General features: G+C 42.9%; 2 protein-coding genes across 5 annotated transcripts in view; both read left to right on the top strand.

Annotated features, from left to right (window-relative positions):
- The window catches only part of LOC143288545 (glutathione S-transferase 3, mitochondrial-like), a 13,199-nt gene extending 3,012 nt beyond the window's left edge, over nt 1–10,187 (top strand). The window contains exons 2-7 of the mRNA XM_076597138.1: nt 1,725–1,905; nt 3,423–3,484; nt 4,269–4,326; nt 5,119–5,191; nt 7,716–7,852; nt 9,968–10,187. Coding sequence (XP_076453253.1) covers nt 1,768–1,905; nt 3,423–3,484; nt 4,269–4,326; nt 5,119–5,191; nt 7,716–7,816 — 432 coding nt within the window. The 5' untranslated portion in view covers nt 1,725–1,767 and the 3' untranslated portion in view covers nt 7,817–7,852; nt 9,968–10,187. The remainder of the gene's footprint in view (nt 1–1,724; nt 1,906–3,422; nt 3,485–4,268; nt 4,327–5,118; nt 5,192–7,715; nt 7,853–9,967) is intronic.
- Nucleotides 10,188–21,166: 10,979 nt separating this feature from the next.
- Nucleotides 21,167–61,373, top strand: LOC143288543 (aldehyde dehydrogenase family 3 member B1-like). 4 transcript variants are annotated; one of them, XR_013056114.1, is made up of 16 exons: nt 21,167–21,293; nt 25,034–25,177; nt 26,679–26,774; nt 28,672–28,807; nt 30,319–30,404; nt 31,753–31,916; nt 34,305–34,431; nt 35,985–36,088; nt 37,875–38,001; nt 38,914–38,984; nt 40,518–40,633; nt 44,888–45,017; nt 47,856–47,991; nt 52,412–52,441; nt 54,334–54,369; nt 61,107–61,373. XR_013056114.1 is itself a non-coding variant. In XM_076597136.1 (15 exons), exons 1-14 carry the CDS (start codon nt 21,276–21,278, stop codon nt 54,346–54,348), a joined length of 1,470 nt encoding a protein of 489 aa, XP_076453251.1. In that variant the 5' UTR covers nt 21,167–21,275; the 3' UTR covers nt 54,349–54,369; nt 61,107–61,373. The 4 variants fall into 4 exon arrangements, 3 of the variants coding, with proteins under 3 accessions (XP_076453251.1, XP_076453252.1, XP_076453250.1); XM_076597136.1 differs by lacking the exon at nt 52,412–52,441; XM_076597137.1 differs by lacking the exon at nt 54,334–54,369.
- Nucleotides 61,374–72,089: the final 10,716 nt, after the last annotated feature.

Below are 72,089 nucleotides of genomic sequence, written 5' to 3'. Positions count from 1 at the left end.
TATCATTCTTCCTGACAGCACACTGACACACCCCAGAACGACAGCACATTATCATGGGCGCTGAAGATGCCAGCTGTGGTTTGACCTCGCAACATTTTGGCTGTGAGCTTGGAGCCAGCCAGGCTCTGGAGATGTTCTTCCATTCTGATGCCCAGTTGTTTTTAACACCTGCACCAGTGCAGTCTTTGTCTGTGATCTGCTTACACTGAACACAGAGTTGTTCCCATTTGCCCCATTGGGGGTGTGGGGGGGATGCCAGGGGCTCTTTCACAAAAATAGTATCCCCACCTTTGACACCTTTTTTTTTTCCATCACTCTTATTTGTTGTGTCTCTGGCCTTTTCCATTTCTTTCTGCCATGCTCCTTTCCTTTTTTCTTTTTTTTTTTTTTTTTTGGTGCCCATCATCTGCACCGTTTCAGTGGCATTACTCCCATGCCGCTCATTTTAGATTCCCCCATACACGGCCACACCCGGGTTCGTCCGTCGCAGTTCCAGCGTCGGCAGTCCACAGGGAACCGTCGATGTTAGGTCGCCAGGAGGCCACACACCAGAGGAGACCCTGCACTGCTGCTGAGTCACTTTGGTGGTGTTCAGTGGTGCCTGTTCTGATTTTACCTACTTAGGACACCAACTACTAAGCCCCCTACTAACGACAATAATGGCTTAGTCGCGGAGCCAGACTGAGTGAGCGTCCCTCCCAGAGTGGAGACCGCCACCACGTCCCTCAAACAACAGCCCCCAACGAATTCGCCAATACTGACGACATTGACAGGACTCACCCCAAGCACAGAAGTGGAGGGGTATCGAAACTGAGGTCACCATGAGAGCAGGGCATGAAAGGCCACAGACTTTGAGACTAATTTGTTTATATTGATGACGATGAAGGAGGAGGAGGATGACGATGTTGCTATGGAGGTCCATTTTGGTTTGGGACTGCGTGACAAGGCTGTACTCTACGCTTCCTGTCATAATGATATCCCGGCGTTAACCAGGCCCGAGAGATAGAGACACTTGCAGTGTTGGTCAGGTAATTAGAGCAACACACCCAAAGACGCATCCTTGAAGTGGATGACACTCGACTGTGTGGTCCCAGTCTCCCCATTTAAGCCCACAGCACACTCAACTCTGGGTAGGAGCCGGCCACAGGCTGAAAAACCCACCTCCGCTGGGATTCGAACCCGCGTCCTCCCAGCCATCAGTCCGCAACGCTAACCACTTCGCCACGGCGGCTGGTTGCCATGCTCCTTTCCTATTTTCTGCTTTGCTGCCCACTCATGTTTTTGTTTTAATTCACAAATTTTTTTTTTTCTAGAAAACCTTAAAACAATTGTTGTTCTTCTGGATTTTGATAACTGGGGAGTCATACTGTGTTGTATGTATGCCCCCAAGATATGAGTTGTCCATTGACTTTTATCAGTATTGTGCATTATAAAATATTATTAGCATTGTATATAATTTTGTATATTATTCATGTTCTTGTTCCAGTCTTTTTTTTGTTTGTTTTGTTCTTTCTAATCCTCCAGCTGAAGAAATGACAAACAGGTCAGAGGCATGTCTGGTGCAAGGATATACTTTCACTTGTGCCAAATTTTCTTTTTCACATGTGTGTGTGAATGTATGTGTTTTTGACAATATTGGTATGTTGTCCCTGTGTGTTGTCAGCTGGGCTTTTAGCAACAGTGACAGATTAAATGATAATTAAGTTTCCATCTGTTTCCTGCAGATCCATACCTATTGTACTACCTCCATTGTTGGCACCAGCAGTCATGGGTTTGTCCAAGTTTGCCAGCTGTTTGCCAGAGAACTATGGCTATGTGGTGCTGGTGGGGTGCGTGGGCAACACGTTCGTTAACATCTGGATGGCCATCAACGTGGGAAAGGCCCGCAAACGCTTTGACGTGCCTGTGAGTTGTGTCTCTTCCTTCATCTGTTGGCTGTGTCACTATCTTGATGTATATGTATCATTTTCTATCTTCTTCTGGTTGTTTGTCATTCTGTCTTTGTTATTCTTTCATTCTTGTTTCTGTCTGTGTGTGTGTGTGTGTATATATGTGTACATATGTATGTGTGGATCAAAATCTCTCTTTCTCTGTGTCTCAGTTGCTTTTTTGTTTTTGTTTTGTCAGGGTTTTTTTCTGTTAATGTGTTTTCCTTTTTGTTGTTGTTTTTTAGATAGATAAAATGTTTATACAGCAGGCTTAATTTTGATGTGTTTATGTGGTCAAAGAAATGCAGTTTAGCTGGAAATTTGTTGTGTGTATTGTTTTGTTTTGCTTTGCTTTTAATCAGTTTAGGTCCAAACCTTTCTTTGTTTAACAAAAAGTAAGGAGTGGTAACTCTCTCCATTCACAAGGTTCACAACTTCAAGTCAATGCTGCACAACTTCAAGACAGTGCTGCTTACACTACCAGTTCAGTTAGTACGCAGGTAAATGAAAAGAACATTGGAACAAACCCAGGCACTTCCCCAAAAAAGGAAGCGCCGGGCCTGTCCTTATACTGATCATCTGACATGTGCACATAGCAGCAGAGACATAAGAAATGTGCAAACACAAATCAGCTTTTATTCATGACTGGCATTTCAACATTCTTTGTTTAGTTGGAATTTCCAGGAGCACAATAGATTGAACTAAAAATAGTATCTATTAAAATAGAAAATAAGCAAAGTTTAAATCAAGAGAAATTGTAGAAATGTTATGTATGTGTATATATATATATATATATATATATATATATATATATATACTGTGTGGAGTGATGGCCTAGCGGTAACGCGTCCGCCTAGGAAGCGAGAGAATCTGAGCGCGCTGGTTCAAATCACGGCTCAGCCGCCGATATTTTCTCCCCCTCCACTGGACCTTGAGTGGTGGTCTGGACGCTTGTCATTCGGATGAGACAATAAACCGAGGTCCCGTGTGCAACATGCACTTAGCGCACGTAAAAGAACCCACAGCAACAGAAGGGTTGTTCCTGGCAAAATTCTGTAGAAAAATCCACTTCGATAAGAAAAACAACAAATAAAACCACACAGGAAAAAATACAAAAAAATGGGTGGCGCTGTAATATAGCCATGTGCTCTCCCTGGGAGAGCAGCCTGAATTTCACACAGAGAAATATGTTGTGATAAAAAGAAATACAAATATATATATATATATATATATATATATATATATTCAAAGCAGGTTTTCTGTGTGTGTGTTGATTCATTTGTTCTTTTGTTCAAAGTCTTACCAATAATTTTGATGTGTGTGTGAGTACAGTGAGAAAGAGAGACAGAGACACCAAGATTCTTGTTCAGATAGCTGTTGTGTGTGTGATTGTGATTGTGAGTGTGTATGTGTGTGTGTGCCTGAATAAAAGACACTTGAGAGGTTAGCCAAATAGCTGCTCAGTGAAGAGTTTCATTTTATGTTCTCTTGCAGTATCCAGAGATGTACTGCAGCAGTAAGGAATTCAACTGCATTCAGAGAGCACACCAGAACACGTACGTACCAAGTGTTTGTGTATTTGTTGACACAAGTGTTTGTGTGTGTGTGTCACTGTGTGTGAGTGCATGTGCGTGTGTGTGTGTGTGTGTGTGTGTTGACACAAGTGTGTGTGTGTGTGTGTGTCACTGTGTGTGTGTGTGTGTGTCACTGTGTGTGTTTTTTGGTGTTGGCACAAGTGTTTGTGTATGTGTCACCCTGTGTGTGTGTGTCACTGTGTGTGTGTGTGTGTGTGTCACTGTGTGTGTGTGTGTGTGTGTCACTGTGTGTGTGTGTTTTTTGGTGTTGACACAAGTGTTTGTGTGTGTGTGTCACCCTGTGTGTGTGTATGTGTTACTGTATGTTGATACAAGTGTGTATGTGTGTGTGTTAACACAGAGAGTGTGTGTGTGTGTGTGTGTGTGTGTGTGTATTATCAAAGGTGTGTGTGTGTGTGTGTTTTTTCAAAAGAGTGTGGGTGTGGTGTGTGGGTGTTACATGTGCTTGTGTTTGAATACTGTTGGGTTTTGCACTTCAAATGATTAATCACTGTGATTAACAGTGAATCATGCATAATATGCGATCAGTGCTTGTCTACAAGTGGCAGGTCAGTGACAATAAAACAGCTGGTACAACATACATACTGACTAGTTATCAGTGGTTTCTTTGTTAGCACAGGGTGCAGAATGATTTGTTGTCATGACATACGTGATTACCTATGATGGCGACTAATTATCAGTGGTTACTGGGTACAAAGTGAATTGCTGTAAAGACACATGATGACCAGAGATGTGTTTATTGCAGACTGGAGGGCCAGGGCCAGTTTCTGATGAATCTGTTTATCGGAGGATTGCAGTATCCTGTAAGTGTGTGTGTGTGTGTGTTTGTGAATGCGTATCAAAGCTGTCCTTCCTATAGTGTCTTGTAGTGAAATGCTTGCAGAAAAGCTGCATGCACTGTGTGTGTGTGTGTGTGTGCGCACGTGTGTGTGTGCATGTACATGCATGTGTGTGCACATTGAACGATGAATGTTCTAAGTGCAGAGTGCGTCCACACTGTTGTAGCACTCATGTATTCAGTGCAACGATGTGAGTCCCCAGGAGGACGAACCCGGGTGTGGCCGTGTATGGGTAATCTAAGTGAGCGGCGTGGGAGTAAAGCCACTGAAATGGTGCAGATGATGGGGCAGCAAAAATAATATATATATATATATATATATATATAAGCTGTTTGTAATGTACATTGAAAGATATCTGTTTAGAATATACGTTGCTGTTGATCTGATCAAGTGGAGTGCACAGGATCAAATCCCACATTCACCAGTATTTTCTCCCCCTCCACAAGACCTTGAATCTGGATGCTACTCACTCGGATGAGATGATGAACCAAGGTTCTGTGTGTAGCATGCACTTAGGGCATGTAAAAGAACCCCCGGCAACAAAAGGCTCGTCCCTAATAAAATTCTGAAGAAAAATCCACTTTGATAAGAAAACAAACGCACTTGCAGGCAGAAAAAAAGGAAAAATATATGCAGTACTGGTTTATGGCGACGCGTTCTCCTTGGGGAGAGCAGCTCGAATTTCACACAGAGAAATCTGTTGTGACCAAAAGTAACGCAATACGATCAGTGAATGATGTTTGTGTGTGTGTGCAGAGACTAACAGCAGGTGTGGGGGTGATGTACCTGGTCAGTCGTATTGCCTACGCCCTGGGCTACTACACTGGAGGTGAGTGACTGAATAGTGTTGTTCAACTTATTTCCAAGTTTTGAATTCCCGTGTTCATTAACTGTTGTCTGAGTAGCGTTATCATTTCCAAGGTCTAAATTCCTGTGTTCATCAATTGCGGGTGTGTTCAGTAAAGATTGATATTAGATGGGGGAATATTTCATCTAAAATCTCCATTTAATTACACATACTTAACCGTGACCCACTAGTGCAGACTCCAGCAGGGGTCTGACATTCCCGTCCTGTGCAAACTACTATCCACCTATGCGGAGAAAACGAAAGTAGCTAGGGCCGATAACCTCCCTAAGTAGGTTACCTCCCCTGTGTATCCCTGACTAGCGCCCTCTTTTTCCGGCAGCCATCTTGATTCCTGTTCCTGTGCTCTTCATACGGCTATGTTTTTTTTTTTATTTAAATGTAATTTTAGGAAGAAAATTTCCATTCTCAGTGCCCTGAAAACATCTGTAGATATCACACACATGCTGCTAAATATCACATACTTGCTGCTAAATATCACACACTTGCTGCACACTGTGTCAGTGTCAAAGAGGCGTCAAAGTGTGCAGGCTGATCCATACATGCTGCACCAAATCTGCTGTAAAAAAAAATTTGATTTACAAAACGGAGCGGATGTCTGACCTTCTTATAAACCCAACACGCTGATCAGGCCATGAGAGCCCTACCCAAGGTTTCTGTAAAACATTGACATGAAACAGAGTTAGATGATTAGACCAAATAAACAGATGATTTAATACATTAAAAGAAAGTAAAGGGAAGGATGCATTAAAGGGAAAATTTATGAAAATGAAACAAGAACAAAAAATCGGCCACACACAGCGAACCCAAGCGCACGTATCACTGACACAGGCAAGCAAATAGACATGCACACGCAAGCACACGCACATGCACACACACACACACACAGAGAAACACAACACACATGCAACAGTTTGCAGTCTCACACCATTCAGACACTGTCCCAACCCTCAGTCTACCAACATACATACCCCGAACAAACACACACACATGCACGCATGCATGCGCGCTGTTAGAGGCCCTGCAGCAGGAGTTAAGTTTTCCTGTCAGTGAACAGGTTTTGCCCTGGTACAAGAGTTACGTTTTCCTGGCAGCGAACAGGTTTTGCCCTGGTACAAGAGTTATGTTTTCCTGGCAGTGAACACGTTCTGCCCTGCAACAGGAGTTATGTTTTCCTTCTGCCTTGCAACAGGAGTTACGTTTTCCTGGCAGTGAACACGTTCTGCCCTGCAACAGGAGTTACATTTTCCTGGCAGTGAACACGTTCTGCCCTGCAACCGGAGTTACGTTTTCCTGGCAGTGAACACGTTCTGCCCTGCTACAAGAGTTATGTTTTCCTGGCAGTGAACACGTTATGCCCTGCAACAGTGAGCAGGTTAAAGTATCTTTCACACAAAAAATACAATACTAAGTTGCCTTTGGAAATCTCACACACCGGAAAATCAAATTGAGCGTCAAGTCATTTGGATGAGACAAACCAAGATCCCGTATGCTGCTTGCACATGCTAGGCGCTCTGTAAAAGAGCCCATGGCAACGAATTTTGTTCTCTGGCAAAGTTCTGTACAATGGCGAAAGAAACTCCATGGGGAACGTCCTTTCTCTTTCATCGGACCTGTCATCTGGAACAAACTCCCTTATTCAGTCCGACACGCTCAGTCAAATCAGCTCTCAGAACTCGCCTTTTCCACAGTTGTTATGATTAGTTTTCCCACCCTGTGTGTCTGTCTGCGATTGTTGGTGGGTGGTGAGAGGAATGGGGCTGTATCGGTATGAATGCCTAGTGTGTGGGTGTGCGTGTGTGTGTGTGTGGGTGTGTGTGTGTGTGTGACCTGTTTATTTTGTGATGCGTATAGGCAAGTGAATGTTATGAAGTGTATCTGCATCAATGTACGTATGTGTAATTGTATTACAAAAAAATTATTAACACTGTGGGCTCTCCAGAGATAGGGCTTCCAAATATTCATTATTATTATTATTATTATTAAGAAATCCACTGTGATTGGAACACAAATATACATGCATGCGCTCAAGAACTGACTAAGCACGTCTGGTTGTGCCGCTGGTCAGGCATCTGTCTAGCAGATGTGGTACAGCATGTATGTATGTATATATATATATATATATATATATATATATATATATATATATATATATAATATATATATATGCCTTATATTTTGTATTTGTATTTCTTTTTATCACAGCAGATTTCTCTGTGTGAAATTCGGGCTGCTCTCCCCAGGGAGAGCACGTCGCTACACTACAGCGCCACCCATTTTTTTTGTATTTTTTCCTGCGTGCAGTTTTATTTGTTTTTTCCTATCAAAGTGGATTTTTCTACAGAATTTTGTTTGGAACAACCCTTTTGTTGCCGTGGGTTCTTTTACATGTGCTATAGATATATATATATGCATTTGTCCAAACGCAGTGAGTGACGCCCCCTTGAGAAACGGAAACTGACAACTCCTGTGTATGTGTGTGTGGCAGATCCGGACAAGCGTCGGTGGGGAGCCTTTGGTCACATTGCAGAGCTGATGCTGCTGGGACACGCCATTTCCTTCGCAGCACACCAGCTGGAGTGGGTGTGAGGCTGACGTGGGGGCGGGCTCTCATGGAGGCACAAGGTACGGTGTTTGTCCTGACCTGCCAACCGTTCCCCATTTGTAGGGAATTTATTCCCCCAACCTGACCAGCATTCCCCTATCCCCCCAAACAGATTAAAAAAAAAATTTTTTTAAAGCTGACAAAAAAGTTTGTGTATCATTTGAATTCTGACAGCACATGACTGTCTGTATAGTCACCCTTTGCCCGCCACGTACTTCCGCTGACCAACTTTCTCGCTAGCCAGTCAGCATTCACGTTACGACAGTGTCTGTCAAAACCCACCTATCATGGACAGTGTACTTTGATGCTGAACTCCAGTAATGATAATGAAATGTTTGAAATTAACAACAAATTAAAGTGTTTGAAATCGAACTGTAGTGTTTGAAATTTTACCCTAATGTTTGTTTATTTGGGCGTGAGATATGTGACGTGTGCCATATCGACAGTAACTTCCCCTCAGATATGGAATTTGTTCCCCCTAGGTCATTTCAAAGGTTGACGGGTCTGTTTGGGATTTTGGCTCGTGTGTGTTGACAAAGTGAGTCCAAGTGATGACCCGGTGTGTGCGTGTGTGTGTCTGTGGTAGAGTTCTACACTGGCATTTTCTTGGCTACTGCAAATGTGGTAGGATGGTTGGTATGAGGAGTGAGACCATTGAGGTGACCCTCCTTTATGATGATGATACGGTTAGCAGGGTGAGAGGTCAGAGGTCAAGGTCACCATTTGGCAAAACGCAAAGAGCTTTGATAGAGACTGTCTTATATCAGATTTATTTCAAACTTGGGATTGTGATTTGTTTTGACCAGAATGTCAAGTTATTTGTAAATTTAAAGGTCAAAGGTCATCAAGGTCACATTAATTAGTGTATCACTTCTTTGTTACAACAGATTTCACTGTGTGAAACTGGGGCTGCTCTCCTAGGAGAGTGTGCATTGCCATAAGGCCGCTCCAGCTTTTGTTTTTTTCTTTTCTTTCTGTTTTCTGCCTGCATGTGCGTTTGTTTCATTATCAAAGTAGATTTTTCTGCAGCATTTTGTAAGGGACAACCCTGTTGCTGCTGTGGGGAACGTGCGTTAAGTGTGTGTTGCATACTGGACCATGGTTTACCGCCTCATCTGAATGACTTATTATGTGTGTGTGTTTTTCTGCCAGATGGTCTGCTTTGCAATATCATTTTGTTGTTGTTGTTGTTGCTGTTTTCAGTTTTGTTTTGTTGTGTGAAGTGGGTATCAGACGTGAGACATGAAGGCTTTGCCAGTCTTGTTTAGATTGGCACTGTTGGGTTTTTTGGGTTGTTTTTTTTTGTTGCTTTGTTTTTTGTTGTTGTTGTTCTTCTTCTTCTGCGTTTGTGGGCTGCAACTCCCACGTTCACTCATATATACGCGAGTGGGCTTTTACGTGTATGACCGTTTTTAACCCGCCATGTAGGCAGCCATACTCCGCTTTCGGGGGTGTGCATGCTGGGTATGTTCTTGTTTCCATAACCCACCGAACGCTGACATGGATTACAGGATCTTTAATGTGCGTACTTGATCTTCTGCTTGCGTATACACACGAAGGGGGTTCAGGCACTGGCAGGTCTGCACATATGTTGACCTGGGAGATCGTAAAAATCGCCACCCTTTACCCACCAGGCGCCGTCACCGTGATTCGAACCTGGGACCCTCAGATTGAAAGTCCAACGCTTTAACCACTCGGCTGTTGCGCCCGTCTGTTGTTGGGTTTTTTTTCTCTCATTTGAAATTTTCCCCTCAGTTTGTTTAGTTTGAACTTTGTGGTGTCAGGTTGTATGGCCGGTACAGCTAGCTACCTTGTTTATGACTGAAGTGCATGAGAGCTACAAGCTTGTTCTAGAATGATTTGAAGAAAGAATTTTTCAACAGGGTTTTTATTATTTTCTCATTGCTGGGCATCCACAGAAGGCTCAGTTTAAAAAGAAATTAAAGAGTTGTGTTATGTGACAATCAAGAAGGAAGTGAGTTATAGTGATGTCAGGTTCCTTTTGTTGTATTGATTTTGTTACTGAAAACTTTGAGTTGTTTTTTGTTTTTTTTTGTTGTTGTTTTTTTATGAATCATTTCAAAGCAAGTGATGATTTTTTTTTTTTTTTTTTTTTTTTTGGTTGTTTGTTTCAGGCTCGGAAGGATTTGTCCAGAAGCACAAACTGGTCACGTGCTTCATCTGCTTCGTTAGATATACATCACCCTTTCTCTCTCTCTCTCTCTCTCTCTCTCTCTCTCTCTCTCTCTCTTTGTTTAGGTGTTGTGGAAAAGTAAAGACTCCAGGAATCTTGTGTGTGTGTGTGTGTGTGTGTGTGTGTGTGTGTGTGTGTGTGTGTGGCTTTGCATTAAACAAGGAGGAAAAACAACTGTATTTTGGGATCATGTTGGTTTTGAGGGTGTGTTTTTTTTCTTGTTGTTGTTGTTGTTGTTGTTTTCCAGTGCTTACCTGTGGCTTCATTCTGTATGTAGCTCAAGTTTTGCTATTCCCCCAACCTTTTTTATTCTACTTTTTTTATATTAATGGACTAACCCGGTTTGACACTCTCCTGCTTATCTTTCTTTTCTTTTTCTTTTTTTTTTATCATGTGATACTTGTTTGCTTGTATTTACTTGAAAAGGTTTTATATTAGATGATATTGTTGTTTACATTATTTTGATCAGGTCACTTGTGAAATTGTCAGCTTGACCCAAGTTTGTCAGTATGCTTAGGGAATTAGACTTAACAGGTATGTGTGATCTGTGATTCTGATTAGGTGATTTAATAGATTGTAGGCTCCTCTTTTTTTCTTTTTTCTTTTCTTTTCTTCCCCCCCCCCCACCCCCCCCAATCAAAAGCAGCCAGTGGTTTAGAAATGTTCCCTTTTGCTTACTTCCTCTCTGTCTCTCTGTCTCTGTCTTTCTCTTCTTTTCTTTTCTTTCTTCTTCTTCTTGGTGTTCAAATTAGAGGCTTTTTTTCCAAAGAAAGCGTAGGACGAGACAGAGAGTAAATCTAACAAGATGGCATGGAGAGCCTTGGCCAAAGGAATGATTCAGCGCTTATAGCTTTTAGAGGCAGAGCAAACCGCTAGGCCTAGCTTGCATCAGTTTGACATGGTAAGTATATGTATCATCAAACATGGAGTATAATACAAACTCCTCCTTTTGTCTTCATACCTGGCAGCTGTTCCCCCACAGTTAGGGGAGCAAAAGCAGTGTAGGGTGGTAAGGTATACCGTAGGTATGTGCTGTTGAATCAGTCCCAACATCAACATGGATAAGTTACCAGCGCCTTCAACATGATGGAGTCTCCCGTTGGTCCAACGGATGAGTAAGCAGGCAGGCTTATCTGTCGGTGTGTGTCATATGGGAGAAGAGGCTGATTCTGGATGCACAGCACTTCCCACGGGTGTTGCAAGGGCCTTCAACATGCTTGCAAGATAACTGCTGCAGTCACTGTTGCTAAATTCCCATTCACCATCCTGCAGTACAAATAGGTACACTCGCACCACTGTTTTTTTGGCTCCAAAAGGTAGGTACACCTGCAGCTATGTTGTTTTCAAAAGGATGTCTGTGGCTCAGAAACTATGGTCATTGGCCTTTAAAAAGATAATACCCCAACCACTGTAACCCAGTCGCTTTGTTTCTGTTCTTAAATTTGGCAATCATGGTGTGTTTTTCAGGGTCTTGAGGGGGTGATATTTTTTGGAAGCAAAAACCCCATTTGTGTAAGTCAACAATCATGGTGTATTTTCAGAGGTTTTGAGGGGTTTTTGATATTTCTTGTAAACAAAACCTTTCATGTTTTCACTTCCAAAATGATGACCAGCTGATGGTGTAACTAGTGCAATGGCCTACAGTGTTGTTTTTTTTGTTAGCATTGAAAACTCCATTTGTGTTTTTGCTTCCAAAATTAGTCTGGTACAGGCGGTAACTAGTGCAAGGACTTGCAATGTTTTGTGTCAGCAGTTTGAGATTTGTCTCACTATCTTTACAAGTGGAGAACGGTCAGACACTGACTGACATTTTTTATTCTTTATGTTTTTGTAAAACATTTTTTTAAGACATTGCTAGTTCGTTTTGCCGCCTGTGTTTGTGACAGCAGTGAAACTGTGATTGTTTTTGAATGATGCTGCAGGTGATGATTTGGTTATCTTGTTTCCTGCTTTGCTTTGGACACGTAACGATTATAATCAAGGTGACAGTGTAATTGGACAAACTGATTTAGCTTTGCTGTTATTCTTTGTTTAGTAACGGCGTTGTGATTATTTTCTAATGGACTGTTCATCTGTTGTGTTGATATTGCTTTACATCTTGCGTTGGCTGCCATGCATCCGCAGACAGAAAGTGAGCCATCACAATACAGAGTTCTGTTCTGATCAGTCACTGTGTTTGGATGAGGAGTTAAAGTGCTCACTCACTCTGGGTGTTATTTTGAGTACAAGGAAGGAACAGCAATGTAACTACTCACAACAATAAATAATAACAAAATTCCCACAAAATATTCTAACAAAGCAACAACAACAACATTTTAACATTTTAAATGGGAAGTTTCTCATCCACATGTGTTCCTTTAAACATTGTCATTCTAACAACATGACTGAGCTGTCATTGGAAGTCAAGGCCAGCAACACACTTTCTAGTTTTCAGCAGTTGTTGCCCTTGTGCGGTGGACATTCTGCTGAGCCTCATGTCTGCAGATCTGTGTGTGAGTGTTAGTGGGCAGTCCTTACCTTTGCCTGTTGAAGTACAAAACTATAATCTGAATTTAATGATTTTACAATGCTTTTTCCAGATACATTTATCTATATTCTATTATATCAAGCTTTCTTATCCTGGTGATTTTTATTTTTGGATCCATGGATATAGCTGTTGCCTTGACGGTATTGGTTCTTTGTGAGGTATCTGTATTCTCAAGATGGTTTTGCAAGTGGACTAAAATGACAAACAGTACTAGATGAAGTTTTTGAATGAATGTTTTGGAATCATAGAGGTTTAAAGGTTGGGTTTTTTTTTTCTCTATTTTAAACATTTTGATTTTAGTGGAGCACAATTTATCATTATTAGCAGTGTGAGTTTACGGTTGCTGTTTCTTTCTACACTTGATTAAAGTGTATCTGTAACAAATCTTCATTAAAGTGTATCTGTAACAAATCTTCATTAAAGTGTATCTGTAACAAATCTTCGATGTGTTTTTGTGTGATTTTGCGGAACATAATTTTACAATATAGTTTGTGTGGTTGTGGGTCTGTTAGTTTTCTGCTGACAGCGACTTTGTGTCAGTCTAGATCTTTGATTACAGGTTATCTTTTGGCCATTACATGTGTGTCCCAGAACACGTACAGATTGTGACAAAAACACAAATCTCTAATCCAGCATAACCTGTTTGCTGTCTCTATTTCTACATGAGGGAATTCCTGTCAAAGTCTGTGCCACAGCGTCGGTGAATGCCTGTGTGCTGTCGTTTGATGAAAGTGATAACAGTTCTTTTTGGGATAGGCTCAGTCTGGTTCCATGACCAGGCCGCTTTCATTGTCACTGCTGGCTTTGCAATGTTTATCGCCAGTCATCTGACATACCTCCCGAGTTTCTTTAGGGAGTGGTCTTCCATTGCCTCGGTGTTGTTGTCTTCCATACTTTTTTTTTTTTTTTTTTCTTTTTTTTAATAACAACTCAGGAAGCATTAATTCTATTACATGGACGTAGGCCTCCTAGTATCTGTCTGATGTCTAGAAGACGGACATTTTCTTGCCTTACTTAGCCTTCAGCATTTGTGATGGTATGTCAGTGTTTTTAAATGACTAGTGTATTGGTGTAAATGTGTGTAGTAATGTCGTTTGCATAAGTGCATTTACATACCACATAAAGCAAACAGTCAATGAGTGTTATGTTCACATTATGAATGGACAAAAGTCTTTTTGGATTATTCCTTTCTTTGCTCCCATCTTTTCTTTGTTGTCTTCTTTAATTTTGCTCCTTTTTTTCTTTCCAATTTTTTCACCTTCGTGGCTTTACTTGATTTCCTTGTCCTCCTCTTCACCTGGTGTTGCTGCTTTTTTCTCTGCTTGGTCCAGTTTCATGTATGTATCTGTGTGCATGTTAGTGCATGCGTATGTGTGTCAGTCTGTGTACACGTGTGTGTCTGTGTGCATGTTTTTGCAGGTGTGTCTGTGCATGTGTTTGCGCACGTGTGTGTATGAGTGCGTGTTGGTGCACATGTGTGGTGTGTGTGTGCACGCTTGTTTAGTGTGTGTTTATGCATGCATGTGTGTGTGTGTGTGTTCATGCATGCATTTGTCTGTGTTCGTGTTTGTGGGCACATGTGTGTGTGTTTGAGTTTATGTGTATGTCTGTTAAATAGTTCCATTCTATTTCATTCTTTCCATCAGGGTTTTTTGGAGTGTTTTTTTTTTTTTTACACTGTATGTGACAGCCAAAAAGATGTGTACAAGGGATCGCCAGCTCATGAGACACACATGCGACAGACTATTACAGACTTTCCTTCCTTTCACACACACTCTTTCCTTCCTTGCATTGGTATCCAGCTGTCAGAAACCCTTTTTCTCATTAAATGAACTGAAAAATACAATGTTTCAGTTTCAAGGAGGTATCAGAGTGTGTGGACTGGTCCATATATGCTACACCACATCTGCTCCAGATGGTCTTCTTTTTATTTAAGTAGCATATATGCTACACCACTTCTGCTCAGATTTTATTCTTTTTATTTAAATAGCATATACCTGACCTACACATAAACCCAGTGCACTGGTCAGTGGCTTGAAAGCCTACCACAGGTATATTTGTATTTCTCTTTTTATCACAACAGATTTCTGTGTGAAATTCGGGCTGCTCTCCCAAGGGAGAGTGCGTCGCTACACTACAGCGCCACTCATCTTTTTATATTTTTTCCTGGGTGCAGTTTTATTTGTTTTTCTCATGGAAGTGGATTTTTACAGAATTTTGCCAAGAACAACCCTTTTGTTGCTGTGGGCTTTTACGTGCACTATGTGCATGTTGCACACAGGACCTTGGTTTATCGTCTCATCCGAATGACTAGCGTCCAGACCACCACTCAAGGTCTAGTGGAGGGGGAGAAAATATTGGTGGCTGAGCCGTGATTCGAACTAGAGCGCTCAGATTCTCTCGCTTCTTAGGCGGACACGCTAGGCCATCACTCCACATATATAGATGTATTGAAAAAAAAAAATTGGCAACCATATTAAAAAAACACAGGATTTGACTCTCCGTGAAGAGCACAACTGCGGACTGGCTTGAATGTTGAGTTTCAACCTCGCATGTCTGTGGTTCAAGTAGCAACTGTACCTGGTGAATGGTGGAGTTTTTTCTTCAAAGCCTGGACAGAGTATGTGCAGATCTACCAGTTTCTTTGGCACATTTATTGTATTGTTTTATTCTTTTGTCATGATAGATTTCTCTGTGTGAAATTTAGGCTGCTCTCCCCAGGGAGAGCATGTCGCTACATTAATTAAGAGCACCACCCAATTTTGGGGTTGTATTTTTTTTCTGCTTGCAAGTTTATTTGTTTTCCTATCAAAGAGGATTTTTCGACAGAATTCAGCCAGGGACAACCCTTTTGTTTATTTCTGTGGCTTCTTTTATGTGCACTAAGTACCTATGGCACACATGATATCATGTGGAGTGATGGCCTAGAGGTAACACGTCCGCCTTGGAAGCGAGAGAATCTGAGCGCGCTGGTTCAAATCACGGCTCAGCCGCCGATATTTTCTCCCCCTCCACTAGACCTTGAGTGGTGGTCCCGTGTGCAGCATGCACTTAGCGCACGTAAAAGAACCCACGGCAACAAAAGGGTTGTTCCTGGCAAAATTCTGTAGAAAAATCCACTTCGACAGGAAAAACAAATAAAACTGCACGCAGGAAAAAATACAAAAAAATGGGTGGCGCTGTAGTGCAGCGATGCGCTCTCCCTGGGGAGAGCAGCCTGAATTTCACACAGAGAAATTTGTTGTGATAAAAAGAAATACAAATACAAAAATACCTGTTTTTCATATCATCTGAATAACTAACATCCAGACCACCACCCAAGGTCTAGTGGAGGGTGAGAAAATACTGGTGGGTATGGGATTCAAACTTGTGCACTCATGTTCTTTTGCTTCACAGGGGGATGCATTACCACTAGGCTATTACTCCACACACATGGGTATGCACATTTTAGAAGATGGTGTATACATGTGACAGATCCTTGGCCTTGATGAATGCCTAAACAAGGGGATGAAAACAGTCAACATGGGAGTAGCAATTTATGAATGACAAACATGAAGATCTCATGATACATGTCAAGAATTCATTGGGTTAAAGGAATTGAAGATCTCATGATACATGTCAAGAATTCATTGGGTTAAAGGAATATATGAATGATTAAAACAACAACCATGACTTAATCACCTGACTGAACCAACCATACAACAATCACCTCTTGGATTGGCTTTTTTTTTCTTTTCTTTTTTTGTTGTTGTTTTTGATGGGGTTTTTTGTTTTTGAGTTCTTTTTTTTTGTCAAAACTTGCTTTTCATACTGCATTATCTCCAGGACTGTGAGTGTAAGAGTGTGGCAATGGATTTCATCTGCAACCCCTGAAACATGATGACAGACCTTGGAAAGCAAAACGGCAGGAAATGTATGGCCTTGGTTCAACAGCTGTTCAAAAAAACCCTGAGTCTGCAGTTGACATCAGATCAATACTCCTGTAAGTGAGAACACAGTCTAGCCACACAAACAAAACCAACCCTGCACTAAAAATTCACAAGTGCGGACAAAAACTGTCCAAACCACAAAATTTGTATTTGTATTTCTTTTTTTATTGCAACAGAGCACGTCACTACACTACAGCGCCACCCTTTTTTTTTTTTGTATTTTTTCCTGCGTGCAGTTTTTTTTGTTTTTCCTATCGAAGCGGATTTTTCTACAGAATTTTGCCAGGAACAACTATTTTGTTGCCGTGGGTTCTTTTACGTGCGCTAAGTGCATGCTGCACACGGGACCTCGGTTTATCGTCTCATCCGAATGACTAGTGTTCCAGACCACCACTCAAGGTCTAATGGAGGGGGAGAAAATATCAGCGGCTGAGCCGTGATTCGAACCAGCGTGCTCAGATTCTCTCGCTTCCTAGGCGGACGCGTTACCTCTAGGCCATCACTCAGTGGCAAACACGGAGACAATTCATGCCACCCCCCTAACATTTTTCCACTCACAGCCTACTGTGCCCTCTGGCATGTAGGACAAGCAAAGAAGAAATTTTATTCTGTTGCTGTTTCAGTAACAAAGCTTTATTACGGGACCGGGTTGTTGGCTCTGTTCCCAACCGCCAACGTGGAGGACCGGTCGATTGCTCTGTGTCTGGCCTTCACCCTTCAACCTCTCTGGCTTGGGTGGCCCTACCATGCAGGAGCATTAAGTTCCCTCCGGCACAGCTCTTGGGGTTCCTGAGGCACGCACTCCCCCCTCCCCACCACACACACACACAAACACACACATGCCACCACCACCACCACCACATGATCAAAGACAGGGACATTCTCCACTGAACCCTGATAATTCCAGTATTTGTATTTGTATTCCTTTTTTATCACAACAGATTTCTCTGTGTGAAATTCGGGCTGCTCTCCCCAGGGAGAGTGCGTCGCTACACTACAGCGCCACCCATTTTTTTGTATTTTTTCCTGCGTGCAGTTTTATTTGTTTTTCCTGTCGAAGTGGATTTTTCTGCAGAATTTTGCCAGGAACAACCCTTTTGTTGCCGTGGGTTCTTTTACATGCACTAAGTGCATGCTGCACACGGGACCTCGGTTTATCATCTCATCCGAATGACTAGCGTCCAGACCACCACTCAAGGTCTAATGGAGGGGGAGAAAATATCGGCGGCTGAGCCGTGATTCGAACCAGCGCCCTCAGATTCTCTCGCTTCCTAGGTGAACGCGTTACCTCTACGCCATAACTCTTGGCCCACTGACTGCAAATTCCCGTCCTTGCCACCAGCCTGAATTACTACCACATACTCATCGGGAGCGGGAGCTGTCATGAACTGTTGGCCCTGTCACTGCATGCCGTGCAACAATAATTGTCTACAAGGGGGGTGATTGTCGACATCAAAGTATTGTTTTTCATGTTTGAATGTTATTATTTTGATTAAAAACAAACCGGGTAGAAGAGGAGGGGGTTTGTATGGTGAGTGTGGGGGAAATAGGAGAGAGTGTGGGGGAAATAGGAGAGAGGGGTGGAGAATCATGAGGAGGAGGTTGAATGGTGAGTGTGGGAAAAATAGGAGAGAGGGGTGGAGAATAGGAGGAGGTTGTATTGTGAGTGTGGGGGAAATAGGAGAGAGTGTGGGGGAAATAGGAGAGAGGGGTGGAGAATCATGAGGAGGAGGTTGAATGGTGAGTGTGGGAAAAATAGGAGAGAGGGGTGGAGAATAGGAGGAGGTTGTATGGTGAGTGTGGGGGAAATAGGAGAGAGGGGTGGAGAATCATGAGGAGGAGGTTGAATGGTGAGTGTGGGAAAAATAGGAGAGAGGGGTGGAGAATAGGAGGAGGTTGTATGGTGAGTGTGGGGGAAATAGGAGAGAGGGGTGGAGAATAGGAGGAGGTTGTATGGTGAGTGTGGGGGAAATAGGAGAGAGGGGTGGAGAATCATGAGGAGGGGGTTGTATGGTGAGTGTGGGGGAAATAGGAGAGAGGGGTGGAGAATAGGAGGGGGTTGTATGGTGAGTGTGGGGGAAATTGGAGAGAGGGGTGATGGAATCCAACAACGACATACATTTCTTCTTCTTCTTCTTCTTCTTCTTCTTCTTCTGTGTTCGTGGGCTGCAACTCCCACGTTCACTCTTATGTACACGAGTGGGCTTTTACGTATATGACCGTTTTTACCCCGCCATGTAGGCAGCCATCCTCCGCTTTTTTTTTGGCGGGGGGGGGAGGGGGTGCGGGGGGGGGGGGGGGGGGAGTATGCTGGGTATGTTCTTGTTTCCATAACCCACTGAATGCTGACATGGATTACAGGATCTTTAATATGTGTATTTGATCTTCTGCTTGCGTATACACACGAAGGTGGTTCAGGCACGAGCAAATCTGCACATATGTTGACCTGGGAGATCGTAAAAATCACCACCCTTCACCCACCAGGCGCTGTCGCCATGATTCGAACTGAGAAACCTCAGATTGAAACTGTTCAATGCTTTAACCACTTGGTTATTGCGCCCGTCTGACGGACATTTCAAATAAACAGTCAAAGAAAACATGACTACTTAATTAATGGACTTCATAAAACGGATGTCGATAATTTCCTAAGAGAAACAATATAGATACTGAATATAAAAAGTCACCATCACCAAAATTATGTAAAACTGAGGGCAAAGATGTTATAAAATCTGCCATCCCTAACATTCCGTGGCAACAGCTAAACAGTGGGAAATGTACAGCATTTGTTAAAAGACCACGAAAACAATGCAGTTCGACATGAAGCTGAGTGCATACACAGAGAAACAGATTCACCATACAAGGAGCAACAGATTCACCATACAAGGAGGAACAGATTCACCACACAAGGAGGAACAGATTCACCATACAAGGAGCAACAGATTCACCATACAAGGAGGAACAGATTCACCACACAAGGAGGAACAGATTCACCATACAAGGAGGAACTGTGACAGATTCGCCACACATGTCAACTCTGTGCTCCAAAATACATTATACAGGGTCAGCCCCACTTTACAGGAGTGGACCCACAGACAGCTCCATTCCAATATTTTTGACTCACTTGTGTAAACAAAGTGAGTCTATGTTTTAACCCGGTGTTCGGTTGTGTGTGTGTGTGTGTGTGTGTGTGTGTGTGTGTGTGTCCGTGGCTTTAACATTGAGATTTTCTCTGCAAATACTTTGTCAGTTGACACCAAATTTGGCATAAAATAGGAAAAATTCAGTTCTTTCCAGTCATCTTGTTTAAAACAATATTGCACCTCTGGGTTGGGCACAAAATTTTTTTTTAAAGAAGACTAATTATATGCAAACTGCATTTACTGTTATATTTATATTTTTTGTGTTCTCTAAACTTGGCACTTTGACCTCTTATTCTGACACAACAACAAGAGGAGTCATTATTATAATTTTTTGTTCAAACAGGAACTTCTTTTGCTAAGCATGGAATTTTTTAATTTTATTTTGCAAACGTTTTGGTGCAGATAGTAAAAAAGGGAAATTACTCTGTAATTAATGCTAGGGGACTTAATTTATCACAAGCGAGTCTTGAAGGCCTTGCCTCTCTTGTTTAACTTGAACTTGTGGTTCTTGAAGCCTTTTCTAAGGCCTGTTCAAATTTGATCTACTACTTGCATGCGTGGCGATATAGGTCTCACTGTCCTACCTATTCATACTGCGCAAGCAGGATTGTATAATGTCGGAAGGTTTGCCCAGTGGGCATCCAGTCTGGTCTTAATTTAAAAGTGTTGACTGTTGGTGCTATAACTACATGGTCTCGGGAAGGTTAGTTACTTCAGTCCAGCTGTTGATGACACGTTCTGCAAAGTAGTTACTTCTGATGAACGAAAGGCTATATCGAGTCCCTCTGTTTTAGAACCCTTGAAACAAAGACAGTGGCAGAAAACTCAAGATGACATTACAACTACGCTATTTCCATAACGCTGAGTTCAGTTCAGTTCAGCCTCGTTCAGGAGGCGTCACTACGTTCGGACAAATCCATATACGCTACACCACATCAGACGGTCTGCTAAGCAGATGCCTCACTGAGTGACCTGAGCAGCGTAACCCAATGTGTTCAGTCAGGCCTTGAGAAAAAAAAAGAAGAAAAAAAAGGTAAAAGGTCATAATGGATACATCATTAAATTAGATAATGCTGAACGAGTCAGGGAAAAGGCTTGGTTATCAATCCGCTTACGAAAAAAAAAAAAAAAAAAAAAAAAAAAAGAGAGAAAAAAAAGTTGCCCGCTGAATGATGATTAGACTGAAGTTTTCTGATGCAGAATTTGTGGAAGTGGTTCAGTCTGCTTTTTAGCCTCGTGGAAGTACACTCTTGCACAGTTTGATGCTGATTAAAGTTCACTTCAGAGAGCGTAAAAAAGCCTAGAGACTCTCTCTCTCTCTCTCTCACTCTGTGTGAGAGAGAGAGAGAGAGAGAGAGATTAAAAAAGCTCTGGGTAAAAAATATACATATATGTATGTCTGAGAGAGAGAGAGAGAGAGAGAGAGAGAGAGAGAGATCTAAAAAGCCCCGGGTCAATCTAGAAAGGGAGTGGGGTTTGGGGTTTTTTTTTCCCCGCAATTTATGTGGAGTTATCTGTTCCTTGGCAAATCACGTGGGTGCACGCCCTTTGGTCGAGCTCGGCGACAGACGCAAAGTGCGTTGTTTGACCGTGGTGTTGAACGATCGGAAGGCTGTTGATTTGGCACTGTCTTCAACACTTGTTATCCTCACGATGGCCAGCTTTGGAAAGGTAGGCAGCATTATCTTCACAAATGTCGTTACAAAAGAAAGCAGCAGTTTTTCGTGTCAGTCAGTGTCGGTGCAGAATTCTCTTCCGAAAGTTGTGCAGACGACACAAACAGTGCAAGAATATGAGTTATCAACAAAGACTTACATACTTGAATCTACACTCACTAAAAGGTGGAAGAGAAAGAGGAGATTTGATTGAAACTTATAAGATATTAAATAACATAAATGATCTAAATGCAAGACATATCTTTAGAATGTTGGACTATGATAGTACAAGGAACTCAGTAAAGAAAATTTGTTTACAACACTGCAACACCAACATTAGAAAAAATTCATTGGCTAACCGAATTGCACAAACATGGAATGCATTGCCAACCGAAGTTAAACTTCCACAAAATACTAACACATTCAAAAATCACCTTGACACCAACACCATCTTAAAAGAATTTTTTTTTTATCATGATGAATAAAACAAAGTTTCTTTCAGAAGTGTACATGCGTACCCCGCCCAGCAACAACAAACAAAAGAAGAAGAAAATAAATAAAATATAATGGAAGAAGTGAAGATGAAGATTCAGTGGGGACATAAAAAGGCCGAGAGGTCTAGGCAGATGGCTTGCCACTCCATATATATATATATATATATATATATATATATATATATATATATATATATATAATACTACAATGAATCAGCGAATGAAGAAAAGTTGAAAAGTCATAAGATCTATGCTTTACATAAGCAGAACACTGTAGTGACTCGTGATTTTGCACTTGTGTCATTTGGCTGGCTGTGCATACACACACATACACGCGCTTGTATGCGTGCGCACTCACACACACACACACACACACACACACCCCTTGCCACTGACTCAGAGACAGTGTAACCTGATGCCTGTTACTTGCACAACCAAAAACAGGCATGAATTTATTCTTTTTTTAAAATACATACACCGTTGACATATGTATTTAAATACATATATACATATATGTAGGAAAAGAAGGGTATCTATTGTATTGTATAGTATTGCATTGTATTATATTACTCTTTTGTCACACCAGATTTCTCTTTGTCAGGTCTCCCCAGGGAGAGATCGTTACTGCAGTGAGAGTGCTACGCTTTTTTTCTGCCAGCAAGTGTCATCGTTTCCCTGTCAAAGTGGATTTTTCAACAGAAGTGTGCCAGTCACATCTGTTTTGTTGCCGTATGTTCTCTTACATGGGCTAAGTGCATGCTGAACATTGGACCTCAGTTTGTCGTCTCCTCTGAATGACTAATGGCTGTGCCAGCTGATGGTCATAAGTTTTGATATTAAGGTGAAATTAATAGTGGACAGGTGTGTTTATGGATTGAACAAGTTAACACTGAGTCATTAGATGTCTGCAATGTTCAAGAATAGAAGGGAGGAAAAAAGATGTTTTGATCTTAGGATTTAAGTCACACACACATATACAATACACACAAGAAAAGAAAAGTTTACATCAAGATATTAACAGTGATGTGGATAAATTATATGAATCATCACATTAAAAAAAGCACAAAATATCACACACACACACACACACACACACACACACACACACACACACACACACACACATAACCCCCATACCCCAAACCCCCACCCTCACACACACATGAGGGAAAATAAGTTTACACGAAGACAATAGAATACATAAAAAAGGACAGAATACCCCCCCACCCACCCCCCACCCCACACACACACATAACCTTCACACCCCAAACCCCCACCCTCACACACACATGAGGGAAAATAAGTTTACATGAAGACAATAGAATACATAAAAAAGCACAGAATACTCCCCCCCACCCCCTCACACACACACACATACGCACGCGTGTGTGTGCGCGCGCGCACACACACACACACACACAATCAGGGGAAAAAATTTTACAAGACAATAATACTAATACAGATTGTAATTATATGAATCATCACATCAGAAAAACACAAAATTTGAAACACACACACACACACACACACACACACACACACATGATAAAAAAAAAGTTTACACCAAGACAATAATAATAATACTTCACATTAAAAAAAGCATTGAATATCACACGCGTGCGCACACACACACACACACACACACATCCATGCACGCACACACACACACACACTCAGTGTCCAAGAAAAGACCTTGAACTGTAACATGCCATAGGTGCCACTGTAGCTAACACTGTTGCTTTGACACCCATCAGGAAACATGCACCGATGTTAAAGGTGCAGCTGTACCCACACAAGTGCTTTTGTACTTTCACAAGTACTTTGACTCTGCAGGGCCAAAGCAGTTTTCAAAAAGTGCACCGTCATTGAAACCTGTTCCCCACAGCCCTAAGGTCCTGGTGAAAAAAAAAAGAAAAAAAAAGGATCTGGTGACATCACTGCACAGACGCGTGTCAGGTGCACACAGATGGCTGTGGAGTGGTGGCCCAGTGGTAATGTGTTCACCCAGGGAGCAAGACTATCTGAGGGCACAGGATCGAATTCCACACTCGCCAGCATCTTCTCCCCCTCCACAAGACCTTGAGTGGCTGTCTGCTTACCATTCATTCGGATGAGACGATAAACCTAAACCGAGGTCCATGTGTAGCGTGTAGTTAGCACATATAAAAGAACCCATGGAAACGAAAGGTTTGTCCCTGGAAAAAAATTGTGCAGAAAATTTAACTTTTGACAGGAAAACAAATACACCTGCAGGCAGAAAAAAGAAAGAAAAAAAAAAGAGTGGAACAGGACAGTAGTGATACATTCTCCCTGGGGAGAGCAGCCCAAATTTCACAGAGAGAGACACGTTTTATGGCAAAGAGGAGTGAGGCAATACAGTACACAACAGTACATGAATGCTCACTGTCAGCTTTTCAGCTGCAAGCTGAAGCAAAACGAGAGGGATCAGTGTTAGGTGCCTGTGAAGAGAGTGGTGAGGGGCATGTAGAGTGCAAGCAAGGTATAGGACACCAGGGTGGCAAGGGAACAGAAACTGCTTCTTGGTCTGACTTAGGTGTGTTGTCCCCCACACCCTCCCTGTTCTTTTTCATGTCTGTGCTTTTTTTTGCTTTTTTTTTTTTTAGAGTAATTTTTTTTTTTTTGGGGGGGGGTATTGTTTGTGTATGTGCAGAATATATACTGCCCTCTTTTACACACACACACACACACACACACACACATACACACACACAGAGATAGACACACACACACACACACACACACACACTACACCACACCACACCACACCACACCATACCACACTACACCATACCAACATACCACACACACACACACCACACTACACCACACCACACCAACATACCCCCCCTCCCACACACACACACACACACACATGTATGTGCAAGTATCGTTGTGTACATACACCAGTGTTTGCATTTTGGGTGTGTATGTTTGTTCACAAAGGGGTATGTGTGCAGGTGCAGACATTTGGATACATGCATGCATGAAGACACAAGTTCCAACCTGACACATATAATCATGTCTTGTTTTGTGTGTGTGTGTGTGTGTGTTCCTGAATGCATGTGTGTGTGTGTTCCTGAATGAGTGTGTGTATGTGTGTGTGTGTGTGTGGTCCTGAATGTGTGTGTGTGAAAACATGTTTGTGTGCATGTACACACCATCCATTCCATACAGTCACCCTTTCATTAAGCATCCAATTTACACCTCACAATGTCTGATTTTTTTTCTTTTCATATTTCAGATGGTTGCAGATATGCGAGCAGTGTTCCGCTCAGGGCGGACTCGAAACTATGAGTGGCGTATGGGTCAGCTGAGGGCTTTGCTCAAATTGCTTGAAGACAATGAGAGTAAACTGACTGATGCTCTGTATGAAGACCTCCATAAGGTAGGAAGATGGCAAGGTTGTTAGGTGTGTGTGTGTGTGTGTGACTGTGCGTGTGAATATAAGTGTGAATGTGTGTTTGTGTGTGCTTGTGTTGCAGTTTTGTTTTATTCTAGATGTAACAAAAAGTGGATAGAAGCAAATAAAGTGCAAAATTTGCATCCTTACTAATATCAGAAGAGTATGTGTATCATAATAACTCTGTAACTTATGAAGTAAACCCAAGTGTGACTCAGCTCAAGAGAAATAATAATCGTTGTTGCTTTTATTGTTATTCCCGCTCATGAAAGTGCGACAGTCTGTGCTCTTTAACATGGTTATTGTTCATAATCATATGGCTGCATCTTTGTAGTATTCAGACTGATTCATGATGCTTATGAGCGTATGAGTGCAAGAATATTATTGTATTACATTTTACATTTTGTCACATCACGTTTCTGTGTGTGAAATTCTGGCGGCTTTCTCCATGGAGAGCGTGTTGCAATGCAGTGCCACCCCCTTTTTTTTTTCTTTCTTTTTTCCTGCAAGTGTATTTGTTTCCCTATGTTGCAGGTTATGTTATCAGTTTCTGAATCTGTCTGTCTCTGTTGTGTTCATTCCTATTGTTTATTCATTTATTTTGGCTGTCTGTTTCTCTCACTCTCTCTGCCTTTGCTGCTCTATCTGTCACACTGAGTCTGTGTCTGTCTGTGTTTCTCTCTGTCCCACTCTGTACTTACACCTATATGTTTTTCTCTTGATATTTTTTTTAAAACTGCTCTTTAGTTTTAGTTGTTTTTTTTTTGTTGTTTTTCGTATAGAATATTTCATGTTGAGTTTTGGAAATACATATGATAGATTAGGAACATTGACTGTTAGAAGCGGACCTGTGGCCTAGCGCCGTGTAGCGGTAACGTGCCTAACGAAGAAGCAAGTGTTGACAGGTTCGATTCCCACATCACATTTTTACTTCCACTAGACCTTGATTGGTGGTCTGGGTGCTAGTCTTTTGGATGACATGATTAACTGAAGTCCTGTGCACAACATGCACTTAACTCATGTAAAAGATCCCATGGCAAAAAAGGGTTGTTCATAGCAAAATTCTGTTGAAAAAATACTCTTTGAGAGTAAAACAAAACACTTGCAGACTGAAAAAAAAAGGTAAAAAAACAACAAAGGTTGGTGTTGCACTGTGGTGATGTACTTTTGCCGAGGAGAGCAGCCTGAATTTCACACAGTGAAATCTGTTTTGAGATAATAACTGTAAGAATGCAGTACAATGCACTGCAGTGTAATGCAATGCAATATAGTGGAAAACAACACAATACAAAAAATGCAATGCAATGCAGTGCAATGCATTGCCATAGCATACCATACCATACCATACCATACCATACCATACCATACCATACCATACCATAATACAATAAACACAACACAACAACGCAACACAACGCAACACAATAAATCAACAATTTGCATTGAAATTTGAATGGTGGGTTTGTGTGATGTGTGTGACTGGCAGCACAAGATGGAGTCGATGGTGATGGAGATCAATTTGATCAGAAGCGACATTGTGCTGGCTCTGAACAACCTGTCGGACTGGATGAAGCCCCAGAAAGTGAGTGGATCTTGTTCTTGAGGCCGTAATCAGGGATACTTTACTGTAAACCACTAGTGCAGACTCCAGCAGGGAGTCCGATTCCTGTCCTGTGCAAACTACTATCCGCCTATGCGGAGAAAACGAAAGTAGCTACGGCCGTCAAAGATTCAAAGAAATCTAATCCATTTGCCTCTTTTTGGGGTGTGGAGGATACAGTTACAATACAGAAACATTTAATCACAACTTAAGTAAAAAAAATTCACCGAAACAAGCAGCACACACACACACACACACACTAAAAGGGTGATTCTTGCATTTGGGGAGAGAGAGATACACAGGTTAATGTATAGCCAGGTGCGTGTGTGTGTGCACACATTCACATGCTTGCTTGAACACTTACTTAAATATATGCACATTCATGCACTTGACACACATACACCGACACACACACATGAATGCATATATATGCATGCACACATACACATTCATGCATAGATGCATGCGCATGCACACACAAACACACACACACACACACACAAACAAACATGCACATGCACATGCACATTCAAGTACACTCTGACACACTAATGCAAACAAACGAATTTACACACCATTGTGATACACACACACACACACACACACACACACACACACGCACATGCACTGACATACCTATATATATATATATATATATATATATATATATATATACACATACATATATACACAATCACTGAGTCACTCACTCTCTGATACATCTGTGCTAGCTTCCTCGTTGCAAACTATTGATCATGTAAGCACATCCTGTATCACACACCTTCCCTTACCTCCTCTCCCTCCACTCTCCCTTCCCCAAATCTCCAACCCACCTCCACACATATCATCACATACATGTATCCCACCCATACAGCAGACACCACCCCCAACCCCACCCCACACGCACAGACAGACAAACACGCATGTACACTTGCACAAACACACACGCATATCACACACACACATCACACACACGCACACACATACACACACGCACGCACACGCGCGCGCGCACACACACACACACACACACACACACACACACACACACACACATACGTCATACACATCACACAAACTTACAAAATCAATTAGTACAGAAAAAAATGACTGCCGAACACATTGAATAGGGTGAAAGGGAAAACAAAAGGCATATCTGTTTGCTCATCTCATGACCCTGGTGAAAACAAAATTCCATTTAATGTGGATCAGGTGCAGAAGGGTTATTCTGGTTAACTCTCATTCCACTCCAGGTACGAGTTAACTCATACCATGATTACTTCCCCCATGGACCAGGTACGAGTATTATCATACAAACACACTATTCTAATTTCACTCATTCTTGCTTGGTACAGTTGGCACTCTAAACGTTTACGGATTCTGGAAGCATGAAAACGTAAACTTTGTTTGACCAGTTCAATGACAATTCTCCATCATTTGTAATCGCTTTAGTGAACCACCATGTTGTTTTTTTTCTGCAGTGGTCTCACGTAGTGGAGGTCCAGGGGACTTTCAATCTGAGGGTCCTGGGTTCGAAATCTCGGTAACGGCGCCTGATGGGTAAAGAGTGGAGATTTTTCTGATCTCCCAGCTCAATATATGTGCAGACCTGCTTGTGCCTGAACCCCGTTCATGTGTATACGCAAGCAGAAGATCAAATACACATGTTAAAGAGCCCGTAATCCATGTCAGCGTTTGGTGGGTTATGGACACAAGAACATACCCAGCATCCACATCCCCGAAAACGGAGTATGGCTACCTACATGTGAAAAAAACCATCATACACGTAAAAGCCCACTTGTGTACATACGTGTGAACATGGGAGTTGTAGCCCTCTAACGAAGAAGAAGAAAACAGAATTCCGTTTCATGTGGACCAGGTGGAGAAGGGTCTGATCTACAAGATGGACAATGCCTACATCCGCTACGAGCCTCTGGGGGTGACGCTGGTGCTGGGAGCCTGGAACTACCCTGTTCAGCTGGTGCTGCTGCCCCTGGTTGGTGCTGTGGCTGCCGGTACGATATGGGCAGGGGAAGAAGTGTGTTTGTTTCCTTACAGTACAGTACACTGGAAGGGTGGGGTGGACAGAGGAGGGTGGGCAGGGGAGGAAGTGTGTTTCCGTTCAGTACTGAACAGTACAGTACAGTGCAACACAACACAACACAACATGGCTCAGTGGCAGGGTGGCATGGGCAGGGGAGAAAGTGTGTTTGTTTCTGAACAGTACAATACAGTACAATACAATACGATACAATGGCAGGGCAGTACAGTACAGTATGATATAATGGCAGGGCAGGGTATACAGGGGAGGAAGTGTGTTTGTTTCTGTACAGTACAGTACAGTACGATACAATGGCAGGGCAGTACAGTACAGTACGATACAATGGCAGGGCAGTACAGTACAGTACGATACAATGGCAGGGCGGGGTATACAGGGGAGGAAGTGTGTTTGTTTCTGTACAGTACAGTACAGTACAGTACAGTACAGTACAGTACAGTACGATACAATGGCAGGGCGGGGTATACAGGGGAGGAAGTGTGTTTGTTTCTGTACAGTACAGTACAGTCTCTGATTTCTACAGTTTTTGTTTTACATGACTTCGCATTGAAACAAACAATGTTGAACAGATTGTCTGAATTAACTTTGGATAGAGGGGGTGAGAGGAACATATATCAAATAGTTGTGGTGGCAGCAAACAGTCTGTCTTGCCTGTTAAGTTGTGGTTGAGATGAGATTGTTGTTGTTGTTTGGGCAAATAATGGTTTGTTTAATCACTGTTTAATTCCACACACATTACCTGGCCCACTAGTGCAGACACCAGCATGGGTTTGACTTTGAGTCTTGTCCTGTTTCAGTTTCAAGGCCGTGTCAAAGCATGCAGACTGGTCTATTTTACTTTAAGCTACACCACATCTGCTGTAAATAAAACAAACAAACAAACAAAAACAAAAAAAGGAGAAAAGAAAACCCAAAACAAAGCAGCACAGATGTCTGATCTTTGCCTGAACCTAACACAGTGATCAGGCCTTGTGCCCTGACAGGTGCAACATACCAAACTAGACAGGGGTGATGAAAGGAAAACATGTACGTCCAGTTGCCTCCTCCTCCTTATTACCTCCCTTCCGTTTATGTAGGACGCAGCCTCTTTACCAGCAGCCATCTTCCCTTTCTGTCCCTTGTGTCATTTTAAGGTGATGCATGTTTTCTGGTTTTCCACAATCCATACAGGTTTGTTGGTCTGCTTTAGTGAGCCATGGAAATGGTGGTGTCGAAGACTGTCATTGTCCACATAACGTCATTCATCCTAGAAAAAGGTCACTGCTGGTTGAAAATTTACTTAAGAAATTATCTTTTAAAATTATGGTCTTTTGTGTTTCTTGTCCTTTTGCGTATTTATTGGAGGGGGTGGGTGGGTGGTGGTGGTGGCGGTGGTGGTGGTGGTGAGGTAGGAATGTCCATTTTAGGGGAGGGGGGATATATCTCCTGATGTGTTCCAGTGTGTGTGTGTCTGTCTGTGCACTGCAGGGAACTGCTGCATCCTGAAGCCGTCAGAACTGGCAGAGAACGTGGCAGTTCTTTTGGAGGAGCTCATCCCCAAGTACATGGACCAGGTGAGTACCTGGCAGGTGAAGTGGACCAGGTGTGGTAGGTGAACTGGACAAGGTGTGGTAGGTGAAGTGGACCAGGTGTGGTAGGTGAAGTGGACCAGGTGTGATAGGTGAACTGGACTAGGTGTGGTAGATGAAGTGGACCAGGTGTGGTAGGTGAACTGGACCAGGTGTGGTAGGTGAACTGGACCTGAACTGGTCTAGGTGTGGTAGGTGAAGTGGACTACATGTGGTATGTGAGAAGGACCAGGTATGATAGGTGAACTGGACCAGGTGTGGTAGGTGAACTGGACCAGGTGTGGTAGGTGAAGTGGACTAGATGTGGTAGGTGAACTGGACCAGGTGTGATTGATGAAGTGGACCATGTATGGTAGGTGAAGTGGACCGGGTGTGGTAGGTGAACTGGACCTGAACTGGATCAGGTGTGATAGATCAAGTGGATCAGGTATGGTAGGTGAAGTGGACCAGGTGTGGTAGGTGAACTGGATCAAGTGTGGTAGGTGAATTGGACCTGAACTGGATCAAGTGTGATAGATGAAGTGGATCAGGTATGGTAGGTGACTAGGTGTTGTAGGTGAAGTGGACCAGGTACCGCAGGTAAACTGGACCAGGTGTGGCAGGTGAACTGGACCAGGTATGTTAGGTTAACTGGTTCAGATGTGTTGGGTTACATTGTACTGGAAGGTGAACTGGACCAAGTGTGATGGGTTACACAGCCCAGCTAGGTATCATATGGGTTAACTGGTCCAGGTGTGGTAGGTAACATGATTCTGGTTGTTTCTTTGTCTATATGTGAAGGATTTCATGGCCCAATCTTGTGGTTTAACTGGGCCAGGTGTGTCAGGTAAAAGGCCCAGGCAGGCATCTGGTGGGCTAATGGGCCATATTTATGTGGTTAAATGGCCCAGGCAGGAATATGGTTTGTTAACTGGGCCAACTGTGTTGGGGTAAATGGCTCAGACTGACATCTTGTGCGTTAACTGGGCCATGTGTTTTAGGTTAAATGGCCCAGACTGGCATCTGGTGGGTTAGGTAGGCCAGGTGTGTTGGGTTATGGGGACCAGGTTGGTTGATGCCTGGTGTGTTAACTGAAGCAGGTGTTAAGTAGTGGGCAAACAGGTCGAGGTGTGTTGGGTTGTAACACCGTGCCCCAGGCAGAAAACTGATAGGTCAGTTTAGACAGTTGTGGGGGTCAGCTGGACCAGGGGTGACAGATTATATCATGCAGGTACATACCTACTAAGTGAACTGGCCCCATATGTGGTTGGTCGGGTGGTGCAGGTAAGGTTAAGGTGGGTCAGCTGATTCAGAGATTTTATTCCTTTTTTTTTTTCTATTTTACCTTACCCAGGACTGCATCAAGGTGGTGAACGGAGGGGTGCCAGAGACCACAGCTCTCCTGGCAGAGAAATTCGACCACATTTTCTACACGGGCAGCTCCGGCGTGGCTCGCATTGTGATGGCTGCCGCTGCCAAGAACCTCACACCTGTCGTTCTGGAGCTGGGCGGAAAAAGGTGATGTCCTGAAATTCCAGACGTCGTCACTGACGTGGAGGGGGGGCCCAGTGGTAACGTGCCAGGGAATCATCAGTGCACAGGATCGAATCCCTCTTACAGAGGAAGGTGGCTGAATGGTTAAGACACTCGTCTTCCGATACAGAAAGTCTGTGAGGGTGTGGGTTTAAATCCTGCTCTTGCCCTTTTCTCCGAAGTTTGACTGGAAATACCAAACTGAGCTTCTAGTCATTTGGATGAGACGATAAATCGAGGTCCCTTGTGCAGCATGCACTTGGCGCACTGAAAAAGAACCCATGGCAATGAGAGTGTTGTCCTCTGGCAAAATTCTGAAGAAGAAACCCACTCTAATAGGTACACAAACATATAAGCATGCACTCAAGGCCTGACTGAGTGCGTTGGGTTATGCTGCTGGTCAGGCATCTGCCTAGCAGGTGTGGTGTAGCATATATGGATTTGTCTGAACACACTGACGCCTCATGAGAAACTGAAACTGAAAAACTTGAGTCGAACATGTGCTAGTATTTTCTCTCCAACCACCAGATTTTGTGTGAAAAATGAACGAATCGAGGGTGCCAAGTCGAATCGAGTACACAGAATGTAAGAATACAATAAACACAAGCCGCATGCAGCAAAATAAGGCCAAATGAATACGCTTAATAGCCAAAAAAAGCGTAAGACAAGACGGAGCATAAACCTGACAAGATGGCGTGGAGAGCCTTGGCCAAAGGAATGATTCAACGCTTATAGATTTTAGAAGCGTTTGATTGGCTGAGAGCGGGCCGGGCCAGGACTGCTCGTCTTTTCACTGTTAGCCGCGCGAAATTTGGCCAAGCAGAGCAAACCGATAGGCCTAGTTTGCATCAGTTTAACATGCTAAGTATATGTAACACCAAACATGGAGTATAATACAAACTCCTCCTATTTCTTTTTTTTTCTTTTTTTTTTTACCAGCTGAAAAAGACAGAAAATCATGCTTTTTGTGACATTTGCATCTATACCTTTACATGCAGTGAATTTATTTTATTTCTACCTTTGTGCTTTAATGTTTTTACTTGTTCGTCTGTTAATTAGATGTTATTACCTGTGACATCTGCATCAGCAAATTAATCACTTTTGTATATGTACAATGATAAAGTTGTGTTTCTCTGTTCTCTTGATGTCCGCTATTTGTTTCTCACTTCAGTCATGTCTCTGTATGTGCATAAGTATTTGTGTGTGTGTGTGTGCTGGGTGGAGTGAGTGTGTGCATGTGTATGGATATGAATGTGTGAATGCCTTCGTTTTATTACTTTTTACGATGTTAAGATGATGATGGTGATTATCATTCATAGTAGTAGCAGTAGATGTAGCAGTGTTAACACAATTATTATTGTTGTGTCGTTGTCGTTAATGTTGTTATTGTTGTCACAAGGACAGATTGGAAGACTGGGCGATGCCTAAAATCTTTATCCTTGAGTAATAAAGTTTTTGAATCTTTAATCTTAGTCACTGAGCCAGACTGAGTGAACTTCTCCCTCAGAGTGGAGACATCCACCACGTCCCTCCAACAACAGTCCCTCTTGAACTCGCCGACACTGAAGACATTGACAGGACTCAACCCAAGCACAGAAGTGGAGGGGTATCGAAACTGAGGTCACCATGAGAGCAGGGCATGAAAGGCCATATGATTTGGGGCTTTTCCTGTGTGATGTGTTTCAGCTGCCTCCCTCTCCCTCCCTCTCCCCTCTCTCTCTCTCTCTCTCTCTCTCTCTCTCTCTCTCTCTCTCTCACTCTCTCCCTCTCTCTCCCCCCTCCCTCCTCTCCATCTCTCTCTCCCCCACTCTCTCTTCCTACTTCCCTCCCTCCGTCTCTCCCTCCTCTCCCTCTCTCCTTCCCTCCCTCCCTCTCTTCCTCTCTCTCTCTCCCCCTCTTTCCCTCTCTCCCTCCTTCCCTTCCTCTCTCCTTCCCTCCCTCCCTCTCTCCCCCCCCCCCTCTCCCTCCCTCTCTTCTTCCCTCCATCCCTCTCTCCTTTTCAACCTCTCTCCCTGTCTTCAACCAAGTACGAACCTCTCTCCCTTCCTCCCTCCCTCTCTCCCTCCCAATCTCCCTTTCATGTGCCGTGACGTTTTTTTTTTCATTCTTCTTTCTTTTATCTGTGAGTGTGTTGTGACGTATTTTTCATTCTTTTATCTATGACGTGTGCTGTGACGTTTTTTCATTCTTCTTTCTGCTAGCTGTGACGTGTGCCGTGACGTCAACTATTGACATCATTAGCAAAAAAAAAACATGGCTGCTGAAGAAGGAGCATCAGAGCTCCGAAAGCTCAAAATGGTGTTTTCGTGTTCTTTTTTGATAATATATATATATATATATATATATATTATGGTTTGTTTTGGTGGTTTTCAGCCCAGTGTACGTGGACTCGGGTGTGGATCTGTCAGTGGTGGCCCGACGTTTGATGTGGGGGAAGTTCTGTAATGCCGGTCAGACCTGTGTCGCTCCGGACTACGTCATGTGTACCAAGGACACACAGGTGTGTTGTGTGTGTGCTTGTGATGTGTATGTGTACGATGTGTGTGTATGTGTTGTGCATGTGTGTGTGGTGTGTGTGTTTTAGTATGTGTGTGTGGTGTGTGTGTGTGGTGTGTGTGTGGGGGGGGGTGTGTGTGTGACTGTATCGCACTTATGTCATGTATACCAAGGATATACAGGTGTGTGTGTGTCATGTATACCAAGGATATATAGGTGTGTGTGTGATGTGTGTGTGCGTGTGTGTGTGCGGTGTGTGTGAGACTGTTGCATCTTTATCATGTGTAGCAAGGACATAACAGCTATATGTGTGTGATGTGTTTGTGTGTGGTGTGTATGGGTGTGTGTGTGTGTGTCTGTGTGTGTGTGTGTGTGTGTGTAAGCACAGCCCTTTGATGATAATGGGTGAAAGGAATGTTGATATTGGTAGTCATCTGCTTGTAGTAAAAAGAGATTGCTCTCCTTTTATTTGTTATTGTTAAATGTTTGTTTCATTTTGTAATGCCTTGTGTTGTTTATGTGTTGTGGAGCTAGTATTTTAACCGTTCAGTTATTTAGTATTCTTTTACTTAACATGTTTTTTGCTGTTGTACCTAGCCAGCATGATTTTATTTTTTAAGGAGAGACTGGTCTTCTTCTTCTTTACCCATATGCACAAGTGGGCTTTTATATGTATCACCATTTTTACCCCAATATGTAGTCAGCCATGATCTGTTCTTAGGGATGTGCATGCTGGGTATGTTCTTGTTTCCATAACCCACCAAACACTGACATGGATTACAGGATCTTTAACATGTGTATTTGATCTTGTGCTTGCGAAAACACATGAGGGGTGTTCAGGCATCAGATCGGTCTGCACATGACTATGATTATGCTGACCTGGGAGATCAGAAAAATGTCCCCCCCCTTTACCCACCAGGTGGGCTGAAATGAGGGATCGAACTCAGGAACGGGTGAGAATCTGGCGCTCTAACCACTCGGCCACCACACCCACCAGAGGCTGGTCCAGAACTGTATTTAGTTATTTACAGCCAGGACTTTCTTGGGCAATGGCATTTCTACAAAGTTTTGTTATTATAGCCGTTGTCACCATTGTTGTTGTTCTTCTCCCATCAAGTTGTTTCGCATTAGACACTCATTTGCCAATACAGAGGGTCTGTAAGAGACTGGGTTTGAATCCCACTCTTGCCCTTTCTCCCAAGTTTGACTGGAAAATCAAACTGAGCATCTAGTCATTTGGATGAGACAATAAACCAAGGTCCTGTGTGCAGCACGCACTTGGGGCACTAGAAAAAGAATGTGTGGCAACGAGAATGTTGTCCTGTGGCAAAATTCTGTACTAGAAATCCATTCTAATTGGTGAACAAATATATGTGCATGCATTCAAGGCCTAAGTGCGTTGAGTTGTGCTGCTTGTCAGGCATCTGCCTAGCTGATGATGTGTAGCGTATATGGATTAGTCTGAACGCAGTGATGCCTCCTTCAGCAATTAAAACTGAAACTGTTTCGCATGTCGTTATTCATAAAGTTGTAGCCAGAAGTCGTCTTTGTTTTCAGGAGAAACTGATAGACACGCTGAAAGAACTGATACCAGAGTTCTACTCCAGCAATCCACAGGCGTCGGACAGCTATGGACGCATCATCAACGAGCGACATTTCAAGTGAGTGGTGGCTGTGTAGAGTTTAATGACCTGCAGGCTGATGCAAATAAAGTCAGCTTTTTTGAGGGGTGTGGTGGTGTTCTGGTGGTGTCTGTGTTGGGATCTCAGGTTTTGTATGTTTAGGTTTGCTGTCTGTGTGTATTTGTATGTTTAGGTTTGCTGTCTGTGTGTATTTGTATGGCTAGGTTTGCTGTCTGTGTGTATTTGTATGGCTAGATTTTCTGTCTGTGTGTATTTGTATGTTTAGGTTTGCTGTCTCTGTGTATTTGTATGGCTAGGTTTGCTGTCTCTGTGTATTTGTATGGCTAGGTATGCTGTCTCTGTGTATTTGTATGGCTAGGTTAGCTGTGTATTTGTATGGCTAGGAATGCTGTGTGTGTGTATTTGTATGGCTAGGTTTGCTGTCTGTGTAAATATTTGTATGGCTAGGTTTGCTGTCTGTGTATTTGTATGGCTAGGTTTGCTGTCTGTGTGTATTTGTATGGCTAGGTTTGCTGTCTGTATGGCTAGGTTTGCTGTTTGTGTGTATTTGTATGGCTAGGTTTGCTGTCTGTGTGTATTTGTATGGCTAGGTTTGCTGTCTGTATGGCTAGGTTTGCTGTCTGTGTGTATTTGTATGGCTAGGTTTCCTGTCTCTGGATATGTATGACTAGGTTTCCTGTCTCTGTATATGTATGACTATTTGCTGTCTGTGTGTAATTGTATGACTTGGTTTGCTGTCTCTGTGCATTTGTATGGCTAGGTTTGCTGTCTCTGTGTATTTGTATGGCTAGGTTTGCTGACTGTGTATTTGTATGGCTAGGTTTGCTGTCTGTGTGTATTTGTATGGCTAGGTTTGCTGTCTGTATGGCTAGGTTTACTGTCTGTGTATTTGTATCACTAGGTTTCCTGTCTCTGTCTATGTATGGCTAGGTTTGCTGTCTCTGTATGGCTAGGTTTGCTGTCTCTGTATGGCTGGGTTTGCTGTCTGTGTGTAATTGTATGACTTGGTTTGCTGTCTCTGTGCGTTTGTTTGGTTTGCTGTCTCTGTATGGCTGGGTTTGCTGTCTGTGTGTAATTGTATGACTTGGTTTGCTGTCTCTGTGCGTTTGTTTGGCTAGGTTAGCTGTTTGTGTGCATTTGTATGGTTAGGTTTGTTGTCTGTGTGTATTTGTGCTAGGTTTGCATTCTCTGTGTATTGTGTCACTAGATTTGCTGTCAGTGTGATGACAACTTGGACTCGTTTGTGGGCTGTTACTGTACATAAAGTTGTTCTTTTTTCTCACTCTTTTCATGTCCCTCTCTCTCTCTTTTTTTTTCTCTTTTTTTTCCTTGTGGCTGTGTTCGTCTCTGTTCATCTTTCTTTGTCCTTGCTCTTTCTCTCACTCTGTTGTTCCCATGTGACTCACTTCTCAGGCTTTTTAATTTTTTGTGTGTTTTTCTTTGTCAGTGTATGTCTGTGAGTGTGTGTGTGTGTCTATGTGTGTCTCTGTGTGGGTCTGTCTGTTTTGGTGTTTGTTTTGTATGCATGGTCATGTGTGTGTGTGTGTGTGTGTGTGTGTGTGTGACAACCAGACCTGTGCACACAATACACACGGCTCAGAATCAGTATAACAAACAGCCCTACACGCAGAAAAAATACAGCTGAGAATTGGTGTAACAACCAGCCCTGTGCACACAATTCACACTGCTCAGAATCAGTATAACAAACAGCCCTACACACACAAAAAAAATACGGCTCAAAATCGGTGTAACAACCAGCCCTGTTCACACAATACACATGCTCAGAATCGTTGTCGGTCAACAGGAGAGTGCGGAAGCTGATGGAGGGAGCCAGTGTGGCCGTTGGAGGGGAGGTGGACGAGGGGGAGAGGTACATCGCACCCACCGTGCTGCGAGACTGCCAGCCGACTGATGCCGTCATGCAGGAAGAGGTGACCTCTGTGACCAATGACCTTTCTCTGACCTATGAACTCCCAGTGACCCATGACCTCTTTATGCAACCCATGAGGGGCCGCTTATTGACCAGTGACCCTTCTCTGACCTATGACCTCCCAGTGACCTGTGACCTCTTTCTGCAACCCACAGACCGCTAAGGGACCAGTGACCTCTCTAACCTGTGACCTCCCAGTGACCTATGACCTCCCTCAGTGACCTGACTTCTCAGTGACCTCTGACCTCTTTCAGACTTCTCTCAGTGATCTATTATCTCTCAGTAACCTCTGACTTCTCTCAATGACCTATGACCAGTGTGTGACCTCTGACATCTCTCAGTGACCTTTGACCACTCTCAGTAAGCCTGTGACATCTCTCAGTGACCTATGACTTCTGTCAGTGACCTGTGACCTCTCTCAGTGGCGTATGACCTCTCTCAGTGACTGGTGAGACCACATGTTGATTGATGACAAAACTGTGCGGGTGTTGGGGCGCTGAATGAGAAAGGGACAGCATGTCCATGGGTTTGTGACGTCTTTGTTCTGGCGTTCTGTGGGGGAGAGTTGAGAGAAAGAGAAAGTGTAGTTCTTTTTGTGTGTGTCAGATTTGGTGTGTGTGTGTGTGTGTGTAAAGGGGAAAGTGTGTGTAATCATGAGAGAAGAGAGAGGGAAAGTGTGTGTGCTTTTAAAAAATCTTGGTTGGTGGAGAAGAGTGGGGTGAGGGAGAAGAGTGTGTGTGTGAGAGAGAGAAGAGAGAGGGAATGTGTGAATGTGTGTGAACCACATGTGTGTGTGTGTGTGTGTTGTGTGTGCGTGCGTGCATGTGTGTGTTCACTAGTGTGTGTGAGAGGGAGCGTGCGTGCAAGCATGTGTGTGCAGTGAGTTGTGACGTACGTACCGTGTCTTTGCCAGGTGTTCGGCCCTCTGCTGCCCATCATGCCTGTCAAGGATTACATGGAGGCTGTGGAACGCATCAACAACGGGTAACTTGCATGCATGCGAGCACACACACACACACACACACACACACATTCACATGGATTTCCCATTGTTCTGTCATAGACTGGTAACCTCTCCGGTGTCTCAAATAAGGCTGGACTCTTTCAAGATGAAGTTATCGGCTGTAGCTATTTCCGTTTTCTCCGCATAGGCGGGTAGTAGTTTGCACAGGACAGGAATCAGACCCCTTTGTCGGCAGTCAGTGGCTGGGATGGATCAGGCTGTGGAAGTGCACTTCACGTGCCTGCAGGTCACTGAGTCTCATTCTGTGGTGGAATTCCTAATGGAAGAGGGTTTCCATGGGGAAAATTTTTGCTGAAGGTTCTTTAGTGAGAAAGGGGACCAGATCGATGACAGGCCTCTGGCAGTGTGTGGTGCGCACTAAGTCTGGGATGGAGGAAAGTGGCTGTAAAATAATAAATAAAAAACTGTTTCCGCTGGAGCTGGAACCCAGGACCTTCCGCGTGTCAGGCGGATGGTTGCCAGCAAAAGAGGGCGCTAGCTAGCAGGACAAAGGTTACCTACTTCCGGGAGGTTATCGGCCGTAGTACTTCCGTTTTCTCCGCATAGGCGGATAGTAGTTTGCACAGGACAGGAATGTCAGAACCCTGCTGGAGTCTGCACTAGTTGGGTCACGGGAAGTATGTTATTTAAACGTAATTTTAGATAGAAAATTTCCTTTTGTTTCAGTGTCAAACGATTGTCGGGTTACTTCCAAAGTGATGTGAAGTTAGAACATTTTCAGAACTAAACGTAAAAGAAATAATGTCCAACCAATTACTGTTGACTAAATTGCTGAATCCCTGTTACATAGTCCAGTGGGGGGACAATAAAGAGATTCACGGATTGAGGATGGTATAATGTTGATGGTGTAAAAAAAAACAACAACAAAACAACTTGACATTTTTTTATTCCAGAGAGAAGCCGTTGGCACATTTTCTCCAACAACGGATGTTTTTTTTTCGTGTGCTAATGTGCACGCTACAAGTGTTGACATGATTTCAGAGAGAAGCCGCTAACAGTGTGTATGCTACACATTATTTCAGAGAGAAGCCACAGGCGATGTACATTTTCTCCAACTCCTCTCTTGTTGCCATGGGTTCTTTTACATGCATGCTACACGTGATTTCAGAGAGAAGCCGCTAACAGTGTGTATGCTACATGTGATTTCAGAGAGAAGCCACAGGCGATGTACATTTTCTCCAACTCCTCTCTTGTTGCCATGGGTTCTTTTACATGCATGCTACATGTGATTTCAGAGAGAAGCCACAGGCGATGTACATTTTCTCCAACTCCTCTCTTGTTGCCATGGGTTCTTTTACATGCATGCTAAATTTGATTTCAGAGAGAAGCCACTGGCGATGTACATTTTCTCCAACTCCTCTCTTGTTGCCATGGGTTCTTTTACATGCATGCTACATGTGATTTCAGAGAGAAGCCACTGGCGATGTACATTTTCTCCAACTCCTCTCTTGTTGCCATGGGTTCTTTTACGTGCATGCTACACGTGATTTCAGAGAGAAGCCACTGGCGATGTACATTTTCTCCAACAACTGGAACCTGGTTCGGACCATGAAGGAAAGAACCAGCAGTGGAGCCCTCGTCGTCAATGACACTGTCGTGCATGGCGGACGTAGGTTTTTGGGGGGCTGGTTTCTGTCTGTCTGTCTGTCTTTACATTTTGAAAGTCTGGTTAGTCGTAATGGTGTGTGTTGGGGAGGAGAGGGGTAGAAGAGGGTTGCGATTGCATGTGTTTGTGTGTGTGAGTGTTTGAGGAGGTGGGGGAGGGTGGTGGTGGTGCCAGTGTGTGGTTATGTGAGTGTGTGTGTGTGGTTTTGTTTATGTGTATGTGTATATGGATGTGTGTATGTCTGTGGTTGTGTGTGTGTGGTTGGTTGTTTGTGAGTGTCTTTCTGTGTGTGTGTGTTTTGTGTTAGAGTGTGTGTGTATGTATGGTTCATGTGAGTGGGTGTGTATGAGAGATAATGTGAATGTGTGTGTGTGTGTGTGTGTGTGTTTGCATTCATGTTTACATGTATGTGGGGATATCATTACTACCATGCAACACCAAAAAGAAATCATTGTGTATTTTGGCCTGTTCCTTTCTCAAGCCACAGGGGTACACATCAGAGTAGACAGTTTGACTTTCTGTTCACTGTCTTCAGATCAGCATTTGCATGCTTGCTAGTGCCTCTGTCCTCTTGATGAATGCACACTCAAAAGTAATACTTTCCATTTCAACATTTTTTGGAAGTTATCGGAACAGATTGCCGATAGAAAATAAAACATTCAGTTTGTTCCGTCGTTTCTTCAGAAATGAAATGAGAGAGAGGGAGGGATTTTGATTAACGTGCTTTCACAAACACTGGTGATTGTAGACATTTTGTCTGAATATTGAATTTTCTTGAATGTTATTTAAAAATAAATAGGAAAGGTAGAAGAGGAGGGGGTTTGAATGGTGAGTTGGGGGAAGCAGGGTCAATGGAGTCTGAAATCAAAGATTAATATTTCTTCTTCTTCTTCTTCTTCGTTCATAGGCTGCAACCCCACATTCACCCGTATGTACACAAGTGGGCTTTTATGTGCATGACCGTTTTTGCCCCGCCATGTAAGCAGCCATACTCTGTTTTTGGGGGTGTGCATGCTGGGTATGTTCTTGTTTCCATAACCCACCGAATGCTGACATGTATTACAGGATCTTTAACGTGCGCATTTGATCTTCTGATTGCATATGCACATGAAGGGGGTTCAGGCACTAGCATGTCTGCACATATGCTGACCTGGGAGATCAGAGAAATCTCCACCCTTTACCCACTAGGGGCCATTACCGAGATTCAAACCCAGGACCGTCAGATTGAAAGTCCAACGCTTTAACCATTCGGCTATTGCGCCCATGGATGAATATTTGAAATGCGTAGATTTACAATTAAAAAAAATTATTTATAGGACTTTGTAAAATGGAGGTTGTTAATTTGTCATTAGAAAGAAATGATAACGAAAGTAAACACTTATTAATTTTTTTTTATATAAAAGATATGTTAACAGTAACTTCACAACAATAACAAACACACATGATATTTGGGCAGTATTTTGTTTGTAATGAATTGCATGAAAGTTGGAAAATGAAATGATTATTGTGTGTGCTTTTCAGTTTGTACACAGGTAGGATAGTTGTTTTCAGTGTGTACGCAGGTGTGATTTTTGTTTACAGTGAAAACACAGGTGTGATTGTTCTCAGTGTGTACACAAGTGTGATTATTGTGTGTGGTGTATACAGAGGTGTGGTCATGTGCAGTGTATACACAGGTGAGATTGTTGTTCTCAGTGTGTACACAGGTGTGATTGCTGTTCTCACTGTGTACAAAGGTGTGATTGTTCTTCTCAGTGTGTACACAGGTGTGGTTGTTGTTCTCACTGTGTACAGTTTCAGTTTCAGTATCAGTAGCTCAAGGAGGCGTCACTGCATTCGGACAAAACCATATACGCTACACCACATCTGCCAAGCCAAGCAGATGCCTGACCAGCAGCGTAACCCAACGCGCTTAGTCAGGCCTTGAGTGTACAAAGGTGTGGTTGTTGTTCTCACTGTGTACACAGGTGTGGTTGTTGTTCTCAGTGTGTACACAGGTGTGGTTGTTGTTCTCAGTGTGTACACAGGTGTGGTTGTTGTTCTCACTGTGTACAAAGGTGTGGTTGTTGTTCTCACTGTGTACAAAGGTGTGGTTGTTGTTCTCAGTGTGTACACAGGTGTGGTTGTTGTTCTCAGTGTGTACACAGGTGTGGTTGTTGTTCTCAGTGTGTACACAGGTGTGGTTGTTGTTCTCAGTGTGTACACAGGTGTGGTTGTTGTTCTCACTGTGTACAAAGGTGTGGTTGTTGTTCTCACTGTGTACAAAGGTGTGGTTGTTGTTCTCAGTGTGTACAAAGGTGTGATTGTTCTTCTCAGTGTGTACACAGGTGTGGTTGTTGTTCTCACTGTGTACAGTTTCAGTTTCAGTATCAGTAGCTCAAGGAGGCGTCACTGCGTTCGGACAAAACCATATACGCTACACCACATCTGCCAAGCCAAGCAGATGCCTGACCAGCAGCGTAACCCAACGCGCTTAGTCAGGCCTTGAGTGTACAAAGGTGTGGTTGTTGTTCTCACTGTGTACACAGGTGTGGTTGTTGTTCTCAGTGTGTACACAGGTGTGGTTGTTGTTCTCAGTGTGTACACAGGTGTGGTTGTTGTTCTCAGTGTGTACAAAGGTGTGGTTGTTGTTCTCACTGTGTACAAAGGTGTGGTTGTTGTTCTCAGTGTGTACACAGGTGTGGTTGTTGTTCTCAGTGTGTACACAGGTGTGGTTGTTGTTCTCAGTGTGTACACAGGTGTGGTTGTTGTTCTCAGTGTGTACACAGGTGTGGTGGTTGTTCTCAGTGTGTACACAGGTGTGGTTGTTGTTCTCAGTGTGTACACAGGTGTGGTTGTTGTTCTCAGTGTGTACGCAGGTGTGATTTTTGTTTACAGTGAAAACACAGGTGTGATTGTTCTCAGTGTGTACACAAGTGTGATTATTGTGTGTGGTGTATACAGAGGTGTGGTCATGTGCAGTGTATACACAGGTGAGATTGTTGTTCTCAGTGTGTACACAGGTGTGAAGGTTGTTCTCAGTGTTTACACAGGTGATTGTTGTTCTCAGCATATACACAGGTGTGATTGTTGTTCTCACAGGTGTGATTGTTGTTCTCAGTATGTGCACAGGTGTGATTGTTCTTCTCAGTGTGTACACAGGTGTGATTGCTGTTCTCACTGTGTACAAAGGTGTGATTGTTCTTCTCAGTGTGTACACAGGTGTGATTGCTGTTCTCACTGTGTACAAAGGTGTGATTGTTCTTCTCAGTGTGTACACAGGTGTGATTGTTGTTCTCAGTGTGTACACAGGTGTGGTTGTTGTTCTCACTGTGTACACAGGTGTGGTTGTTGTTCTCAGTGTGTACACAGGTGTGGTTGTTGTTCTCAGTGTGTACACAGGTGTGGTTGTTGTTCTCACTGTGTACACAGGTGTGGTTGTTGTTCTCAGTGTGTACACAGGTGTGATTGTTCTTCTCAGTGTGTACACAGGTGTGGTTGTTGTTCTCACTGTGTACACAGGTGTGGTTGTTGTTCTCAGTGTGTACACAGGTGTGATTGTTCTTCTCAGTGTGTACACAGGTGTGATTGCTGTTCTCACTGTGTACACAGGTGTGATTGTTGTTCTCAGTGTGTACACAGGTGTGGTTGTTGTTCTCACTGTGTACACAGGTGTGGTTGTTGTTCTCAGTGTGTACACAGGTGTGGTTGTTGTTCTCACTGTGTACACAGGTGTGGTTGTTGTTCTCACTGTGTACACAGGTGTGATTGTTGTTCTCACTGTGTACACAGGTGTGATTGTTGGAGGAAGGTGGCAGAATGGTTAAGACGCTCAGCTGCCAATACAGAGAGTCCGTGAGGGTGTGGGTTCGAATCCCGCTCTCGCCCTTTCTCCTAAGTTTGACTGGAAAATCAAACTGAGCGTCTAGTCTTTCGGATGAGACGATAAACCGAGGTCCCGTGTGCAGCACGCACTTGGCGCACTGAAAAAGAACCCATGGCAACGAGAGTGTTGTCCTCTGGCGAAATTACGTAAAATGAAATCCACTTTCATAGGTACACAAATATGTAAGCATGCACTCAAGGCCTGACTAAGCGCGTTGGGTTATGCTGCTGGTCAGGCATCTGCTCAACAGATGTGGTGTAGCGTGTATGGATTTGTCCGAACGCAGTGACGCCTCCTTGAGAAAGTGAAACTGAAACTGAAACTGTTGTTCTCAGTGTGTACACAGGTGTGATTGTTGTGTGCAGTGTGCAGCGTGTGATTGTTGTGTGCAGTGTGCACGTTGCCCTTTGGGGGCGTTGGTGACAGTGGGATGGGGGCGTACCACGGCAAGTTTACCTACGACGTCTTCAGCCACAAGCGTGCTTGTCTGGAGAAGAGCCTGGGACTGGAATCTGTCAACAGGTAATGGTCGTTAGCCAGCACACCTTTGTTGTTGAGTGTGGGTTTTGTGTGTGTGAGTGTGTGTGTGAGTGAGCGAGCGTGTGTGTTTTTATGTGTGTGTGTATGTGCAGGAGTGTGTGTGAGTGTGTGTGTGAGTGAGTTAGAGAGAGAGAGAGAGAGAGAGAAAGTGTGTGTGTGTCAATGTTTATGATGTGCACGTTTTGTGTGTGTGTGTGTGTGTTGTTTTCAGCACTCGATACCCTCCCAACACAGAGTGGACCTGATGGATTGAGTGTTGTACGATGTATATTGTGTTGTGTTGCTCTTTTGTTGCATCAGATATCTCTGTGTGGCGTTCGGGCAGCTCTACCCAGGGAGAGCATGTTGCTGCAGTGAGAGTGCTGCCTTCGTTTTTTACTTTTTTTTTCTTTTTGTGTGTCAGCAAAGTATATTTGTTTTCCCATCTAAGTGGATTTTTCTGCAGAACTTTTTCCATGGACAACCCTTTCGTTGCCGTGGTTTCTTTTACCTGCATGCTATACACAGGACCTGGGATTATCGTTTCTTCTGAATGACTAGCGTCCAGACCAGCACTCTAGGATTAGTGGAAGGGGAGAAGATACTGGTGAGAGTTGGATTCAAAGCAGTGCGCTTAGATTCTCTTGCTTCCGAGAGACATGTCACCATCAGACCACCACACCACACACTGTTGAATGGCACATTTTTATCATAGTGTCCATGTTAAGTAATAGTATGATATTTTATGCCTTTTACTGTGATTATTGCATGTGCATGGCTGAGACTATTGCATGTGTGATTTACTCAAAGTTAACATTTTAGTATTTTTTGTGTGTCTACTTTGATTATCGCATGTGTGTGACTGTGATCATTGTATTTACTTTTAAGTCTTTTGTTTCTTTTGTTTCGTTTACATGATACATTGAATGACTTAGTTTTTCATCTATTGTTTGTGTGTTTTACAGTTTAGGTTTCAGTTTCTCAAGAAGGTGTCACTGCATTTGAACAAACCCATATACGCCACATCACATCTCTTAGGCAGATGCCTGACCAGCAGCAATTCTCAACACCATTAGTCGGGACTTGAGTGCATGCATATATATTTGTGTACCTATCAGAGGGGATTTCTTCAACAGAATTTTGCCAGAGGACAGCACTCTCATTGCCATGGGGTTTTTTTCAGTGCGTCAAATGTGTGCTGCACACATGACCTTGGTTAATCGTCTCGTCTGAATGACCGACCTTAGGAGAAAGGGCGAGAGTGGGATTCTTCTTTTCTTCTCCTGCGTTCGTGGGCTGCAACTCCCACGTTCACTCATATGTACATGAGTGGGCTTTTATGTGTATGACCGTTTTTACCCCGCCGTGTAGGCAGCCATACTCCGTTTTCGGGGGTGTGCATGCTGGGTATGTTCTTGTTTCCATAACCCACCGAACGCTGACATGGATTACAGGATCTTTAACGTGCGTATTTGATCTTCTGCTTGCATATACACACAAAGGGGGTTCAGGCACTAGCAGGTCTGCACATATGTTGACCTGGGAGATCAGAAAAATCTCCACCCTTCACCCACCAGGCGCCATCACCGTGATTCGAACCCGGGACTCTCAGATTGACAGTCCAACGCTTTAACCACTCGGCTATTGCGCCGGTCGTGAGTGGGATTCAAACCCAGAGCCTCATGGACTATGTATATTGGCAGCTGAGCGTCTTAACCATTCTGTCACCTTCCTCCTTCTCTTGGAGATGATAATGTAATCTGTATTCTCTGTTCAGTTCTTTTTCGTTCATGGGCTGTGACTCCCACCTTTACTTGTGAGTTTTTAAATGTATGACTGTTTTTACCCCAGCCATGTAGGCAGTCATACTCTGTTTTCTGGGGATGGAGGGGGGACAGTGTATGCCGGGTATGTTGTTGTTTCCATAACTCGACAAACGCTGACATGGATTATGGAGATCTTTGATGTGTGTATTTGATCTTCTGCAAGCGTATACACACAAAGGGGGATCAGGCACAGCAGGTCTCCACATCTGTTGATATTGTTGTGTGTGGTGTGTGTGTGTGTGTGTGTGTGTGTGGTGTGTGTGTGTGTGTGGTGTGTGTGTGTGGTGTGTTGTGTGTGTGTGGTGTGTTGTGTGTGTGTGTGGTGTGTTGTGTGTGTGTGTGCGTTGAGTATGTGTTGTGTGATGTGTGTGTGTTGTGTGATGTGGGTGTGTGTGTGTGTGTGTGTGTGTGTGTGTGTGTGTTGTATGTGTTTGTGGTTTGTTGTGTGTGTGTTGTGGTGTGTTGTTTGTGTGGTGTGTGTGTGTGTGTGTGGCATGTGTGTATGTGGTGTGTGTGTGTGTGGTGTGTGTGTGTGTGTGTGGTGTGTATGTGTTTGTGTGTGTATGTGTGTTATGTGTGGTGTGTGTGATGTGTGTGTGTGTGTGTGTGTGTGTGTGTATGATGTGTGTGCGTATGTTGTGTGTGGTGTGTTGTGTGTGTGTGTGCGTTGAGTATGTGTTGTGTGATGTGTGTGTGTTGTGTGATATGGGTGTGTGGTGTGTGTGGTGTGTTGTGTGTGTGGTGTGTTGTGTGTGTGTGTTGTGTGTGTGTGTGTTGTATGTGTGTGTGGTGTTTGTGGTTTGTTGTGTGTGTGTGTGGTGTGTTGTTTGTGTGGTGTGTGTGTGTGTGTGGCATGTGTGTATGTGGTGTGTGTGTGTGTTATGTGTGTGTGTGTTGTGTATGTGTGTGTAATGTGTGTGTTGTGTGTGTGTGATGTGTGTGTGTATGTTGTGTGTGGTGTGTGTGTGTTGTGTGTGTGTGTTGTTGTGTGTATTGTGTGGTGTGTGTTGTGCAGCCTGCGCTACCCGCCCTACACGGACAAGAAGCTGGGCTGGCTGCAGTGGATCATGGTGAAGAAACCACGGCGAGGCGGCCTCCTGGGATTCTTCCCCTTCATCATCCTGGGCGCTGTCTTCGCCATCCTTATGAAGGTGACTTGACATGTGGGTGTGTGTGGGGGTTGGTGTAGAGGGGGTAGGGGTGGGTGTGTGTGGGTGTGTGGTATGTGAGTGTGTGTGTGTGTGTGCATGCATGCATGGATGTGGTGTGTAGTATGTGAGTGGGTGTCTGTGTGTGGGGGCGAGGGGGAGGGGGCATGGGTGTGTGTGGACGTGCGTGCGTGTGTGTGTGTGTGTGTTTTGAAGGATGTGACTGTGAGTGTATGTTTGTCTGTGGGGGAGGGTGTGCGTTGAAGTATGTATTGAGGGGTGTGGGTGTGGGTGTTTGTTGGGTGTGGGTTTGTGTGCATGCATGCATGTGTGTGGGGGTGTGTGGGCGAGGGTGAGGGTGTATGTTTGCCTGTAGCAAGCATACATGTTTGTGTGTGTGTACATGAACATGAGCGATGGATATTGTTGTGCAGAGCCCATCTTTCCACTAGATAAGTAAACATGAAATCATCTTGTGCTGTTTATAGCCCAGGTGACTGCAAAGCTGCCGCTTCAGGGGTGATGATGGGTCTGTTCTGTGTGTACAGACAACATCTTATGCCCTGACCTTATCTTTCTGTGTGTGTGTGTGTGTGTGTGTGTATCTAGAGTCTTACAAACACCATGTTGTTCAGGTAATTGTTGTTGTTCTTTCGGGTTGATGCGACGGGAAGTTTCACTTTAACCCCTAGGCTGCCTGCATGACGAGATAACTCGTCATGGCAAGCATGTATGCTTCGCTGCCTGCATGACGAGATAACTCGTCATCGAAATATTCTGACTTTTCCCTGCTTTGCATTCAGTTCGTTGACAAAAATGCTGGTAGCTTTAGCTTGGGGAATCTTTCTGGATTCTATTCATAGCTAGAAACACCATCTGCGTCATAAGGCAGTCCTTTATTTGAACGTTTTGGTTGGGTTACTGGCCGCAGTCTTTGCCTGGCTCCTCTCCTCGCTCGCTCAACAAAATGTCGGACTGACTCCGTGCTCAAGACATGCGCTCGTGGCGAACTAAATCAACCAAGATTACTTTCTTCAGCTAACGCTCAGAAAGAATTGGAGCATAAATTCGAAGGAGAAGACAGTGGTGAACATTTATAGGACGATCTGATAGAAAATAAAGGGAGCAATCAAGAGAGTGGCCAAGATACAACTATCAGTGAGTGATGCAGGCTGTTCAACTCTAGCAGACGAATTTTTAGCAGGGCACCGTATGAGCTATTTTCTTGGCACTCAGCCAACGCGGTCTGATGAAGTGACGGTGTGAGAGGGGTGAAGAGGAGGGGGGTGGAGACTGAGGGGGCGTGGCCTCACATCCATATTATCACTTGCAGAAGTCACAATGCATCTATTTCTTTTTTCAGTTTTTTTATATTGTGGTTGTTCTAGTATGATTTTGTGTGTGCAGATATCCATTTGTCCAGAAAATGATATTTTTGTGCAAATTACCAGACTAATGTTTGTAATGAACAAGTTGAAAATGTGACAAAAAACAAAACACTGATTTCAAAACAACAGCATGTCACTTAAAATGCATAAAATGGGAAAACATCATGTGTTTTGTATTCTTTATTCATTTCCCTTTCAGAAAATATATACTTTTATGGGTCTTTCTCCAATAACAAAGAGCACAGAATTTTTTGAAAATTTATACCCGTTTTTTGTGAAAAAACCCTGGCAAATAGATTTCACTTAAATCTTATTTTCCTGGCAGCGAAAGGGTTAATAAAGTACGGTACCTATGGCAGGCTGCCAGAGGCTGACCTGTGTGATGGGTCTGTGTCTGGATCAGTCGTCTGTTCTTTGCCCCCCCCCCCCCCCCCCCCCACCCCTTTTGTTTGGGAAGCTGATATGGTGTAGTGTTGATGAAAAGGTCATCTGTTACCTGCCCCCTCCCCCCCCCGACCCCCCCCCATTCTCTTTGTTTGGGAAGTGGATGTAGGGTATTGTTTAGATCAGTCGTCTGTTTCCCCGCACCCTTTCTTTTTGTTTAGGAAAGCTGATGTAGTGTAGTGTCTGGGTCAGTCCTCTGTTCTCCCCCGCCCCGCCCCCCCTCCCCACCCCCAGTTATTTTTGTTAGGAAAGCTGATGTAGGGCAGTGTCTGGGTCAGTCGTCTGTCCTCCCCCAGCCTCCCCCCCCCAGCCCCCCACCTCCCTACCCCCAATTATTTTTGTTAGGAATGCTGATGTAGTGTAGTGTCTGGGTCAGTCATCTGTTCTCACCCCCCTCCCCTCCCCCTCCCAGTTCTCTTTGTTAAGAAAGCTGATGTAGGGCAGTGTTACCTGTCCCCTTTCTCTTTGTTTGGATTGGTGATGTATGTATGATAGTCTGTTGTGTCCGACTATGACCATCAGAACAGCAGAGGAGGTAACTGCTGTCCCGACTATCTGGGCTAGAATTTGACGATAGTGGAGAGTGTCTTGCCCAAGTTTCATCCCCACTCTCTCGGCCAAGAGGGTTTTAGGACAGTCGGCATTGGGATGGTTCCCAAAGGCCAACTAGCCCCCAAGGCTGAAGCACTAAGAGCCAGTGCAATTTTGCCTCTTTGTGTTTGAGAGTCATAGTCCTTCACAAAAGACTAAGCTGTGAATGATTTCCCATTGCAATGGAAAAACCATGGATAGTACAGCTCTCACTTTGCTGTTGGCCCAACTGTAAACTTAGTCCGTCTGATGGTGGAGTGTTGGCCTTGAGGTAACATGTCCGCCTAGGAAGCGAGAGAATCTGAGCGCGCTGGTTCGAATCACGGCTCAGCCGCCGATATTTTCTCCCCCTCTACTAGACTTTGAGTGGTGGTGGTCTGGACGCTAGTCATTCGGATGAGAAGATAAACCGAGGTCCCGTACAGCATGCACTTAGCGCACATAAAAGAACCCATGGCAACATAAGGGTTGTTCCTAGCAAAATTCTGTAGAAAAATCCACTTCGATAGGAAAAACAAATAAAACTGCACACAGGAAAAAATACAAAAAAATCGGTGGCTCTCCCTGGGGAGGGCAGCCCAAATTTCACACAGAGAAATCTGTTGTGATAAAAAGAAATACAAATACAAAATAAGCTCATGCATATTGGCCATAAAGCTGATGTAGGGTAGTTGTCAGTGGGTCGGTCCACACACTTTGACACCCTGAGACTGGGGACAGGCGCTGTTGCAGGGAGGTTCGGTGCAGACGTCATCTTAAGATTCAGTTTGGGACTCGGGGAGTCGGTCGTCACAAATCACCAAACGCGGGTGTGGGAGAAGTCTTTGGTGCTTTGTTGTTGTTGTGGGTTGGGGTTTTTTTTTTGTTTTTTTGTTTTTTTCAGTTGGTTTGTTCAGTGACTTTTTCCTCAGTTTTTTTTTTTTTTTTTTTTTTTTTTTTTGAGGGCGTCAGTTTTAATTCATTTTATTATGCATGATTTTTGGGGTTTTTTTTGTGTGTGTGTGTGTGCTTTGTTTCATTTCTTTCACTTTGTTTCATGACTTTGGATTCAGCTGGTGGGGAGTTTAACATGTCTGTTCTGTCTCGCTAGATTCTTAAAAAGCCTGCTTTTAGAACACATCTTTTAGAACAAATGTTTTTCCACTAACAGTAATTTTCGAGTGCCTGTCTTGGCATCAGGTTTTATTGTGGGGAAGCTCTTTGCCATTTGTGTGTGGCATGGCGCTTTGTGTATGTGTGCATGCATGAGTGCGTGCTGCAGGGATTTGTCTTTGAAAGGGCGTCGTTGGTGGGTGGGTGCTTGTTCTATGGAGGTACTGTGCGTGACTGTGTTCTGGCACATGTTTCTCTGTGTGTGGGACAGTCCGGGGGAGGGGCAGGGGCGGGCCGCGTGGTTGTGGGTTGTTGCGGGGAGGGGGGGTTGGGGGGGGGGGGGGGAAGGGGGGGGGGAGTGAAGTGTAGCTTTGAGCATTATCTCTGGAATATGTACTGTGTAAATGTCCATTATTATCATCATTATTGTTATTATTGTTATCACTATCAATGTTCCTTGCCCAAATATTTTCCCTATATAACGAAGGTTCAAAGTGCATGTTATATAATACATGTGGCATAAGCAAGGTACAGCAATATAAAAGATATCATCAAAGATACAGACTCCTTTAACATGTGGGTGTGGGTTTTTTTTTTCAACATTTACATCACTCACAACACACCCACCTCTTCCACTTCCTCCTCTGTCTGTCTCTCTCTCTCACACATGCATGCACACACGTACATGCATGCACACACCAGTGCACGTACATGCACAGGGATGGCCAGGATTTACATGTGTTATGAATTATCATGAATATGAATCCAAGATTTTATTCTTCATCGTGAATTGTAACAGCCATTGTGTACGACTTTTAATTCATATTAGCGGAAAATGACAATGTGGAGTTTTCAATTTCCCAGTTGTTCTGTTATTTTGAGTTGTTGGATTGTTTGTTTGCTTTCAGTGATGTTTTATTTCACCCTCTGTTGGAAAGGTTGGTTGCATGATGTTGAATGTTGTGCATTTTGCTGCGGATTGAAGATGTTTCCATCCTGATGCATGCGTTGATTTGATATTTACTGTGGCGTGTGTGTGTGTGTGTGTGTGTGTTGATTTGATGTTGTCAGATGCCTTGCATTTTCCAGCATTTAGTGTCGGTTAATTCTGTGTACTGTAAGTTTATTAGGGTGTATGTGGTGGTGTGTGTTTGTGCTAGTGTGTGTGTGTGTGTGTGTGTGTGTGTGAGTGAGTGCACACATGAGTGTGTGTTTGTGTGCTAGTGTGTGTGTGTGCTTGTTTGTGCGTATGATAGTGTGTGTACATGTGATAGTGTGTGTGTGTGTGTGTGTGAGATAGTGTGTTTGTGTGTGTGTGTGTGTGTGTGTGTGTGTGTGTGATAGTGTGTGTGTGTGTGTGTGCTAGTGTGTGTGTGTGTGTGTGTGTGAGATAGTGTGTTTGTGTGTGTGTGTGTGCTAGTGTGTGTGTGTGTGTGTGTGTGCTAGTGTGTGTGTGTGTGTGCTAGTGTGTGTGTGTGTGTGCTAGTGTGTGTGTGTGTGTGTGTGTGCTAGTGTGTGTGTGTGTGTGTGTGTGTGTGTGCTAGTGTGTGTGTGTGTGTGTGTGTGAGATAGTGTGTGTGTGTGTGTGTGTGTGTGTGTGAGATAGTGTGTGTGTGTGTGTGTGTGTGTGTGTGCTAGTGTGTGTGTGTGTGTGTGTGTGTGTGTGTGTGTGTGTGGTCATTTTTAATTGTTGTTGTCCCGACTGGCTGTAGTATTTCAAAATTTTGTCGTCACTGTGTTTGGTCTCAACTGACGCCTCCACATGACCTTAATTATCTTTGATCAGATTGTAACAGATGTTGGTTTGTTGTTGTCGTTGTTGTTGTTGTTGTTTCTATACCTTTAGCTCTTGCCTTTAAAAAAAATGTTTTCATGTACAGTGGGTGCTGTAACCTCGGAAGAGTACCGGTACTCCTCCTTAAATCATGGGCAGAATTACCAGATTTAGTGAAGGGGTGCAAGTGCACCAAGTGGTCTCTAGGCATATGATTGCCAGGCCTTGACTGGCAGCTACTGATTCTGTTCTCTTTTTTTTCAGGAAGTAGGTTTTTGAGGGCATTACTTTTCTTTACTTTGCTTTTCAGAAAGTGAGTTTCTGAGAGTATTACTAGTGTTAGGTGTGTTTATTTTAAAACAGGATAAGACTGTAACTTTTGTTATATTGTTTGTTTGTTTTTCAGAAAGTAGGTTTGTGAGAGTATTGTTTGTGCGTATTTTCTTTTTATTTTATTTTTGGAAATGAGTCTGTGAGAGTTTTATTTTTGTTCTGTTTGTTTTCCAGGAAAGTATTACTTTCAGTTTTCTGATAGTAAGTGTGCAAATGTATAACTTTGTTTTGTTTTTGTTTTGTCTCAGAAAGTAGGTTTGTGACAGTATTACTTGTGTTGCTTTGTTTTGAGAAAGTTAGAGTATTACTTTTATTGTTTTTGGGGTTTTTTTTGTTTTGTTTTTATTATCAGAAAGTGGATAGAAAGTTTGTTTCAGAAAATAAGTATGCTAGAGTATTACTTGTGTTTATTTTGTTTGTTTTTCACAAGGTTAGTTTGTGGAAGTGTTACTTGTGCTACCCACCCCCCCCTCCCCCACCAGAAAGTAAGTTTTGCAAGAGTATTACTTGTGTTTCTATTTGTTTATTTTTCACAAGGTTAGTTGGTGGGAGTATTTTACTAGTGCTTTGTTCCCAGAAAGAAAGTCTGAAATATTATAGCTTGTGTTTATATTTATTTTTCACAAGGTTAGTTTGTGGGAGTATTTTGCTTGTGCTTTTTTTTTTTCCGAGAAAATAAGTTTGCAAGAGTATTACTTGTGTTTATATTTGTTTATTTTTCAGAAAATAAATTTGTGATGAGGACAGATTGTGCTGAGTGTAGGTACCAACTCTTTCTGCTCATGCTGTGGGTTGGTTGTTAATGATTTCATGATGCCTAACTGGTTGTTAACGATGTCTAACTGTGCTGGTGGTTGGTTTAATGTTAACAATGTCTAACTGTACAAATGCGGCAGGTTCAGAAAACACACAGGTCGTCATCTTTAACCCCTTCAGTAATGCTGGCATTCTTCCTCTCTCTCCTTATTCTTCCTTCATGGGCTGCAACTTCGACGTTCACCCGTATGCACACGAGTGGGCTTTTACGTGTATCATTGTTTTTATCCCACCATGTAGGCAGCCATACTCCGTTTTTGGGGGTGCTGCTGACATGATAGTGACAGGTGTGCTCACCAGTGAGGGAAAGTCATCTTTGTTTGGACTTTTTGCTCTGGGGGATTAGTTGACCTTTGTTAATCGAATCGATCTCACCACTCTTCTTCTTCTTCTTCTGCATTCGTGGGCTGCAACTCCCACGTTCACTCGTATGCACACGAGTGGGCTTTTACGTGTATGACCGTTTTTACCCCGCCATGTAGGCAGCCATACTCCGTTTTCGGGGGTGTGCATGCTGGTTATGTTCTTGTTTCCATAACCCACCGAACGCTGACATGGATTACAGGATCTTTAACGTGCGTATTTGATCTACTGCTTGCATATACACACGAAGGGGGTTCAGGCGCTAGCAGGTCTGCACATATGTTGACCTGGGAGATCGTAAAAATCTCCACCCTTCAGCCCACCAGGCGCCGTCACCGTGATTCGAACCCGGGACCCTCAGATTGACAGTCCAACGCTTTAACCACTCGGCTATTGCGCCCGTCAAAATCTCACCACTCAAACATGAACAAAGAGTCATAGTTGCGGTTAAGACTGATGCCCCACTGATCACGTTTCACCATGGTTCCAGCAGTTTAGGGGTTAAAATGTCATGGACTGTTGCATGTGCTTGTGGGGTTTCATCCCTCTCTCTCTCTTTTTTTTTTTTTTTTTTTTTTTTTTCATCCTTCACTTTTAATTCTGTGTTTTACTTCACTAGGGGTGGTCTTTTAGTCTACTTTTCACTGGTGTAGATAGATTTGTTTAATTGATAACTCCATGTGTCTTTCTATCGTGCAGAACTAACCAATGTACAGTGGGTGGTGTATGAGGGGATACATGAATTAGATTAATTCGGTGCTTCTGGCTTTCCCATTTCTCATGTCCCATGGAGGACAGTCATTTAGAAAAAGAGTTCATTCATGGTGACAAGTCAAAACATTTTTTGAAAAACCCTGGATCATATTTTTCTTCTTCTTCTTCTTTTTTTCTTCTAGTCAGTACAGCTCCTTGTCTTCTCACTCATAACTTAGGTCACTATTATTTGTTTCTTCTGTTTTCATTAAAATCAATACACAAGAAAAGAAAAAGAAAAAAACAGAAAAAAAATATAGATATATAAAAATGTGTATATATACACACACATATATGTATATATATATATATATGTTCATAAACTTTGAGTATCAAATAATATAACACCAGAATTTTTAGATACAGTCACGACATAACAGAATTCCTTCTTCTCCCTGAACACTGCAAAGAGCCATTTGGGGTGCAGCACAGAAGAGCTGTTCACCAGATTCCACCTTCATTTTTTTTTGCCTTTGGGGGAAAAAAAAGAGAAAAAAAAAGAAAAGTTTTTGTCACTGGAATCGTTTGACTTATTCACTGGACCACCGTCAGTCCCCCTCCCCCTCTCTCCCTCCCACTCCCCCACCACCCCTCCACCCATGTCGAGGGATGGCAGAACAGCCAGGATGGTAAGATACCCTTTTGGCACCCTGTGTTCAAAATGTCCCTAATTGCACCCCCCACCCCCACCCCCACCCACCCCACACCCCCCATGTCGAAGAATGGCAGAACAGCCATGATGGTCAGATACCCTTTTGGCACCCTGTGTTCAAAATGTCCCTAATTGTCCCCCCCTATTTCGAAGGATGGCAGAACAGCCATGATGGTCAGATACCCTTTTGGCACCCTGTGTTCAAAATGTCCCTAATTGTCCCCCCCTATTTCGAAGGATGGCAGAACAGCCATGATGGTCAGATACCCTTTTGGCACCCTGTGTTCAAAATGTCCCTAATTGTACCCCCCATGTCGAAGGATGGCAGAACAGCCATGATGGTCAGATACCTTTTTGGCACCCTGTGTTCAAAATGTCCCTAATTGTTCCCCCCCCCACCCACCCCCATGTCGAAGGATGGCAGAACAGCCAGGATGGTCAGATACCCTTTTGGCTCCCTGTGTTCAAAATGTCCCTAATTGTCCCCCCCTATTTCGAAGGATGGCAGAACAGCCATGATGGTCAGATACCCTTTTGGCACCCTGTGTTCAAAATGTCCCTAATTGTCCCCCCCTATTTCGAAGGATGGCAGAACAGCCATGATGGTCAGATACCCTTTTGGCACCCTGTGTTCAAAATGTCCCTAATTGTACCCCCCATGTCGAAGGATGGCAGAACAGCCATGATGGTCAGATACCTTTTTGGCACCCTGTGTTCAAAATGTCCCTAATTGTTCCCCCCCCACCCACCCCCATGTCGAAGGATGGCAGAACAGCCAGGATGGTCAGATACCCTTTTGGCTCCCTGTGTTCAAAATGTCCCTAATTGTACCCCCCATGTCGAAGGATGGCAGAACAGCCACGATGGTCAGATACCTTTTTGGCACCCTGTGTTCAAAATGTCCCTAATTGTTCCCCCCATGTCGAAGGATGGCAGAACAGCCACGATGGTCAGATACCCTTTTGGCACCCTGTGTTCAAAATGTCCCTGATTGTCCCCCCTTGTCTTTACCCCAAGTGGTGTCAGGCACCATGACTACGTCCATCATTTTGAAATCAGCTCTCAGGACTCCTGTGTGTAGTTCTGGGAGACAGAAATTGCCAACTGTACGCTTTTTTGAATGCACGGAGTGTGAGTGCATGCATGACCTGATTTGCATGTCTGTGTTAGCTGGGAGTGCATGTGTTTGTGGTGTGTTTGTGTTCATTGTTGGTGTGTTAACTTGCCTTAAATGTTTGCATTCTGTTGTTGTAAATTCTTTTATTCTTGCGTCCGTCTGTCGGCTTGTAACATGAAGTGTGTTCATCTTTCTCTCCAACTTCACCGGGTTTTTTTTTCATCCTAAGCATTCGTCTCTTCTTCTGTGTGTGTTGGTTGCAGCCCCCATGTTCACTTGAGTGTACATGTCGGCTTTTGTGCATGCCACCGTTTTTGCCCCACCTTGTAGGCAGCCATACTCTGTTTTCAGGGGCTTGCATGCTAGGGATTTGTTATTGTTTACTTAACCCTCTGAACGCTGACATGGATTACAGAATTTTTAACTTGCATGTTTGATCTCCTACATATACACATGAAGGGGGTTCAGGTACTATAAGGTCTGCACACTTGTTGATCTGGGAGATGAGAAAAATCGCCACTCTTTTCCCACCTCATTAACCCACTCTTAACCCATCAGGGATTTGGACCCAGGACTCGTAGATTCAAAATCCAATGCTTTAACGGCTCAGCTGTTGGTATCTGTCACCTTTTACGCTTGAATGCTGTGTAATATCATGTGGAAATGACACAAGACTGGTGTGTAGAAGTGGTGCAGGTTTGTAGTCATGGCACATTGTCTTTGTTCTGTTAGCTGATGGTTCTGTCATCACGGAGAAACAGGTCGCTTCACAGGGAAATAAACACACACATGCACACACATGCACGCACGCACTCACACACACACATACACACACACATACACATGCATGCATACATAGACACATATGCAAACACACACACATTCAAGAGCACACACACACACACACACACACACACACACACACACACACACAATTCTCCTTCCCATGACACCTCATTCAATACACACCACAATCTCTTTAGACTTTTTCTTATAATATACTTTTCCTCTGATACATAACATGAACACTTTTTTACACTAATATTCACATGCATTCCCTTTCCTTTATCCACTACTTTACTCCTTTCCATCTAAAAACACTTATAGTGAATAGACGTTCAACTGAAGAAAACACGCACGCGTGCACACACACACACACACACACACACACACACACACACACACAAACGCAGCGCAGAAGTTCAAAAAGCATATCATTCAAAAACATGGAAAGCAAAACGGAGGGACTTTTAAAATTAAACCGGGGAATCCATGTGAGGGACTGAGAAGGCAATGGCTACTGATTAAAACTGTGTTATGAATGTGTTTAGTTGTGCTTGTTTTTAATTCTGCATTTTTGTGTGTTCGATTTAGTTTTGCCTTGTGTGTAATTGCGTTGTCTGTGTGCATGCAGTGTAGTGTAGTGTCGTGTAAGTGTGTTTTAGTATAGTGTGTTGAATGTAGAGCAGTGTAATTGAGATAGATGGACATTTGTGTGTATGTGTGTGTCTGTGCATGATTTGTATGCATGGTTTTTGTGCGTGGTTCACATATCTGTGTGTGTGTGTGTCTGTGTGTGAGCATGTGTGTTTCATATATATGTGTGTATGAGAAAATATGTATGTGTGTGTGGGTGTTTCGTGTATATGGGTGAGTGTGTGTGTGTATGGTTCATGTATGTGTGAGAGAGTGTGTGTGTATCTCATGTGTGTGTGTACATGTGTATTTGTTTCGCTGAAGTGATCACAAGAACTTTCCTTACCTTGAATCTGATCCGCTTTTTGAACAATGGTGGCTTGCACATGGTTACCATATCAAAAACTCATCATTGATCCCAAAATAACCTGCAGAAATTCAGACTTCTTCAACACCTAGCTTCCAGTGATCTTATTGTCATTATATGATGAACTGCAGAAATTAGCTTACAGTGATCTGATTGTCATTGTATGATGAACTGCATAAATTAGCTTCCAGTGATCTGATTGTCAATGTACGATGAACTGCATAAATTAGCTTCCAGTGATCTGATTGTCAGTGTACGATGAACTGCATAAATTAGCTTCCAGTGATCTGATTGTCAATGTGCGATGAACTGCATAAATTAGCTTCCAGTGATCTGATTGTCAATGTGTGATGAACTGCATAAATTAGCTTCCAGTGATCTGATTGTCAATGTGCGATGAACTGCATAAATTAGCTTCCAGTGATCTGATTGCCAATGTGTGATGAACTGCATAAATTAGCTTCCAGTGATCTTATTGTCATTGGACGATGAACTGCATAAATTAGCTTCCAGTGATCTTATTGTCAATGTACGATGAACTGCATAAATTAGCTTATTACTGCATAAATTAGCTTACAGTGATCTGATTGTCATTGTACGATGAACTGCATAAATTAGCTTCCAGTGATCTGATTGTCAATGTATGATGAACTGAATAAATTAGCTTCCAGTGATCTGATTGTCAATGTACGATGAACTGCATAAATTAGCTTTCAGTGATCTGATTGTCAATGTACGATGAACCGCATAAATTAGCTTCCAGTGATCTGATTGTCATTGTTCGATGAACCGCATAAATTAGCTTCCAGTGATCTGATTGTCATTGTACGATGAACTGCATAAATTAGCTTCCAGTGATCTGATTGTCAGTGTATGATGAACTGCATAAATTAGCTTCCAGTGATCTGATTGTCAATGTGCGATGAACTGCATAAATTAGCTTTCAATGATCTGATTGTCAATGTACGATGAACCGCATAAATTAGCTTCCAGTGATCTGATTGTCATTGTTCGATGAACCGCATAAATTAGCTTCCAGTGATCTGATTGTCAATGTGCGATGAACTGCATAAATTAGCTTCCAGTGATCTGATTGTCATTGTTCGATGAACTGCATAAATTAGCTTCCAGTGATCTGATTGTCAATGTGCGATGAACTGCATAAATTAGCTTCCAGTGATCTGATTGTCAATGTACGATGAACTGCATAAATTAGCTTCCAGTGATCAATCATGATTGTCATTGTACGATGAACTGCATCACCTAACTTCCTGTGATCTGATTGTCAGTTTCAGTTTCAGTAGCTCAAGGAGGCGTCACTGCGTTCGGACAAATCCATATACGCTACACCACATCTGCCAAGCAGATGCCTGACCAGCAGCGTAACCCAACGCGCTTAGTCAGGCCTTGAGGGGGGAAAAAAAAAAAAAAAAAAAAAAAAAATTTAAAAAGGTGAATAAATAACAGATAAGCTTAAACAAATAAATAAATAAATAAATACCGTAAAAAAAAAATATATATATATATGATTGTCAATGTACGAATAACTGCAGCGCCAGCAACAAAGCAGCTAACAGAGAACGTGAATGACTGTGCGGCCAGCGTCAGTGACATCATGGGATTCAGTTCAACAGTCATCCATGCAGTCCTGTCACCGTTTTGTTTCTGGCAGTGAAGAAGGGTAGTTTGTCTGGATTTTCTACCTCTTTGAATTGGAGGACTTTGCCAGATCGTGTTTTGTATTCTTTTCTGGTGCCGATTTCTTTGATTTACGGTAATCGGTTTTATGGTGTGTGAGGTAAGTGTTTGTAAGTGTGGGTATTGGTGTGTTGAGAAGTGACCTGAACATTCCTGCGCATTCATGTACACACATGTACTACCTTCTTCCTCCCCCCCCCCCCCCCCCCCCCCCGTCCCCCGCCCCTCCCTCACCCCCTTCTTGATGGACAAAAACTGTTGAATGTTCTACTTTTTTTTTTTTTTTAATCAAGCGTATGTGAATTCTGTTCCAGGTTGCTGGGATATGATTGAAACAACTGCAACATTTCCTGTGAAAGGACAACATTGCTTTGCAGTGTCTGGATAAAAAAAAAAAAATCTTTATTTTTTGGTCATTTTTGTAGAAAGAGATCTTGTGGAATGTGGCTATGATGAAGTCTGATTGTAATTGGCAACATGGAGTAGGCATTTGGTTATTGCTGGTTTTCTGCAGGAAAAGCAGCATTGATAGAAGTCCTACACAAGTTGTGTGAGGTTTTTTTGTTGTTTATATATATATATATATATATATTTTTTTTTTTTTTTTTTTTTTTTTTTTTTTTTTTTTGGTGTGTGTGTGTGTGGTTTTTTTATGTGGTGTGTTTCTGTTGGGATGGTCCTGACATCATTAGGTAGCTTGGGGTTTGGCGGGGTTTTTTTTTTGTAATATGTGAAAGAGTGTGTGTGTGTTGTGCGTGTGTGTGTGTGTGGGGGGGGAGGGGGGGGGGGGCATTTCAGTTTCTTATCACATAAAGCATTGTCTTTACTCCAAATTCAGGTGTGTGTGAGACACTCAAAGCATTCAAAATGTTATCTGTTGTATTGATTCAATGAATAATTCAGTCCTGCGTCCACTTTCACTTTATGTCTTCAGGTCAGATCGAATCAGTCAGAAAGGCTTTTATCAGTCCACGTGGAAATTAATTTGTAGATTTCTGACCCTAATGCTATTTAACTGTGGTCTTTTTCAAATTATTTCAGCATTCCATTTTTATGGCTGCTTTTAAATGAAAATCACAGTGCTAGATTACCAACCTCTTGTTCTTTGCGTACAATGGCAACAATGTTCTTTTCATCCATCGCAGTTTTAAAGCAAATGTGTTGTTTTTGTTGTCAGAACTGGTACTGAAAATTGAAATCGGAGGAAGGAAAATGCAATATTGTCAACATCTCAGTAATGACTTTGTGTGTGTGTGTGTGTATGTGTATATATATGTGTGTGTGTGTGTATATATATATATATATATATGAAAATGTTGAAGTTGTAAGTATTATTCTTATTTTATCAGCATTTCTGAAATTGTACTTTAATGCCTGTCAGGCAGAATGTTGGTGTTTGAAAGTAGTAAGTTTTGCATTCGTGTATTTTTGTGTTATTACCTAGTGTGTGTTAATGATCTCGATCAGTACAGCATTGATTGATCAGACAATAAATGGCCACTGTTCTTCTGTGTGGTCAGTAATCTGACGCTGTTACATCACATGGTCAGTGAGACATTTTTCAATATAGTTTTTAGTTTAAAAAATCATGGTTTGAATTCTGTACCACCAGGGATGTGCAGTGTTTCAGATTTGGTCAGAGCTGTAACATATTTACTCCGTGTACTGTTTTTTTTGTGTGTGTTTTTGTTTTGTTTTGTTTTTCCACAGCAGTTACCAGTAATACTACATTAATGTGTTGCTGCAACTTGTCATTGAGTTATTTTGAAATGATTGCAGTATACAACTGATCACATTTCTAACCTTTTTTTTTTTTTTTTACTGTTGCTGTGATATTCAAAATGCAATACAGTGACAATTTTTTTAATGAACTGGTACCAAATGCGTGCCAGTGAAACCCATTTCTCATTCCTGTGATTTGTATGTGTGCTAGTTTGTGTTGTCTCCCTTCATTTGACCAAACAGACTTTTTACATTGCGGGGGAGACTCACGTCTGTTAATGTCATCGGCGCTACCGTCAATGCTGCCGTCATTTCCTCTGAAGGAATACCATAGGAATTTGGAGTTATAGATAGTACAGCCTATCGTCTGGGAATTCTGTGCTGGGAATTACTCTTTCCTTTTGTTTTGTTTTTTTGGGGGGGTGTGGGGGGAGGGCAGGGAGTGGGGGGGGTGGGGGTGCGGGGGGACAAGGTTGAGGGCTGTTTGCATATTCCTATTGTTGTACGAGTGTGGATAATGTACATTGTCCATGCCTTTGATTCCTTATATACAGTGCTCCATTGACATGTATAAAAGCTTTTCACGTTACACGTCACTAGTGTGTGTCAATGAAAACCAGCAAAGTTGTTACAGAAAAATCAAAAGCATAGAATACGTAGTTAGAAGCGGCAAGGCTTATAATACATTTGTTGTTGTTAGTTATTATATTGTTGTATCTTTGTGGTTGCCAAGGGTACATTTGTTCTGTGGCCAAAAATGGAAATAAATAGAAAAACTAAAGGAATAATTGTAGATGTATACCATGCTTGTTCCAGTGATCAGTGTTCATATCTAAATGCGTGAACTGTGAAGGTGCACCAGTGGTTAGGCTTCACTGCCCCTGATCCTGAAGAGGGGGCGCTGTCATCAGTCTGACACCTGAACTACACCATCAGGTGTTTTTTTCCTGAAGAGGGCGTTGTAATCAGTCTGACACCTGAACTACACCATCAGGTGTTTTTTCCTAAAGAGGGTGTTGTAATCAGTCTGACACCTGAACTACACCATCAGGTGTTTTTTCCTAAAGAGGGCGTTGTAATCAGTCTGACACCTGAACTACACCATCAGGTGTTTTTGACTTAGGGCTGAAGCAGGGTGTAAAACGGGCAGGTAATTGGCGTGTTCAGGTGGTGGCACAATGGTTAATGCTTATCAACCAATATAGTGTCCTCCGTGAGGGTCTGCGTTCAAATCCTGGCCTCGCCCTTTCTCCGAAGTTTGACTTGTAAATTTAAACTGAGCGTCTTAGTCATTTGGATGAGACGATAAAACGAGGTCCCTTGTGCACACTGGGACACAATTGTCGTCCTCTGGCAAAATTCTGTGGAAGAAATCCACTCTGATAGGTACACAAATATATATGTGCATGCAGTCAAACCCTGACAGAAGCGTGTTGGACAATGCTGCTAGTCAGGCACCTGCCCAGCAGATCTGCTGTACCATTACCATATATGGATTTGTCCGAACGCAGTGACGGGCGCAATAGCCGAGTGGTTAAAGCGTTGGACTGTCAATCTGAGGGTCGCGGGTTTGAATCACGGTGACAGCGCCTGGTGGGTAAAGGGTGGAGATTTTTACGATCTCCCAGGTCAACATATGTGCAGACCTGCTAGTGCCTGAACCCCCTTCGTGTGTATATGCAAGCAGAAGATCAAATGCGCACATTAAAGATCCTGTAATCCATGTCGGCGTTCGGTGGGTTATGGAAACAAGAACATACCCAGCATGCACACCCCCGAAAATGGAGTTTGGCTGCCTACATGGCGGGGTAAAAACGGCCATACACGTAAAAGCCCACTCGTATGCATACGAGTGAACGCAGAAGAAGAAGAAGAAGTAGTCCGAACGCAGTTATGACTCTTTGAGAAACTGAAAACTGAAACTCGGGTGACGTGTGAAGAGAAACGTTTCAGTCGTGGACAATCATTTGAGTGAGGGGTCTGCTACTGCTGTTGGGGAAAAAAGAAGTTGTGCTCATTGTGTGATGTTGCTGTGTGGAGCTGATGGGCTGTTGAGAATGGACGGAAATGATCACTGTTTTCTTGTTGCAGTTTGGCGTCTCTCTCCTTTGCATGGCAATGGATGTAGTAGATGGAAAGCTGCTTTTTGGTAGGGAGAAAATTTACTGCGGTAATAAATTGTGGCTTTTGTTCTTTCAGTATTTGAGGTTGTGTGTGTGTGCATGCATGCGTGTTTGTGTGCGCGTGCGTGTGTGTGTGTGTGTGTGTGTGTGTGTGCGTTTGCATATCATGGTTGTGTGTCATTGATGTGTGTGTACATACATGTGCTGGCTGTTTTGTCATACACCCAGTAATTGTCATTGATATGTGTGCATGCATGTGAGTATGATTGAGTTTTTCAGATTATAGATTTCAAACAATTCTCTAAGCATCTTCTCAAACAAAGCTAAGTTGACAAAAGATTTTTATAAAGAGAGAAGACTTGAGCAATAGCATGTTCATTCTCAACATCACTTTCAAATCATCATTCCTTTTTCACAAAAATAACAAAAGTAATACATTTCTACAGCAATAAATTTATACCACTGAAACAAAATCACACTTGCTGATATAATGATGATTTTCATAAATCAATATCCCCATATGAGAAAGAAACTGGAAAATATGAACAACAACAACAAAAATTATGCATATTTATTTTGCTGAAATTTCATGGAAATTCAGGAGGGAGAGTTGAACACTTTGATGTTTATCCTTGTTGCCAAGTGTACCTCTATGGTCCTCAGTACATGTTGCCAAGTGTACCTCTACGGTCCACAGTACATTTTGCCAAGTGTACCTCTATGGTCCACAGTACATGCTGCCAAGTGTACCTCTATGGTCCTCAGTACATGCTGCCAAGTGTATCTCTATGGTCCTCAGTACATGTTGCCAAGTGTACCTCTATGGTCCTCAGTACATGTTGCCAAGTGTACCTCTATGGTCCTCAGTACGTGCTGCCAAGTGTACCTCTATGGTCCTCAGTACATGTTGCCAAGTGTACCTCTAAGGTCCACAGTACATGTTGCCAAGTGTACCTCTACGGTCCTCAGTACATGCTGCCAAGTGTACCTCTACAGTCCACAGTACATGTTGCCAAGTGTACTCTCTATGGTCCTCAGTACATGATGCCAAGTGTACCTCTATGGACCTCAGTACATGTTGCCAAGTGTATCTCTACGGTCCACAGTACATGTTGCCAAGTGTACCTCTATGGTCCACAGTACATGTTGCCAAGTGTACCTCTATGGTCCTCAGTACATGTTGCCAAGTGTACCTCTATGGTCCTCAGTACATGTTGCCAAGTGTACCCCTACGCTCCTCAGTACATGCTGCCAAGTGTACCTCTACAGTCCACATACATGTTGCCAAGTGTACTCTCTATGGTCCTCAGTACATGTTGCCAAGTGTACCTCTATGGACCTCAGTACATGTTGCCAAGTGTACCTCTATGGTCCACAGTACATGTTGCCAAGTGTATCTCTATGGTCCACAGTACATGTTGCCAAGTGTACCTCTATGGTCCTCAGTACGTGCTGCCAAGTGTACCTCTATGGTCCTCAGTACATGCTGCCAAGTGTACCTCTATGGTCCTCAGTACATGTTGCCAAGTGTACCTCTATGGTCCTCAGTACGTGCTGCCAAGTGTACCTCTATGGTCCTCAGTACGTGCTGCCAAGTGTACCTCTATGGTCCTCAGTACATGTTGCCAAGTGTACCCCTACGGTCCTCAGTACATGCTGTCAAGTGTACCTCTACAGTCCACAGTACATGTTGCCAAGTGTACTCTCTATGGTCCTCAGTACATGTTGCCAAGTGTACTCTCTATGGTCCTCAGTACATGATGCCAAGTGTACCTCTATGGACCTCAGTACATGTTGCCAAGTGTATCTCTACGGTCCACAGTACATGTTGCCAAGTGTATCTCTATGGTCCTCAATACATGTTGCCAAGCATACCTCTGTGGTCCACAGTGCAGATATACAATACAAGCAGAGAATAACTCTGGTCATAACAATCTTCCTCCAGTACATGTAATACATTCAAACATACAATAAAATAGTTGCAAAATCAACATGCAAGTTGCTATCATATATAAATCAAGTCCTTAATACTGAGTCCTCAGTAAGCTCTGATTTAAAAAAAACGACAACTTGTGTTGCATAATTATGTTTTTCAAATGGCCTTGAAGAAAACGCAAACTAACAAATGAATTTAATGGGTTTCATGAAAAAGAAACAAACACATTAATTGGGCTTGAAGAAGAAGCCAAGAAATGAACAGATCAATTAAATGGGTTTTAAGAAAAAGCAGATAAATGAATGAGCTTGAAGGAAAAGCAAATGAACAAACAAATCAGTTTAACTCACTCAGTATGGCCAGTCCTCTCTTCTCCTCTACACAGACCCCTCGGATGTCCAGTGGGTGTCTGAATGACCCGACATTTAGCTTCCGTCGTAAGAATTGTGGTATTTGTCAACATTCACCTCTTCAGTATAAGAGCCTTCCTCTTGCAATATTTTGATGATGGTAATTGGGGTGAAACGCTGTTAACGTCGTCTCTTTTGCCATTCGTATGGAGAGAGTTAATGGGTTATAAGAAGAGGAGACAAATCAATCAAATCAGCTTGAAGAAAAAGCAAAGAAATGAACAAATCAAGAAAATTGGCTGTAATTAAGAAAAAGCAAATGAACAAATCAAATCAAATAGGCTTGAAAAAAAAAATGAACAAGTGAAAAAATGAAGACGAAATAAACAAATTAGTGAAAGCACATACTAGAAACAATGTACGACTGATTGCAACAGATGTTGAAAGCATGAAGGTTCACATGAAAACATGAGTAGAGTAAAACCAATATTACGCGAGAATGGATTCTCACACGTCACAAGTGCATCAACCATGGGGAGTTTGTATTATACTCCCAAGTTAGGTGAAATATTCTTACCATGTCAAACAAGCCAGGCCTGCTGGTTTTGTCAAAATTCACACCTAACCCAGTAATAAGACATCCTGCTTTAGTCTACTGTCCTTTAACCAATCAAACGCCATTAAAAGAGGGCGCTAGCCAGCGGGACAAAGGGGAGGTTACCTACTTCCGGGAGGTTATCGGCCGTAGTTTCGTTTTCTCCGCTTAGGCGGATAGTAGTTTGCACAGGACAGGAATGTCAGACCCCTGCCGGAGTCTGCACTAGTTGGGTCACAGTAAGTATGTTATTTAAACGTAATTTTAGACAGAAAATTTCCTTTTCCTGTCAGAACTGATGACTCATTCTGATGGCATAACAGGTGCAACGAACACCTGTTGTTGGTTCTTTCTTTTTTTCCCCCAAGTATAACAACTGGTAAACAACTGAAAATTCTCTTTCATGTGGAAGTCTGTTAAAAAAAAAATAAAAAAAGGAAAAAAAAAAGAAACAAAAACCAGGAAATGATACTGACATAATTTTCAAGAATACTTGGTATGAGATAACTTTTTTAACAAATTTTTAAAAAAAGATCTTGCAGCTACTTCAGTGTCAGCAAAATATTTTAGATCAAAGATCTTGCAAAAACGTGTGCAACACTAATTTTTTTTTTTATATAAAAGCAGGATGCAGAAATATCTGACTATTCGTATATAATAACAACAAACACATTTTTTGACAAAGACATGCTGCAAAAATTTGAGACTATTCACCTGTAACAAAAAAATGCTTTTGATAAAAGCCACAGGCATAACAAAGCGTTTTGTGCTATAACATGGAGCACATCACAGACACTGGAGTAGTAGAAAACAATGCCGGATAAAACACGCACACACACACCACACACACACACACACACCACACACACAAACACACACACACAAACAACTATAATGATTCTTGAGGTCCAAACACAAGAAAATGTATGACCTATCTTTTGCAGGATCTGTTTCAGAAAATGCCAAAGATTCTGATGAGGAAAAGATCAAATTCTTCTCAACAGATTAAAAATGTATTCACATGTCCTCCCCCCTTCAGTTTCAACAACCTGTGAATATTTACATTAAAAAGACACACAGAGAGACAAGCATGCTGTGATCTAACCTAACTCTCCCAAATGATATGTATTACATAAAACTTACTCGGTTGTAAAACATGAACAGGAATATGCTTTGTGGCTGCGTTAGTCATGCAAGAAACAAAACACATGAATGACAGGTTGAAGCAATCAGTAAAATGAAATAATAAATAGTGAGTATATGTATTTGAAAAAAAAAAAAAAAAGAGCACATACACATGTGCAAGTAAGTTTGCATGACTCACACCCATGAACAAAGCATTGCACACGTCCAACCCACACCCACCCCTAACCTTCACTCGAGCCCTAACCCCTACAATGAGAAACAACAACAACAAAAAAAAACCTAAAAAAAGAGTTATCTAAAATCAGTTCAAGTAAGCAGTAGAAGAGTTATACAGAGCAGAAAATATCAGCCGAGTTTATGACTCCTGAGTAAAACCAAACAAACAAATGAATTCAATCATTAAAATCACACTTCACTAAACACATGGGTCGCGAGGGTGGGGGCACTTCACAGTTGGAAATGCACTAAAAGTGAAATCATCCACAAACTGAAAACTTTGGACCCCGAGACAAAAGACTTCAAAAACATTCCACAGAATCAGATGTCTTTTTCCTTATCAGAAACACGTTTAGAGGGTGGTTGTGATACAAGTGATTTAGGAGAGAAAAAAATTGAAATCAACCACACAGTCACTCTAACTATCAGAGAGAAAAACAACTCTGACTGTTATGCTATGAGAGAAAAAAACAACAACAATAAAACCTCTGGAATGACAGCTAAAAATGGTGTAGGGGTGAGGGTAGGTGTAGACGCACTCAGAAGATAAAATACACATGTTAAAGATCCTTTCATCCCTGTCAGCATTCGGTGCGTTATGTAAACGATAACAAACCCAGCATGCACACCCCTGAAAAACTGAGTATGGCTGCATACATAAACAAAACGGTCATATACATAAAAATGTAACATGTGAGTGCGAGTGTGCGTGTGCGTGCATGACTGAAACCTGAATGAATGACAAAGGAAAGGAATGACTGAGTGCCCAACGGCAGCTCTCAGTCGGGTTTAATCAGACAGGCAGCCTGTTGTGCAAACAACTCTGTGTTTTTTAAGTGCTTAGAGTTTGGTCACTGACCAACGACGGACGCTGTACAGGTATCCATGTCATCATCATCATGTTTTCTTGGCCAGTGGTTCTGAGGAAGGGTGGAACTATCATTATCATCAAATGCTACATGTCTGTCTGAATGTGTATGTGTGCGTGCCTGAAATCTGACTGAATGACACAGGAAACGAATGATGAGCACCCAATGGCAGCCGTCAATCGGCTCTACCCTGTGTTTGTAAAGCACTTAATCAGAGCTTGGTCTCCGACTGAGGATAGGCGCTATATAAGTATCCATGTCATCATTGTTGCCTGCAGCCACAGATCCACAGGGAGGTGGGGTTGGGAGCAGGACAGGTGGGGAGGCCAAACAGGGCATTGAGTTCTGGAGTTTCTTCTTCTTCTTTCGTTCGTGGGGCTGCAACTCACTATGTTCACTCGTATATACACGAGTGGGCATTTACGTGTATGACCGTTTTTACCCCGCCATGCAGGCAGCCATACTTCATTTTCAGGAGGGTGCATGCTGGTTATGTTCTTGTTTCCATAACCCACCAAACGCTGACATGGATTACATGATCTTTAACATGCGTACTTGATCTTCTGCTTGCACATACACACTTCAAAGCCAAACAAAAAATACATAAAAAGGCCAAACAGACAAATGTTACTGCAGGATGGATGGCTGGTGCCAATCCCAGTGTTTACAATTTCACTACCTAATCGCCATAGCAAAACAGCACAGACAGTACATCATAGACTGCAGAACGGAGAAAAATTGTCAGGGCTTGCTTGAAAAAAGAATGGGGAACGGACTGGGAAGGCATAAAAAGGAGACAACAGTGAAGGAACAAAAAAAAACAAAAAAAACCCACCAAGAAGACAGAAATAAAGAGAGCAATAGAAAAGAGGAAATTTCTAGCACAGAATTTCCAGAAGACGGGGATGCTATTCATACTGAAAGACCCCCAGCATCCCATGGGGGATGGGTGAGCGGAGGGTGTGTCTATGTTAGACCCCATAACAATGGAGGGACAGCGATAATGGCAACGCCACCAGCTTCCGACATCCTCCTCACAGAGACTTCTTCTTCTTCTGCGCTCGTGGGCTGCAACTCCCACGTTCACTCGTATATACACGAGTGGGCTTTTATGTGTATGACCGTTTTTACCCCGCCATGTAGGCAGCCATACTCCACTTTCAGGAGTGTGTATGCTGGGTATTTACTTGTTTCCATAACCCACCGAATGCTGACATGGATTACAGGATCTTTAACGTGCGTTATTTGATCTTTTGCTTGCGTGTACACACGAAGGGGGTTCAGGCACTAGCAGGTCTGCACACATGTTGACCTGGGAGATCGGAAAAATCTCCACCCTTTACCCACCAGGTGCCATCACCGAGATTCGAACCTGGGACCCTCAGATTGAAAGTCCAATACTTTAACCATTCGGCTATTGTGCCCGTCACTCACAGAGACAAAGGACAGTACTTGTGGCGTTTGTTGTTTAGAACTGAGGCTTTCAATGCTCATCTCCCTTTCTTTCTTTCACACGCTCCCACATGTTCCGCCATTCTGAAACTAGTGTTCTATAAAAAAAAATGTTTTTTAAAGTCCCATCTATATCCACATCTCTTCCCCTGTGTTCTTTCCTTTCACTTTCATTTCCAAGAGAGAAAAAGTTATAAACTGGTTCACAAATTAAATTGGTGTGGACTGATGGCCAAGAGGTAACACGTCCGCCTAGGAAGAAAGAGAATCTGAGCGCACTGGTTCGAATCACAGCTCAGCCGCCAATATTTTCTCCCCCTCCACTAAACTTGAGTGGTGGTCTGGACGCTAGTCATTCAGATGAGATGATAAACTGAGGTCCCGTGTGCAGCATGCACTTCGTGCATGTAAAAGAACCCACGGCAACAAAAGGGTTGTTCCTGGAAAAATTCTGTAGAAAAATCCACTTCGATAGGAAAAACAAATAAAACTGCACGAAGGAAAAGATACAAAAAAAATGGGTGGCGCTGTAGTGTAGCGACGCGCTCTCCCTGGGGAGAGCAGCCCGAATTTCACACAGAGAAATCTGTTGTGATAAAAAGAGAAATACAATACAATACAATATCATAATATATACTCTACATTTCTTCCCCCTGTCATACACCTCAAAGAAGGCCGATGAAAGAGTGGAGGGGATGAAATACAGAGTTTATATTACAATGATTTTAACCAATCTACAATGTTTTCTGTCTTCAAAACAAAACAGTACAGGAGAAGAAATGTGGATATTGCCGAATTATCAATTTGTTAAAAGCACTGGCAAAAAAGAGGAAAGCCAAAGAGCACCTAGCTCCAACAGCCAAAGGAGAACTCCAAACCCTGAAGCAC

Source organism: Babylonia areolata, chromosome 12 (assembly GCF_041734735.1).
Source record: "Babylonia areolata isolate BAREFJ2019XMU chromosome 12, ASM4173473v1, whole genome shotgun sequence".
NCBI classification, from domain to species: Eukaryota; Metazoa; Mollusca; class Gastropoda; order Neogastropoda; family Buccinidae; genus Babylonia; species Babylonia areolata.
Note: the sequence above shows the minus strand (reverse complement) of the source record. Positions and strands in the feature narration are given on the sequence as shown.

Bases quoted from the DNA above. Each gene is read 5' to 3' on its own strand.
- LOC143288543 (XM_076597135.1), top strand. The intron at 26,775-28,671 runs GTGAGTGGATCT...CATGTGGACCAG, and splicing joins ACTGGATGAAGCCCCAGAAA to GTGGAGAAGGGTCTGATCTA. The intron at 34,432-35,984 runs GTGTGTTGTGTG...CTTTGTTTTCAG, and splicing joins TGTGTACCAAGGACACACAG to GAGAAACTGATAGACACGCT.